The sequence below is a fragment of the Oratosquilla oratoria genome, chromosome 12 (assembly GCF_046742065.1).
Source record: "Oratosquilla oratoria isolate Oo_2021 chromosome 12, ASM4674206v1, whole genome shotgun sequence".
NCBI lineage: Eukaryota > Metazoa > Arthropoda > Malacostraca > Stomatopoda > Squillidae > Oratosquilla > Oratosquilla oratoria.
Window position 1 is genome coordinate 45,936,132 of NC_134788.1, and position 71,941 is coordinate 46,008,072.

At 41.7% G+C, this 71,941-nt stretch overlaps 5 protein-coding genes across 6 annotated transcripts in view; 4 read left to right on the plus strand and 1 right to left on the minus strand.

The window, feature by feature from the left end:
• The window catches only part of LOC143031631 (uncharacterized), a 10,514-nt gene extending 9,616 nt beyond the window's left edge, over window positions 1-898 (plus strand). For both annotated transcript variants that reach the window (XM_076195734.1, XM_076195736.1), the window contains one exon: window positions 1-898. This exon is cut by the window's left edge and continues 3,876 nt beyond it. The gene's annotated coding sequence lies outside the window, so the exon portion shown is untranslated.
• Window positions 899-8,383: 7,485 nt separating this feature from the next.
• Window positions 8,384-13,809, plus strand: LOC143031632 (uncharacterized). Its single transcript, XM_076195737.1, has 2 exons — window positions 8,384-12,129; window positions 12,317-13,809. Exon 1 carries the CDS (start codon window positions 9,270-9,272, stop codon window positions 10,803-10,805), a length of 1,536 nt encoding a protein of 511 aa, XP_076051852.1. The 5' UTR covers window positions 8,384-9,269; the 3' UTR covers window positions 10,806-12,129; window positions 12,317-13,809.
• A 7,824-nt stretch (window positions 13,810-21,633) lies between these two features.
• On the plus strand, window positions 21,634-29,971 carry LOC143031633 (uncharacterized). Its single transcript, XM_076195738.1, has 2 exons — window positions 21,634-21,904; window positions 22,061-29,971. Exon 2 carries the CDS (start codon window positions 22,973-22,975, stop codon window positions 29,213-29,215), a length of 6,243 nt encoding a protein of 2,080 aa, XP_076051853.1. The 5' UTR covers window positions 21,634-21,904; window positions 22,061-22,972; the 3' UTR covers window positions 29,216-29,971.
• A 7,281-nt stretch (window positions 29,972-37,252) lies between these two features.
• LOC143030366 (uncharacterized) lies at window positions 37,253-45,448 on the plus strand. Its single transcript, XM_076193517.1, has 3 exons — window positions 37,253-37,280; window positions 41,024-45,041; window positions 45,198-45,448. Exons 1-2 carry the CDS (start codon window positions 37,253-37,255, stop codon window positions 44,638-44,640), a joined length of 3,645 nt encoding a protein of 1,214 aa, XP_076049632.1. The 3' UTR covers window positions 44,641-45,041; window positions 45,198-45,448.
• Window positions 45,449-67,130: 21,682 nt separating this feature from the next.
• Window positions 67,131-71,087, minus strand: LOC143031634 (uncharacterized). The gene is made up of 4 exons (XM_076195739.1): window positions 71,045-71,087; window positions 69,373-69,478; window positions 68,451-68,603; window positions 67,131-67,512 (listed from the first exon to the last, which is right to left on the minus strand). The coding sequence occupies exons 2-4, from the start codon at window positions 69,470-69,472 to the stop codon at window positions 67,388-67,390; spliced, it is 378 nt and encodes a 125-aa protein (XP_076051854.1). The 5' UTR covers window positions 69,473-69,478; window positions 71,045-71,087; the 3' UTR covers window positions 67,131-67,387.
• Window positions 71,088-71,941: the final 854 nt, after the last annotated feature.

The window sequence follows — 71,941 nt, forward strand, 5'->3', positions numbered from 1 at the left end:
ATTAACATAAAAGGGGAACAGGGTCAAAGCAAAAATTGGAAATAAAAATTATGTTTAAGGAAAAGGGAACCACTGGAAAGACCCATCCAATCTCTCTACCTGAAATTATTTGAAAGGTAAAAAAAAAAAAAGTGACAACATTTGATAGTGTACACAGACATGGTCTGTAATCTATAGCCATTAGTAAATTAAAAAAAGAAATGCAAAGAACTGATGCACTATGTAAAATTGGAAAGGAGGAAAGAGTGTAAAGTGAAAACGAACTTGCTAGTGAATAGATGAAATAATTAAAAGTACTATGCCCAATTAGTGGAGGATGAGATAAAAAATGGTCAGTGATATATCTATTTCACATTGTGATTTCTCATTTGGAAGTGAAAGTTTTAATGCACTTTGTATTGAATTTTCTGGCTGGTACTACAGAAATAGTTTACTGATTTCACATTTACTGTGCAGGAACAATTTAATCTACAGTGATATTATTTTTTACATGAATAGTGGTATTTGTTCTTCAGCATTAACAGTTCTGTGACTAAGCTGATGGGTATTGGAGAAAGTTTGAGTCTAGCACAGACTGTGAGTAAGGTTTTAGTCTAATGAGTAAAGAAAATAGAAACCGTTTAAGAGAAAGTTATTTGGATATGCTCATGAGATTGAAAAGATACCAATTATATAGAAATCCAGTCAATTTAGATTGAGTGGATGAATACTGAAGAGACAAGAAATAAGTAGTTAGGAGCTAGAGCTAAACATGTTGAGAAATAATAATGGATTTATGTAAAATTTGAATATTTAAAGGTAATCAGTGATGTATATATATATATATATATATTTGTCAGCAGTGCCATTGCTGTCATACAAATGATTCCCAATCTTTGATCTTGTATAAAAATAAGTAAGTGCCTAATGGTTTGTTTTATTTACTGAAAGCCAAATATAAAACGTACAGTATTCCAAATTCATAATGAAACTTTAAACTAGATTGAACTTGGCGCATAACTCCACCAGAATAAGGGTTATAAAATTGGAAAAAATAGTTTTGCCCACATTAAAAACTGGAAGAACAGGTGCAACTTTATATAAAATTGAGCATTTTTCATACAATCTAAACGCCAGAGTCGCGAGATATAAGATAATACTGGAGACTCACACATAGCCAAATGTGCTTTAAAATCTTGTATCATATTTGTTGGCCCGCCTTTCCTCAAAATGTCATAGAAATCAGTTAATAGCTTTTTAAGTAAAATTGGTAAAGGGCTAGCAAACAAACAGTGGCAAAAACGTGACTTCCTTAGTGGAGGTAATAATACTTAAGACTGTGTACATTTGCTGAACTGGTCACTATGGTCACTTTCATGGGTGTGCACATATTGTGCAAAAAATCTAATCTAACTAGGAAGTTGTTGTTGTTTTTTTTAATAAAGAAAACACGAGTGTTACCACAAAAATGTCCTTGCTGATACTCTCTCACGAGGTATCAGTTTTAAGGACAAAGGTGTCACTCCCTTGCGTATGGTAAAAATTGTTTGCGGTTGTCTTGTGTTGAGTTGTACGTTGAATTGAATTAATAATTAAAAACTGCATTTGAATGATGCATTAGTTGCATTGTAATTATATCAAGAATCATGTGATTTTATGTAGATTGTGTGGTATGACAGCGGAGGAGATACACATCCGGGAAGGCTCTCAATGAATGTCTCTTCCAGCCTCTTATTCAATTTCTCTGCATCTACTTGATCACTAACATTTCTAGGTAGATGGCCAATGCGTCGCTTTCCAGGTTAAGGGAAATATACCTTGCGACGTCGTTGACACCGGTAATTTTGCCACTAATTCTGCTGTTTTTAGCCACGCGGCAACGTCTCCATTGCCATCAAATGGTTTAAAGGTTATGTTGCTCATCTTGAAAGACTTCCCCGTGCTAGACGCTTCGGCCATTTCTAGTGCCCAGATAGCTTGCCTTCTCCCATACCATGTCGTATCGAGTTATTTCATGGTTCTTCTGATCCCTGTTTCTTTGCTAGTTTCTCTTTCACTTTTCAATCCCCCAAGGCACTTACTCGCTTCTCTCACTCTACAATCTACCTTTACTTAAAACCACTGGCTCTCCTATTTCTAAGTCTAAAACATTTAAACTCGCCCTTTCTCACTGTTCGCTCCACATACGCCTCAGCCCACGCCCGATTCGCCCTCCTTTCTACACAGTGACCTTTGATCCCGTACCTGGAGTGCCAAGTGCACACCCCTACCTGCACTATATTCATACTAATATATATATGTATATATATATATATATATATATATATATATATATATATATATATATAAAACATATTTTCGTATGCGATGTATGTATGCCCTGCACCCTTCTGATGATCTCACCTGAATCAAATCAATCGACCGACCCTAACAAACCAAATATAGACGTACTGCGACATTTGCTCATAGGACGGTTTCTCATACCGTCCTACCCAGCAGAGTACCCCTCTGGTGACCTCACCTGAACCTACACCGTCCTGCCCTGCACAGCACCCTTCTGATGACCTCACCTAAATCAACTCAACGACCGACCTTACAAACCAAATACAGACGTGCCGCGACATTTGCTCACAGGACGGTTGCTCACACCAATGCAACAAATGCTCACAAATGGAAACAGGAATGATATGATGTAGATGTGGCATGATCTGGTAGGCGTTGTACCTGGTCAACTGGGAATGTTAGTTCATCTGTTGCTGCAGTTGTGTGATCATTTGCCCTGGAGCATTTGACGTGGAATCGTGTCATGTGTGTATCAGTGTGTACATGTATTCATGTCTTTATACGTATGTAGTTTCTGAGAACGCTGTTTGCTTGCCCAAATTGTATATCTGCACCTTGTATCTGTGCGAATTGTGGAAGCATGTATGAATTTATATTCGTATATCTGATTCTTATACTTATATAAATTGTAAACATTGGCTGCTCCCACTGGATACAAATACTGTTACCATTGATATCTTTGTGGTTAAATTTCCTTTTCTGTGATTTTTTTTGTAAATGCTTTAATGCTTGTATATAAACTATCAGGGGAGAGCATTTTATAAGCTATTGCCTCCGCTCTCTCCTTTTTCAACAAATTAATATTTAAATGTATGTATTTATGTACATCTTCCACATGAAAATGTAATGTGTGATATTTTGTTGAATAAACGTCTACGTCTATCCCATCCTAGTGCCAACATATGAGACTTCAAGTCACTGTTATTCTTTACATTGGAGGTACATCCTACTACACAGCAACATTTGGGTATGATGTTAACAAAACCTGCGACCAGAATCTAACTGAGAGCACCTCTAACGATTGTTGTAGATTTCCCCCAATCAAATATGGCGGCCTGGCTGCTATAAAGCGCTTCGTTTGTGTTTTGTTTCCTTCGTTCATACTCCGACCGCGAAAACATGTAAAATTTTCTATCCTGTATTTATTTTTATTCCTTCGTTTATACTCTGCCAGCTACCTTCATATTTTCTCTTGTTTTCCGTAGTTTGTATAGTTTTTCTTTTTTAACATTATTTTTGCTTTCCTGAATAAGAATTTCCGTGCCGTTAGTTCATCATTGTCACTATCTACTTCTAACTCGTTTTGCTCCATTATTCTTCAAGTCCCTGTCATTGTTTACCTTCATATGACGTCATAGTACGCCAAGTCTTGAGTTGCACGCTTTCAGCTATTGGAAGAGCTTGTTTCGCGAGTGTGTTTTGTACAGGCTTAACAAATGTGTCTTTCTTGAATTTGTAAGTGAATTCATACAGTGGTTAAGTAGCTTAGTACATGCGTAGTGTGTTTACTTTCGGCGTTTGCTACACTTCAGTTCCCGTTTGGTAGTGTACTTGGCATTCTGAGCACGGGTAAATATGTGGGTATTTGTCAAGGTGTTTGCCAGCCTGTCACCTGCAATTACATATATAGTCTGTTAGCTTTTATCATCCTAGTATTTTTAGCCTGAGATATAAGTACCGCAAACTAATAGTAATGTTAATAGGTATTAACTAATTAAGAAAAAATTGAGATGAGTGGACATTTTTACCAAGGGGTTAGGCTAGGTCAGATCAGGTCTCACTGCTACACATGGTATCTCTAGCTCTTGCTAATGGGTACCCCATATATAAGTATCTCAAAATGTTGGTAGCAATTTTTAGAAAACTGAGACTGGCAAACATTTTTGTATATTATAAAGATATTTGCCAGTCTCACAGCAACAAACTGTAACTCTATCATTGGCTAGCTCCAATCATTGTGAATATTTTGAGTTTCATATATGACTACCACCGTGAAATAACATTAACATTGGTAGCGATTAAAAAATAGTTAAGACTGCAGGTAACCATGTTTATGTTTATCAACATGTTTATCCTGTTTGTTTACATTGTTCTTACATTCTTATTGGGGAATGGGACTTCATTCAGTCTTCCTGGGTAGGAAAATAAAAAAATTGTGAAATTCACTCAGAATTCAGTGTGTACTGATTATGATATTCTTGTGAGTAAAATCTTTCTTAACCCATTCAACTCCGATGACAAGATGTCTTGTCATTTGGTCAAATAAAACAAAAAATCATAATAAAACAACAAAATGTTTGATGATCAAACAGCACCAGAAAAATATGACGTCATCAGTCCTCCTCCTCCTCGTGGAGGAGGAGGACTGATGACGTCATATTTTTCTGGTGCTGTTTGATCATCAAACATTTTGTTGTTTTATTATGATTTTTTGTTTTATTTGACCAAATGACAAGACATCTTGTCATCGGAGTTGAATGGGTTAATACCCACTCCACATGTCCATGTAATGATAATTAGAAGTCATTGCATTATAGTATGAGAAGTTATACCTTCCCTTCTGCAGCCTTACATAGATACTGGATGCAGGTCATGTGACCTACATGTCCAGATCACTTTCAGCTTGGGTAGGTCAGGACCTCTGATTTGTGTCCTCCCTCAATTGACCTTGACCTTGACCAGGTGTGTCCACTAGTAAAAGACTTTCCTCCAAATTAAATTTAGTCTCCTGATTGGCCCAAAGTTGATCAAGTCTCCTTTTGTATTGTATTTCAGTAGAAGCCTGATTTAAGGTCTTCTCTTTTTCTGCATGAGGGGAGTGGAAAGGGGGTCTCACCAATGAGAGTAAGCATCACAATTTATCCAGGTAGATGGCTCCACTGTACCATCAGTCATAGTAAACACGCAATGGCGTCCTATGAAAATTGGACAGTTCAGCATTTAAAAGTTGAATTGGCAACAAGAGGAGCACTTGTCACAGGGAGGAAAGAGAATTTGATAGAAAGGTAAGATATCATACTTACTTTCAACATGATTTCAAGTAACAATAGTCCTTTGTTATTGTGTAAATATCCATTTTATTGGTCCGAGTGTTCACCTTTATGTCTAACAAAGCAAACAAATCTTGTACTCTAATACCACGGTCTGCCATAATACTGTCCCCAGATTCAAACATATGTCCTTGTATTAAACAAGATCTTTCGATTATCTGTCTGTCAGATGCGCTGCCACCATAGCTATCACTCACATAAGAAATTAGTCCACCTGGAGTGCAGCCGATCATTGTCTTCAATGTGTTGCGATTTTCATAAGTTGAAAAAGTTGCACTTTGTGCATTAACATTACTGGGTTTTTGAATTGGCACCTCTGTTGCATCCAAAATTACTCTTGTTGATGGAAAATGTTTTTTGAAGTTCACTGGTGTTAAGTCCTGCACTGTGTTTCTTTCTGGCCAAAATTGGTTTCTTGAGGTTGGAAGAACATAAAATTAATCCATACATCCACAACTTTTGACGCATAAGTTTGACTGATTCTGAACAAAATAGATAATTCAATATCATCTTTGGCCTGTCTCAACTTGATTATAGTTAAAAACAACTGATCTGCTAATAATAAATCATAGTCCATTCCATCAAGATTATTGACAACTGAACCAAGCACAGAGAATATTAAGGGAAAATGTGCAAAGTCATTAAATCCTGTAAAATACAGAATGGCCTTATTGTCATATTTAAACTGAAAGATAGAGAATCTAGCATTCATAGAATTTAGTATCTCACACTGGATACCGTGGTCCTGGACCAATTTCTCTCCATCTGCGTCACTTTGTAGAACCTCATTTTCCCTTTCAGTTGACACTACCTCTTCGTTGCCAACATCTTGAATATCTGGTTCATTTTGAAATAAACGTCTCCTCTTAGCTACCCTTTCTGCTCTTTCTGCATTTAGTGTTGAGGTGAATGTGGATGGTGTTGTATTAAAATAAAAAATAGATGGAACCACACCAGGTTTCAGCCTCTTACAAGAACTTGAAGTTAAAGCAAAAAAAGATTTAGTTCTTTGTTTATCTTAGGAAGCAATAGAGTAAGGTTTGGGTAAGTGGTAAGGTCAGGGTTTGAGTTTGGGAATCATAAAAGAACTTTGAAAAAAAAGTAGCTCTATTAATTTTTTACATAAGTGACATCACAATGAAAGTGTAACTGTAGACATATCCTAATTTAAATAGTAGACTTTTAAAATCATAATTACCTTCCTGAGAATATATACAATGACAGGTACATGGGTTAAAAAATAATGGCTGCTCCCCATAACAAAATTCTTACTACTACACACACTTGACATGATGACACAGCATGGGGAACGGGTTATCTTGCTGAATTGTTAAAAAAGAATAGTGCCTGTTATTTTTCTTTATATATAGATGACAACAAAGTTGAATATCACTTACCTAAAAGACCAGCAGGCATGTAGTCATCTGCTGTAAAATGTTTTTCACAGACAACACTGTATTTCCTTGGAATCCATGGCTTATTTGTACCTGGTTCAAGGCATTTTATCGCTATTCTCCACTTCATATTCATCTTCTCATCTGACGGAAACTTGTGTCCACCCTTATGTGCTGAACACAGTGGAACAGAGCAATGCTGAGGCATTTTAAAGTTAGTTCTCATATGCAGTGTTTCTTCACTCATCCAACAAAGACCACCGCATAGACTGGGACAACGCAGATATAATTTTTAAATCAAATTGTAGCTTCAAGAGAAAAATAATAGAATCTTCTTTCATCAAAGATGTCTCGAATTTCAACATCTCAAAAGGTCATTGGATTCCGGACTGTATTACATCATTAGCAGTTAATGAAATATGTTCAAACATTATTGGTTCCAACAATGATCACCCTACCTAGGGTATATTCACCTGTGTCTTCCCATGTCCCCCTTCATGTACCTCATTACTATGTATATATTCTTGTACTATACCTTTGTAATCATTCTGCTGAAGAGGACCACAGAGAGTGGTCGAAATATACAGGAACAATCATCTCACTTTTTATCTTTTTCCACCGACAGTGGGTTCTAAGTTTAAATTTTACCAATGTGTTACAACATTAGTGCAATCTAATCTTCTATATTTATATTGTCCTGATATTCTTCTTTTACTTTTTCCAAAATTCATTATGCTACATTTCTTTATATTGAAGTCCATTTCCTCGGACTGTAACTGTTACTTGAAGCAATTTGGCCTGCGCCCGCCCAGTGACAGACAGACGCTGACGAATAGGCTCCAGACTACACGAATCGTGGTTGCCTGCCTATAATGAATGCCTATGTATTTTATTAATTATTGACATAGTTTTTTATGAATTTATCTTTTTTTTTTTGGCATCCGACCTAGATATGGACCAAAAGGTCTCCTGTCGGCATGCATGCTCTGCCTCTGCCTCTGCCTTTGTTGACTTCTCTCTGTAGTGATTCACATTCTTTTTCAGTTTTCATTTTCCTCATCAATTTAGTATCATCAGCAAAGAGGTTCATGTAACATTCCATGTTATTCTTGCTATTTCCACATTTACTGGGATTGCATCTTTGATAAAAGTTCCTTCCTGATTACATCATGATTGTTAAGATTGTTTTAGTATGTATGTGTATATATATATATATATATATATATATATATATATATATATATATATATACATACAGGTATATATATTTCTATTAGACAAACAGGTATTTTAATGTTACAAAAAATATGGAAAGTTCCTTTACAATTTCATTTATTATGTTAAGCTAAAATAATAACACAGGTGCACCACTTACCAGTGTATCTGAAAGGATGTGACCTACATCACTTATTTGGGTCAGATGAGATGAACTGAATGAATTTTCCTAGAGTTGGTCATATTTAGATTCTGGTCTTGTGAGCCCAAACATGAAATGTTGTGGAGCTATGTTAAAATATGACTGCTGTGTCCAGCTCAGCCATTTCTCTCTTCCAAATCTCGTGACATGATGAAAAAGCCAGGGCAAAATTTGAGCCATTCCAGTTGTGGTGGGGAGAGTATGCATATAGCTATTGGTTGGTTTTCACCATATTTCTAATAAAAAAGTAGATTGCAATATATAATAGCACCATATCTGTTTGTATTTCTTTCTATTTGATGTTGCATTGTAGCAAGTACAAAGGGTCTGTGTAGGTACAAAGGGACTTGAATATGAAATAGTTTGTGTACACAACATTCACAATCCTATTACAGTGTATTACACAATTTCAAAGAGTTAGATGTCAATCTTATGATTACATTTTTTCCAGAAAGAGGATAACTATCACCTTTCCTTTGGAAGAGCTATTCATAGAATCCGTATGTGTCACACAGTGAAGAGGATCTGGTGTGACATCTGTGGTACATCTATATCATGAATTATCATAGATATCATGTGATGATCCACACTTGAGAAAAGCCTTTCCAGTGTGACCTGTACAATTCTGCTTTCTCACAAAACTTTGATCTCAAATGGTACAAAAGTCATTTCAAAGATCATATGGTGACCCTCACAGGAGAAAAACTTCCTTGTGTGACCTGTGCAATTGTACTTTCTCACAAAAGGGTTATCTCACACAGCATATGAGGACCCACACAGTATAGAAGCCTTACCAATGTGACCTATGCAATGCAGCTTTCTTATGAAAGAATAATCTCAAATTTCATATGATCACCCACACTGGAGAGAAGCCATTCCAGTGTGGTCTCTGCAATGAAACTTTCACACAAAAGTGTTTCCTCAAAGATCATGTGATGACCCACACAGGAGAAAAGCCTTTCCAACATGAACAGTGAGATTCTGCTTTCGCACGAAAGGAACATCTCACACATCATATGAGGACCCACACAGGAGAGAAGCCTGTGTAATTCTGCTTTTTCATGAAAGGAATATCTCATACATCATATGAGGACCCACACAGGAGAGAAGCCTTTCCAATGCAACCTGTGTGATTCTGCTTTCTCACAAAAGAGTAATCTTGCAAAGTATATGATGACCCACACAGGAGAGAAGCCTTTCCAGTGTGACCTGTGCAGTTCTGCTTTCTCACATAAGAGTTCTCTCACAGTGCATATGAGGGCCCACACTGGAGAGAAGCCTTTTCATTGTGACCTATGCAGTTCTGCTTTCTCAGAAAAGGGTTCTCTCACAAGACATATGACGACCCATACAAGAGAGAAGCCTTTCCAATGTGACGTGTGCAATTCTGCTTTCTCAGCAAAATGTTCTCTCTCAATGCATATGAGGACCCACACAGGAGAGAAGCCTTTCCAATGCAACCTGTGTGATTCTGATTTCTCACAAAAGGGTTCTCTCACAATGCATATCATGACCCACACTGGAGAAAAGCCTTTCCAATGTGACATGTGTGATTCTGCTTTCTCACGAAAGGGTGATCTATCAAAGCATATGAGGTCTCACACAGGAGAGAAGCCTTTTCAGTGTGTCATGTGCAATTCTGCTTTCTCACAAAAGGGTAATCTTGCAGTGCATATGAGGACCCACACAGGAGAGAAGCCTTTCCAGTGTGACCTGTGCAATTCTGCTTTCTCACGAAAGGGTAATCTTGCAGTGCATATGTTGATCCACACAGGAGAGAAGCCTTTCCAGTGTGACCTGTGCAATTCTGCTTTCTCACGAAAGGATGAACTCACAAACCATATAAGGACTCACACAAGAGAGAAGCATTTCCAGTGCGACCTGTGCAATTCTGCTTTCTTACAAAAGGATGAACTCACAATGCATATCAGGACCCACACTAGAGAGAAGCCTTTCCAGTGTGATCTGTGCAATTCTGCTTTCTCACGAAAGGGTCATCTCACAAAGCATATAAGGACTCACACAGGAGAGAAGCCATTCCAGTGTGACCTATGCAATTCTGCTTTCTCAGAAAAGGGTAATCTCACAAACCATATGAGGACTCACACAGGAGAGAAGCCTTTCCAGTGTGACCTGTGCAGTTCTGCTTTCTCACAAAAGGGTCATCTCACAGTGCATATGTTGACCCACACAACAGAGCCTTTCAAGTGTGACCTGTGCAATTCTGCTTTTTCAAATAAGAAGTCTCTCACAATGCATATCATGACCCACACTGGAGAAAAACCTTTCCAATGTGACCTGTGCAATTCTAGCTTCTCAGTAAGGGGTCTTCTCGCAGTGCATATGAGGACCCACACTGGAGAGAAGCCTTTCCAGTGTGTCATGTGCAATTCTGCTTTCTCACAAAAGGGTCACCTTGCAGTGCATATGAGGACCCACACTGGAGAGAAGCCTTTCCAATGTGACCTGTGCAGTTCTGCTTTCTCACGAAAGGGTCATCTCACATTACATATGAGGGCCCACACAGCAGAGAAGCCTTTCCAATGTGACCTATGCAATGCAGCTTTCTCAAGAAAGTATTCTCTAACAAGGCATATCAGGAGCCACACTGGAAATTTCTAGGAACATGTGCAACTCTTCTTTTTCATAAAAGGGTTATACCACACAGCATATGAGGACTCACACAGGAGAGAAGCCTTTCCAGTGTGACCTCTTTGATTCTGGTTTTTCACACAAGACTTCTCTCACAAGGCATATGAGAATGGACATTGGAGAGAAGCCATTCCTGTATGACCTGTATGATGAAAAGATCATGCTTCTCCAATGGCTTGGATTAAGCCAGCAGAAAGGCAATTACACAAGCAATGCCTACACACTTAAAATCCATGATGGCATTCCCTTTGTTTTACCTGTTAGGTCATTCAAGAGTAAACAAAATTTGTTCTTACAGTTCAATTTATAAGAAATTTGTCCTCTTGTTTATGTACAACAAATTTTAATTGTTCTCCTGGTAAAGACCCAAGCTGTTTGATCCCATGAAGCATTAGTATTTACCTGAATTATTTTGCAGTCCATGTATATGAATGACTAACTAATCATAGATGGTGCTCTTTGCATCATCTATTTAAAGCCATTCACTTGCCTGGTTACTGTTTAGATTTAGTTGTAGCCAGTTGGGTTTGACTCATGATACAGTTTGGCCAGTTCACTTCTAGTTGTACCCCATTTTGTAGTTGACCCAGTTGCAGTCTAACTTGTAGTTGTCTCAGTTGTTCATATGGTTCTTTGATAAAGGTAGCCATTGAGCAAGTGTATTAATAAGGTTATCTTTGACAAACCTCGTGAAATGTGTAGTAGCCGTGCAGTGAAGGAAGTCCACATAGTCGAGGCTGTGCAGTTCTAGCAGTTGCATCGTACCAGTTCCAGCAGAGAACCACATAGTCATGGCAGTAACTGTCCCAGGAGAAGACTGTATAGTCATAGCAGTGGTTGTTCCAGCAGTTGTGGTGGAGCAGTGGATTGACTTTGTCTAGTGATAACCTTGTAGCTATTTTGGTTCTGTAGTATCCCAGACAATCAGCCTTAGAGGATTGTTAGCATTATTTCTTCCTTACTCCTCCCCCCCCTTTTTTTTTCTCTTTATTCAACAGGTTGGGTCTATCCTTGTAATTATTAATGTTTAATGTTGATATTAGATTAGTTAAAATTTTACATGGTAGTTTCCCATGACCTCTGCAACGTCCATCTGTCTCCGCCTATTTTTTTTTGTTTTTTTCTGGCTCTTTACAAGGGTCCCAGTCATTGGAGGAGGACAGGAGCAGACCATGTGTGGTGGATACTGCTTTTACCACAACCTGTGTGATGCAGATTTCTCATAAAAGGAATCTCTCACAAAGCATATGAGGACCCACAAAGTCTCTCAAATGTCACATGGGGATTCACACTGGTGAGGATCTATTCTAATGTAAATTGTGCAATGAACAGTGTTCCTTCTAAGATGTTTATTATCATTGTTATTATTATTATTATTTAACTATACCTATGCATTTATGTATTTTATTTGTTATTTACATTATTATACTTTTTTTTTTTACTAATTTATTATTATGATTTCTTTTTCACATCCGACCTAGATATGGGCCAAAGGGTCTCCTGTCAGCGTGCTTCACCTTTGTAATCCTTTGTAATGTGTGCCTGCACACGCTCTTTACAACCAGCACATGAAGTAAAAAGAAGTGTACACAAGGTTTTCATGGTGAAATTGATTTTGTCAAATAAATTGTATAATTTCATAATAATGAATTAAAACAAAGATGCTATTTTGAGAATATGTCAATGACCTGTAAAATGGAAGTGTACAAATTCATGATTTCACATGTTTTGAGATCGTTTGTATTGTGCTCGGTGGTTATTCATCACCAGTACTATTTCAGTATAGTGAAATAAAACAAGAAGCATGATATCAATTTTGCCCCTCAAACTAGTCCTTGTTGGCATAATAAGTGTGAATACTTGACACAATTCCAATGTTTTTTTTGTTTTTTTCCTATTGTATCAAATTCAATAGAATTTCCCACAAAGACCTATTGTTAAGGAATAACATGAGCAAAGAAGATACTGATGGAAAAAAGGCTACTAAAAGAGCCTTGGAATAGTAGAAATATTAACATAAAAGAGGAACAGAGTCAAAAATTATCATTTAAGAAAAAGGGAATCCCTGGAAATCCCATCTTTCTACTTGACTTCACTTGAAAGGTAAAAAAAAAAAAAGAAAAAGGGCGACAACCATGTTTGGTAGTGCACACAGACATGGTCTGCATTCTATAGCCATTTGTAGAATTACAAAAAAGAAAAACACTCTTCCAATTACAAAATTGCAAAGAACTTATGCACCATGTCAAACTGGAAAGAACCAAAAGGTATAAAGTGAAAACGAATTGCTAGTGAATGGATGAAATGATAAAAAGTACTATGCCCGATTAGTAGAGGATGAGGTAAAAAATGGTCACTGTTTGATATCTATTTCACATTGTGATTTCTCATTTGGAAGTGAACATGTTAATGCACCGTGTATTGAATATCTTAATATTCTTGCTGGTACTACAGAAATAGTTTAATGATTTCACATATTCTGTGCAGGAAAAATTAAATCTAAAGTGATATAAGATTTTACATAAATAGTGGAATTTGTTCATTAGAATTAATAGTTCTGTGACTAAGATGATGGGTATTGGAGAAAGCTTAATTGAATCCTGTACAGACTGTGAGTGAGGTTTTAGTCTAATGAATGTAAAAAAGAATTGAAACCGTTTAAGAGAAAGTTATTTGGACATGCTTATGAGATTGAGAAGATACCAATTATATAGATATCAAGTCAATTTAGATAGTGTGCATAAAGAGTGGGTAAATACTGAAGAAAAGATATAAGGAGTTAGAAGCTAGAGCTAAACAGGTTGAGAATTAATGATAGACTTATTTCATTATGTAAAATAATTTGTAAATTTAGAACATTTAAATAAAGGTAATCAGTACAATATATATGTATATATAAATATATATTGTCAGCTCTGTCATTGTTGTCACACAAAAGACTTGCAATCTTTGATCTTGTATTAAAAAAATGATAAGTGCCTAATGATTTGTTTTATTTCCGAAAAGCCAAATATAAAATGTACAGTATTCCAAACACATAAGGAAACGTTAAACTAGATTGCACTTACTGCATACCTCCACCAATGTCAGGGTTACAAAATCGAAAAAGATACTTTTGCCCACATTATAAATACCTGTCTGGGGTATTGGCTGCATGCTGTTGTGGCAAAGTAGCATGCAGTTGATACTTATAGGGTCTACATGGGATGCCCTTACGGAACTGAGCCACACATAATTTTGTCTGTGATAGAGGAGGACTCTGTTCACAGAGAAATTATGACATTATTATACTGCTACTGTCCCTCTGTTATGCTATCCCCCAACCCCTTGTTGCTGTCCTGTACCATTTCTCTGAATATTCATTTCCTTGGTTCACCTACCCTGAGATGGGGGATAGATTGCTGCCACCAAGTATTCCCACTTGAATCGTAAGAGGCAAGAAAAACGGGATGGGGATTAGGACTAGGCATCCTTCCCCCTGTAGCCCCACAGGGGACATTCCTAAAAAAGAAGAAAAGGCATAAGAGGGTCTAGGAGTTTCCCAACCAGTACCCTAAGGTTTGGGTCTTTTAATGTGTGTGGATGTAGTACAGATGAGAGTAAACGGGAAGAGATAGGTAGCGTGTTTGTATGAGGATGAATATGTTGGCTTTGAATGAGACTAAGTTGAGAGGGAGGGGTGAGTGTGAGTTTGGGAGGTTCTCAGGAGTGAAGAGAGGGCGAGGGAGAGAAGGGGTGGCTATACTATTAGGTGAAGAAATAGATAAACATGTAGTGGAGTGGAAGGAGGTTTCTTCAAGGTTAATGTGGATGAAGATGAAACTGGGTAAGGAGATGTGGGTTTTTGTAAGTGCATATGGGCCTGGTAGTGAGAAGAGTGTAGAAGAAAGGAAGGCTTTTTGGATAGATTTAAATGAGTGCATAGAGGGATTAGGGAGAAACATCAATGTAGTAGTATTAGGAGACCTTAATGCTAGGGTAGGAAATGAACCAATAGACAGAGTGGTTGGGAAGTGTGGAGTTCCAGGAAAGAATCATAGTGGAGAGTTGATGGTGGAGATGTGTCTAGAGAGTTTGTGATAGCAAATAGTGTTTTGGAAGAAAGTCGAGCATAAGTACACATGGTAAAGGGTGGTGGAGGGAAGGGTGATAGATAGAGTGTTAATGGACTATGTAGTGGTAGATAGAAATATAATAGGAAGAGTTAAGGATGTACATGTTCTAAGGGGAGAGAGTGGGGATATATTAGATCATTTTCTGGTGGAAGGTAAGTTGAGAGTAGAGGGAAAAAGAGGAAAAGGACAAAAGGTAGGAAGGTGCTTACAGTGAACTGCTTAAATTAGAAAAAAAGGAGAAGGAGTACAAGAAGAAGCTGAGAGAAGAGTGGGAGGGAGTGGAGGAATCATGGGGATGGTTCAAGGAGGGAGTCCTAAAGTGTGCAAAGATGGTGTGTGGAACAAGAAGGACGGGAGGAAATAGAAGGAAGGGTAGTGATTGGTGGAACAAGGAAACAAAGAAGGTTGTAGAAGAAAAGAAGTGAGCTTTCACAGATTGGTTACAAAATAGAACGAGGGAGTCATATGAGAGGTACAAAGAAAAGAGAAGAGAAGTAAAACTTAAGATAAAGGAGGTAAAGAGGAGAGCAGATGTGAAATGGAGTAAGAGTATGACAGAAAACTTTGAAAGTAATAAAATGATGTTTTGGAAAGAAATTAAGAGATGAAGAGGAGGCTAATCAAGTAGAGAAGAAGAGGTAAAAGGTGCAGATGGAGAGATGATAATGGAAGAGAAGGCAGTGAGAGGAAGGTGGGCAGAGTATTTTAGGGAGTTGCTAAATGTGAAGGAAGATGGGGAGGGAAAGGTAGTTGCAGTGGGAAGTGTTAAGAAAATGACCGTGATGAGTGAGGAAGATGGAGGAGAAATAAGGAAGGATGAAGTCAAGGCATATGTTAAGATGATGAGAGCAGGTAAGGCACCTGCTCTGCATGGATGTCATGCAGAATGTCTGAAAAAGAAAGAGGTACAGTGACGGTAGACTGGCTCGTGGTGTTATTTAATGTTTGTTTAAGAGAGGGTAGAGTGCTGGAGGACTGGAGGAGTGCCTGTATAGTTCCACTTTACAAGGGAAAAGGGGACAAGTGTGAGTGTAGTAGTTTCAGAGGGATTAGCTTGTTGAGTGTAGTTGGGAAGGCTTATGGGGGGTTCTTGATTGAGAGGAACAGAGGGAGTAATTGGTGAGGAACACTGTGGGTTTAGGACAGGTAGAGGTTGCATAGATCACATTTTTGTGGTAAGACAGATATGTGAGAAAACTATAGGAAAAGATAAGGATGTTTTTGGGGGCTTTTATGGATCTGGAAAAGGCTTATGACAGGGTAGACAGGAAGGCACTGTGGGAGGTATTGCAGATATAAGGGATAGGAGGAAAGCTTCTAGGAGCTGTCAAGAGTTTTTACGAGAGTAGTTGAGCATGTATCAAGATTAGAAATGGAGAGAATGAGTGGTTCGAGGTAAAGGTGGGACTTCGTCAGGGATGTGTTATGTCGCCCTGGCTGGGGTGGTGCGAGAGGTAAATGCAAGGGTTGTGGGTCAGGGATTGGAGATGGTTAAAGAAAATGGAGAAAAAAGGGAGGTGAGCCAGCTGTTGTTTGCGGACAACACTGCGCTTGTAGCAGGATCAGAGGAGGGATTGAGGAAGTTAGTGACAGAGATTGGGAGAGTGTGTGAAAGAAGGAAGTTGAAGATAAATATGGGTAAAAGTAAGGTGATGAGATGTACAAGGGGAGAGAGTGGCAGCAGGCTGGAAGTGAGTATTAAGGGAGAGAGACTGGAGGAAGTGGATAGTTTTAGATACTTGGGTGCAAATGTGGTAGGAAAGGGAGGAGTGGCGGTGGAGGTTGAATGTAGATTGAGAGAAGCGAGTAAATGCCTTGGTGGATTAAAAACTGTAATAAGAAATAGACATTTGGGAATCGATGCTATGAGGAGATTGTATGAAGGAGTGATTGTGCCGACAGCACTGTACGGGGCAGAAACATGGAACATAAGAGAGGAGGAGTTTGAATGTGTTTGAGATGAAATGTCTGAGAATTATGATAGGGGTTACTAGGCTAGATAGAGTGAGAAATGAGGAGGTGAACTGGGGTGGAAAGGGAATTGGGAGTTAGGGTGGATGAAAGAATATTAGGATGGTTTGGACACATGGAAAGGATGAGTGAAGAAAGACTAGTAAAAGAGGTGTGGAAGGTAAATATGGAAGGAGTGAATATGAGGGGGTGACCTAGGATGAGATGTATGGATGGGGTAAAAGGGGCATTGGGAAAGAGGGGAATGTCTGTTGAGTAAGGACGAGAGAGGACAGAAGACAGGATTGAATGGAGAATGGTTGTATATGGATGATGTGATGCATGAGATCAAATGGGTGGGAGATGTGGGTGAGGTAGTATGTGTGAGCAAATTTTGACGCAGCCCGAAGGGATTTCTCCACGTCTTCTCCTTTCATGCAATGGGGGGACGGAGAGGGCTGTGGATGTGATGTGTCCTGCGACACTGCTTCTGACCCAGGGCAGTGGACAAGATACAGGGATGACCTCTCATCCATGAGGTGCCAAGATAAGAGGGAGGAAGGAGGGTAGAGGGGAGTGGAGTGTATTAAGGATGGAATGGGTGGGAATGGTTTTTATGCTTTTGTTTGTTTGTTTTTTTGGCTACCTCCCTTGTAAGGGGGAAAAGAGTCTTTGGTATGTATATATAAATACTATAAGAACAGGTGCAACTTTGTATAAAATTCATTATTTTCATACAATCTATAAACGCCAGGGTCGCAAGAAATAATATACATAAAATAATACTGAATCCTCACACATATCCAAATGTGCTTAAAAACCTTATATGTTGGGCTAAGACCCGCCTTTCCTCAAAATTTCATCGAAATCAGTTTATACCTTTTTTTGAGTAAAATTGTTAACAGACCAGCAAACAATCGGTGGCAAAAACGTGACTTCCTTAGAGGAGGTAATAATACCCACTTGGAAATTGTGTGACTTTGCTTAACCCATTCAACTCCGATGACAAGATGTCTTGTCATTTGGTCAAATAAAACAAAAAATCATAATAAAACAACAAAATGTTTGATGATCAAACAGCACCAGAAAAATATGACGTCATCAGTCCTCCTCGAGGAGGACTGATGACGTCATATTTTTCTGGTGCTGTTTGATCATCAAACATTTTGTTGTTTTATTATGATTTTTTGTTTTATTTAACCAAATAACAAGACATCTTGTCATCGGAGTTGAATTTGCTAAACTGATCAGTATAGTGACTTACATGGGTGTGCACATACTTTCCAAAAAAATGCAGATAGGCATATTTCTAAACTTATCTAACCAGGTGTAAGATATTTTTAGAAAATAAAAATAAAACACGTATGTTACAACAAAAAGTGTCCTTGCTGATAGTCTCACGAGATATTAGTTTTAAGGGAAAAGGTGTCACGCCCTGAAATAAACATAACAAAAAAAATCATGTCCATTATTGTCACGCCTTTGCGTATGGTAAAAAATGTATATGTATGTGGTTATCTTATGTTGAACTGTACGTTGAATTGTATTAGGAATTAAAGATTTTATTTAAATTATATTGTATTAGTTGTATTGTAATTATATTAAGAATCGTGTGATTTTATGTAGATTGTGTGGCATGAGAGCGGAAGAGATACACATCCGGGAAGTACGTTCTCAACGTCCGAGCCATTTACGTCATGAATACCTGGCGTTCCGCACAAATGCGCAGTATTGACGTCATCAGCGAAGGTTATATAAAAAGGATAAAAACAGGGTGGTCCTACTTTAGGCAGGACAGTCCTGTTTTTGAGCACTGTCCTCCTTACAGTACCACCTCAAGCAGGACGTCAAAATGGCCTTCTTGGGACCTGTCTAAATACAATTATATAAATTACCTTGCGTGTACTAATGCAGTGAGAATTGAAGGCCACAATAACCACTCTTTTATTTTGATAATACTTTTATGTAGTTGCCGATGGGAAGACAACACGAGGGGCCGCCGCAGTGTACGACGAAAGCTCATCAAGGTTTCGTGCTAACCATCGGGGCGTCGATCGCTCCCCGATCCACTGCCGCGTCGTGATTCTCTTTCTCATATTCTCCGTCATTCACCACACGACGACTTCTTCGCTAGTTATATTCAGGTCAATTTTCCTTTTTTAAGAACAATGACCTGTAAACACCTAGATGATGCGTTCCATGCAACTCTTTCGTGCACAGCGACCCTGCGACGCGCACACCTTCTCCTCTTCCTGTTCTTCCGGCATCCTCAGCCAACTATTCTTCACTCTGATTAGCGCATCCGCTTTCTTCACACCCTACGACCCTTGGGTCACGCTCCCCTTTACGCTGAACTCTTCTATTAACTCCCTCAGGATCCCAAGGCGCCATTTCACAATAACCTCTGTTGCCTCTTCCGCACGTATTCTCTTCTCAGCTGCCAGCAATGATTTTATCCATCCCGCCACCGTGGCTGAGTCTGTCCTGATTTCGATCTCGCGTAGCCCCCATTTCAGCGCCAATAAAGGCAGGTAAACCGAGGTGCGTGAGTACTGTCGACAGGATCTCCTGCACCTGCTCCTTGCTCTTGGACATGATCATTGCTGAGTAAACAATACTCAGAGCAAGCACGTGAGCATCCCTTGCTTGGTTGCATCTTGTATCTCCAGACGGGCACTAGAGATTACCGGGTACTGTCGATGATAGATGAGATCATGTCAGGGTTTCCGATACAGGTCGAGGATTCGCACACATCCTTTCGAGAACGTTTGGACTTAGTTTTCTGGGTCCGTGGTTCCTTGGGGGGCACAAGAAGGCTCCTGGTCTGGGGCCGCGACAGGGGAGCTTGCCCTCCTCTTTACACCTGGGGAGTTGGGGCTGGAGTGGGTTCTGGATTTGGGGGTAGCGGGTAGAGGGGGTTTGACTTGGGTCGGGGGAGGAGGAGCAGGGAGGGGAAGGAGGAGGAGTAGAACTGACTGTCTCGGCAAGGCGCCGTCCTTTTAAAGGATGATGACGGCTCAGAGAGGTCCCTAGATAGCTTTCCCGAGTTTCTGATTGGCTGCTGGCTGGGACAAGTCGAGATGTTTTGTTAATTTCGTCGAGTCCATGGGCCTAGCTCGAGTTTTGTGACGGCCAGTCTAGTTTTGACCAGCGCCGCGTCACCACACACTGATTATTGAATTCTTATGAGTAAAATCTTGCTATTCACTTCACAAATCCACATCCTATTAATTACAAGTCATTACATTATAGTATGAACAGTTATACCTTCCCTCATGTAATCTTACATATATACTGGACACAGGTCGTGAGATCTAAAGATCACTGCTGGTTTCGTAATCATAATTAATACGACTACAGATTGGACAACAAATCACGAGCAAGGAAAGTATATTGATGCTGATGATTTCCTGTTTTTCATTATGAGGCAATTAAAAGGTTCATAATATATTTAAAAATATCAGGTAACAAAGATTCATTGTTGTTGGATTGAATTATTTATGTAAGTGACATGAACCAGAATCAAACAGCTGGAGTCTTAAAGAAGTCCAAGACTTGACAGCGATAAGATTTACCATAAGGACAACCGCAAGCTACCAACTTAGGTCCAGATACTGACTGGGAGGAGACTTTTGATCTCAGCCTAAATATTCACCAGTTTTATTTCACACTTTGATAGTGTGTAATTGTACTAGTACCAAAGAACAGCAGGTCCTCAAATAACATTTAGGTTAGAACAGGCAACACAGTCTTTGCTTTGTAACATTTTTTTTAGTTTTTGCCGAGGAGTATGAGTTTATTTTATTTTTTCTAGCACCAATGGACAATTTCACTTGATTATATGAATATCCATTTTTGGTGAAATATTGATCATGGTCCAGAGTAATTCCATGAGAGTAGATAAATAATGATCCAACTCAAACCTAACTTGAGTAAACCCTGGACTCTGGTAGAAATACAGCTTTATTCCTTCCACTTGCAAGCATCTTTCTTGCTACTCTTTCCATCTAGGGACATGCTATTTACATACAATTAGGTAAATGCAGTACAGGCACAGTGGCAGTAGCTCTTTATGGGAATTAATAAAGATAAATGTAGTGACTATTTTGTTACCCATTGCATGCATTTTAAATTTTTATTTTATTTTTTTGCCATTACAATATCTTTCTAGTCAGACTTTAATACAAAATTACCTTTAACAAATTACGATAATCTCAAATGCAAACTATAATACATTTGAGGAGTGGAGATGGCTGAGGGTTGCCAGCTTATGCCTGCCAAAAAAATAAAAAGAATTTGCAAAGAATAAGTCATAGAGATGTGTAGCACCCCTAAACACACATTCTAGATTATGATCCTCCAGTGATCTGGAGTAGTTGCATACCTTAAGTAAAAATCTACATTGTTAGATTAGCTGCTGGCTCTTGTATGCACTTGCCTTGTGTAGTACATTCTCGGACCTAACCTACCTAAAATCTAACAGTGAAGAGGTAGTGTTTATATACAGCTCCTCATTCATGTACTAATGGGAGAGAAGACAGAAAAAAAAACTTATGAATTAAAACAAGTTTACATAGTTTGTCTTGGACTATTCCCTCTGTTGTATAATACCCTTCAAAATATGTATGGGGGCATGATGACTGTGCCGTTACGAGAGGTAACGGGGCTTTTTTATATGTCCGTGTATAACCATTTTTACATATATTTTTTTAGTAAGTCTGGTTTCCCCTCGGAAGAGGTTTTTAAGTTCGTTTTTTCGTAATGTTTAATTTAAGTATGCTGCGAGCAGAAGCTTCGTCTGCTTAAGAATACTATCGTTGTAAGTTGTCTGCAAGCTGTGCTGCAAGATAGCATCTCATTATTTGTACAAGGTTCACTTTAAGAATTAGACTTAAGAAGGTGTGTAAGAACCTGTTGCGGTGGTGCGATGCTACGTCGCGCCTCCAGCCAGTGTGGTTTGAAACGCCTTCAGTTGTATACCCCGCTCCCTTCGCGGCCTACTCGGTGAGTTTTGAGCTGAATTTAGTTTTAGATCTGGTATATTGTTTCTTGTATGTCATAATGAATTTAGCCTTAAAGCTGCTCGTATTTCATGTTCAGATTATTTGTAATTCTGTATAAAAGCTGTTAGTAACGAGCGTTGCTCTGGTTTGTTTACAGTTTTTCATCTCCTACTCCTCCTACTCCTACTACTTCTACTTCTACTCTTCCTCCCAATTACTGTGTGCGGCCATGGTTTCAACGGAAGCACCTGTTGTGTGAAGATGAGAAAGTCGTGTTTTCTATTGCCAATAAATGTTAGCGACGAGTACCCCGTGGATCCTTAACCCCGCGTTGTTTACGTTACGTAACCCAGAAAAGAGGGCACTCGTTACGCTAACCCCCTATGCGTCGCAGAGTAATCTGTGACGCCATAATGAAAAACGATGGCCATTGGCGCTCTCTGCCAAGAAAATCGCTTTCGTGAAGAGGTGAATGAAAAGAGCCGCTGCGAAGGAGTTAAAAGTTAGCCATGCAGTATGCCAAGTCCATCTTGAGGTGTCGGCCAGACCACGCCCTGCACGCCGTTGCCACGTCTAGATTCCCCTCGTCGTCACCACATGAACTTGATGTGTCGCCTTCCTGGCATAAGTTTACGTGTGTGCGCTTGTTTTTGTAGCGCAAGTAAAAGTGTAGTGTAGCGCAAGCCAAAGTGTAGTGATCGTATCGGCGCGCGAGTGTGATGTGGCAGTCTTAGTGATCGTATCGGCGCGCGAGTGTGATGTGGCAACAACGTATGGTTGCCAAGCCCCAACAGTGTTTACATAACACCACGTCGCAGTTAAGCATGTGTTTTTCCTTTGAAGGCAAGCTACCTTGCCTAAATCCTGTCATATGTTAATATAAGCATGCGACTAATGTGCATTTTTAGATTGAACCAAATGTAGGGTTTAATCTGTTGTTGTCTACCTCAATAGTCGTATAGTTAGGAGTGTGGTAACGTACTCCGTGGTTTTCGATTAAGTTCGAGTTTTCCTTGTCTTCTTTATCATATTACTGTCTTGTCTCTCACTGTTTCTCTCGCTTGGCAATATGTCTTCCAACCACAGTATAGATGAAGGACCCGTCTCTGGTAGGGTCAGAGTCCTCACGGCTGAAGGGCAAGAGGCTTTTCAGAGAGCGTCTGATCAGCATGAAGAGAGGGTAAAGGCGAGTAGAGAAGGAGTACAAGCCTTATTGGAAGAACCGAATCATGGTCCTTGGTTGTATGAGGCCCACGCTGTGTACCAGGATACTGTAAAAAGGTACCTGGAATTCTTAATGCGTGAACGTACTCCAGAAAGTCTGGCTCGTGCTGAATCAGTGAAGCACGAAGACAGGGATTTTCAGGCATCTTTTCGTCAGGTAATCAGTAACTATGCTTCCTCTTCCTCAGTTGAAGTCACGGAAGAGGAACACCACACTGAACCGTTTTTACAAGATGACCCGAAGTCCAGTCAAGTTCCTTTATCCCTCGTCGACCACTCTGAGCGTTGTGTGCCCCCTTCCATGAAGGGCAGTTCAAGAAGGTCGGTTAGGTCAGGTCGTTCCAGTAGCACCAGTGTTAGTGTTGCAAGGAAGCAACGAGCCAAGGTGGAGACCGCTCGTATCAGAGTTAAGTTTGCCGAACAGGAGGGTCAGCTTATGAAAGAGCAGGCTGAAATGCAGGCCAAGTTCAAACTTATGACACAGCAAAAGGAGTTGGAAGAAGCCGAAGCCGAACTTAGGCACTTAGGACCCGACGATGATTGGGAAACATGCAGTGACTGGGACCAATTAAAAGGTACAGTCGCTACCCGCACCCAACTATATGTGGAGCAACAGGGTGGTATAGTCGATGTTTCCGCTAGTCAGAAGGATCTGGTAGGCTTGAATCCTGAAAGCCCTGTTTTCAAGCCCTGTTCTGATTTCAGAGTTAACTCACAGCCTGCTAACAATGTTCCATTCAGTTTTGAACCTCGTATCGAAAAGGTAAAGGTGAGGTCTGTGCAACCTGCGCAGCAACCTGTTGCTAACCATGTTTCTTATGTGTCACCACCTGTAGTAAAACCTCCTCGTAGTGCATCTCCTAGATTGGGGACAACCTCCAATTCTGCCGATTTGAGCAAGTTCTTCTTGCGGAAGGATTTACTTCTTAGCAGGCTGTCTACGTTTGATGATACTGCGGAAGACTATGCTGTTTGGAAAGAGAGTTTCAAGGAAGTCGTGCAAGAGTTAGGCACCTCATGTAAGGAGGAAATAGACCTGTTAGTTAAGTACCTAGGTCCTGAGTCTAAAGAATGGGCCCGTACAACTAGAAACTCAAATGCCAAGAATCCAAACCTGGCGTGCAGTAGAATTTGGGAGCGCTTGGATGACAGGTTTGCTGCCCCTTCGATCATTGAGACTTCAATTAAAAAGAAGCTCGCCAACTTCTCTAGGATTTCACCTAGAGACACCTTAAGGTTATACGACCTGTGTGACATTCTGTACCAGATAGAAGCCTTGAAGGCTAACCCTGTATACAGTACACTGTTTGCATATTATGACGCCTCGTCAGGCATCAATCCCATTGTCGCAAAACTTCCACCCTGTATACAGAAAGCGTGGACTGGCAGAGCCATGAACTACAAGACTGCTCACGGTGTGCCGTACCCACCTTTCTCCTTCTTCATTGAGTTTGTGAAGGAGATGGCAAGGGTCGAGAATGATCCATGTTTCTCTTATCAAAGCCTTGGAGCCGATGGTTTTGTGAAACCAGAGAAGCCACCTCCCTCTAAGTTTCCTCAAGTACGTGTGAAGAAGACTGACACCATGTTGTCCAGTGGCAGTAAGTCGACCATGGGCGCTGACAGGTCTGTTGGCGCCGCTAGTCCTACCGAGCAAAGAAAGGCAGAAAAGGGAGATTTTTGCGTCTACCATGATGCCTACGTACACCATTTGGATTTCTGCAGGGCTTTTCGCACCATGTCAGTGAGCGAGAGGAAGGTTTTCTTAAACGATAAAGGAGTGTGCAACAGATGTTGCAAAGGTAACCATCCTCCTTCCAGCTGCAAAGAGAGAACTTTCTGCAAACTCTGTAAGGCCCATACTCATGTGACTGCCTTACATCACGATGAACCCAGGTCGAAGAGGAGTTCGACTCAAGCGGTTACACAGCATGGAAGGGAGGTTGCTCAAGATAAAACACCTCGCTCCCCTGTAGTCAATCAAGTGCCGCTTCCAAATGTTCTTACCCCCATAGTAAAGACTCAGGGAGGGGAGGATGCTGCGGTCAATTCCAAATGTACCTTGATATGCAGTAACCCCACCTCCATGAGTAAGTCCTGCGCCAAGACCTTCTTGGTAAAGGTCTATCCTGAAAGTAAGCCAGAGCTCGGAGTGTGGTGTTATGCCATCCTAGACGATCAGTGCAATTGCTCTTTAGCAAGGTCTGAGTTTTTCGATTTGTTTGACAAGCTGAGCAATCGGGTTTCATATCGTCTAGCTACCTGTGCAGGTGTAACGGGCGCTTCTGGGCGCACCACCAAAAATTACACCATCGTGTCTTGGCATAACTCACAAGAGGTACATATCCCTCAGTTAGTGGAATGCGACAGCATTCCCAATGTAAGAGAAGAGATACCCACCCCCGCCATAGCTCGTGGTTATCCCCATCTGTCCGATCTGGCCGAATGTATTCCACCTCTGGTTCCTGAAGCTGAGATTCTACTCATCATTGGTCGAGATGTGCCTTCAGCTCATTACATTTTTGACCAGAGAATTGGACCTGTCAATGCCCCTCTAGCTCAACAGACCAGTCTGGGTTGGGCAATCATTGGGGAAGTGTGTCTCCATGGCACTTGTAGGCCTCCTGTCATTAGCAGTTTCAAAACATCCTTTGTACATGATAGACGTCCCTCTATAGTCGCACCATGTGGTAACCAGATTCATGTTTCTGAAGTAAAGGATGATTTGTTCAAGGTAACCAAAGATGATGACAAGGCCGCCCTGTCGATTGAAGACAGGAAGTTCTTGGATGTTATGAACTCAGAGTTCCGCAAGGATCAAAGTGGTCATTGGGTCGCGCCACTGCCTTTCCGTCCCAATGTTGTAGCCACCAGTAATAATAGAGACTTTGTGTGGCACCGCACACTGTCTCTCCATCGTAGCCTCAGCACAAAGCCGGAAAAACGTCAGCATATGATGGCCTTCATGCAAAAGATGTTAGATCGTGGGCATGCTGAGGTTGCACCACCATTGAAGTCTGATCAGAAGTGCTGGTATCTTCCATTGTTTGGGGTGTACCACCCTAAGAAACCTGACAAGATCAGGGTTGTGTTCGACTCTTCTGCCAAATCCAGAGAGTTCTCCCTAAATGATATGCTGATGTCAGGTCCTGATATGACAAACAGTATTCTCGGGATTCTTCTACGTTTCCGTCAGGAAGCTGTAGCAGTGGCAGCTGATGTAGAACAGATGTTCTATAATTTCAAAGTGAAGACTGAGCAAAGAGATTATCTCAGATTCTTCTGGTACAAGAATAATGACCCTGATGAAAGGTTGATTGAGTATAGAATGACTGTTCACGTTTTTGGGAACACGCCATCTCCCGCCATTGCCACCTATGGCTTGCGTAAGTCTGTAGAAGATGCCTCTCCTGAAGTTCGCTATTTCATAGAGAACAATTTCTACGTGGATGATGGGTTAGCATCTCTGCCAGATGCGGAGACTGCTTACAAGTTAATCCAAGACTCTAAGTCAGCACTTCAAGAAGGAGGACGCCTGCGCTTGCACAAGATCACTTCCAACAGTAAGGAAGTGCTGGAAAAGTTTGCCACCAGTGAGCTGGCTGATAACCTTCAGGAGCTGAACCTAACTTCTGACTCTATGCCTATGCAGTCTAGCCTGGGCCTCTTATGGGACATCCAAAGAGACGTTTTCGTCTATAAGTTCATGGATTCAGACAAGCCTTCGACAAAAAGAGGGATACTGTCTGTTGTAAATAGTCTGTTTGACCCCATGGGATTCTTAGCTCCAGTAATAATAGTGGGAAAACTACTCCTAAGAGAGATAACCAATCTAAAGTGTGGTTGGGATGAACCCATACCAGCTAAGATCCATACCAAATGGTCCAGATGGCTAACGTCCTTAAGTGACCTCAAGGATATAAGCATCAATCGTCAGTTTGCTAGTATTTCTTTGTCTCAAGCTCACAGGATAGAGCTTCATACCTTTTCAGATGCTTCCAGAGTAGCAGTAGGAGCTGTATCATATCTTAAGGTTTTCAGTGATACCAAAAGCTACCAGGTGTGTTTTGTGAGGGGACAAGCTAAAGTAGCTCCCAACCATGGTCATACTATTCCCAGGTTAGAGTTGTGTGCTGCAGTGATGGCAGTTAATCTCAGCAATTCCATCTCGGATTGCTTGGACAAACCCTTAGACGCAAGGCATTTCTATTCTGACAGCATGATTGTCTTGGGCTATATTCATAATGAAAGGCGTAGATTTCAGGTCTACGTGAGTAACAGAGTAGACCACATTAGGTCGTCCACCGAACCTAACCAATGGCATTATGTACCTACAGATTGTAATCCAGCAGACCTGGCTACCCGTGGTCTTGAAATAACCAACCTAAATCAGAGTGATTGGTTGTCAGGTCCCTCAAGCTTATTTGAGGATGTTGTATCCACCAGTGGAAGTTTTCCTCTTGTAAGCCCTGAGACAGATAAAGAAGTAAAGGTATCAGACTACACAATTGAGTCTGAACCCCTTGTTAGTGCAAACAAAAGCAATGTAGAGCCTGCAATTGCGTCATTAGCTCAGAGGTTCTCTAATTTCTCCTGTTGGAGGAGACTTGTAAGAGCGGTAGCTCTCCTTAAGCATATAGCCCGTTCTTTCAAACAAGGTAACAAGTGTTGTTCAGGTTGGCATATATGCAACAAACATAAGTCACCCGATCAACTAGAAGATGCAGCTGATTTCATTGTTCAGACATACCAAAAGGATTATTTCTCGTCTGCCATGACTAAATTGCAAGGTGAAGTTTGTTTACCTCCTTCCAGTCCCATTGCATCTCTGTCTCCTTATTTAGACCAGAAGGGCCTACTTCGTGTAGGAGGCAGGTTGAGTCAAGGCAGTGATGTACTTGGTATGCTTGCAAGGCCTATTATTATTCCAAAGGAATCCCATTTAGGCTTGTTGTTGATCCGTCACTACCATGAGACAGTGCACCACCAAGGGAGAGTGATTACAGAAGGAGCCGTCCGTACAGGTGGTTTCTGGATTTTGGGAGGAAAACGTACCATTTCTAAGGTCATTTCCAAATGCGTCACCTGTAAAAGGGTAAGAGGTAAGGTGTGTGTTCAGAAGATGGGAGACTTACCCGTCGATAGACTTACTCCCAATCCGCCATTTTCCTATGTAGGAGTTGACCTTTTTGGCCCCTGGCATATAAAAACTCGGCGCACTAGAAGTTCCTTCCTCGAAAGTAAAAGATGGGGCGTTCTGTTCACCTGTCTTGTTTCCAGAGCTATCCACATAGAGACTGTAGAAGAATTGAGTACTTCTTCCTTCATTAATGCCTTAAAGAGATTCATTTGTATTCGTGGCCCAGTTAAGATGATGCGTTCTGACAGAGGCACGAACTTTGTAGGTGCTGTCAAAGCACTGAACTTGCTTGCCATTACCGATGAAGGTGGTGATGTCAATAGTTTCTTGTCAAGTCAAGGTTGCACTTGGTTGTTTAACCCTCCTCATGCTTCTCACATGGGTGGAGCATGGGAGCGTATGGTGGGGATAGTCCGCAACATCATGAATGTGATACTGACTAACCATCACCCCAAGGCATTAACACATGAGGTGTTAGTAACCTTCTTTGCAGAAGTATGTAAGATCGTGAATTCCAGACCTTTAGTTCCTGTTTCCTCGGACCCTAGTAGTCCTTTCATTTTGTCTCCGTCCATCCTTCTCACTCAGAAAACTGATATTCCTGTAACTCTTCCTGAAGAGATAGATATTAAGGCAGTATACAAATCTCAATGGAAGCATGTCCATCACCTTGCTGAGGAATTCTGGAAGAGATGGAAGAAAGAGTATCTTTCCTCTTTACAACCCAGAAGAAAGTGGGTCAATTCCTCTCCAAATGTAAAGGTGGATGATGTAGTGTTGGTAAAAAATCAAGAGTGTCCCCAAGGACAGTGGCCCTTGGGTATTGTAAACAAAGTATTCCCTGGTAAGGATGATTTAGTCAGGAAGGTCCAAGTAAGAGTTGTGGTAAACAACAAAGCCCATGAATATGTAAGACCCATTTCTGAGCTTGTGTTGCTAGGTCAATAGTTTTGGTAATTTTTCCCCCCTAGAAAATTAGGAAGGGAGTGTGCCGTTACGAGAGGTAACGGGGCTTTTTTATATGTCCGTGTATCCCCATGTTTACATATCTTTTTGTCGTAAGGCTCGTTTCCCCTCGGAAGAGGTTTTTAAGTTTGTTTTTTCGTAATGTTTAATTTAAGTATGCTGCGAGCAGAAGCTTCGTCTGCTTAAGAATACTATCGTTGTAAGTTGTCTGCAAGCTGTGCTGCAAGATAGCATCTCATTATTTGTACAATGTTCACTTTAAGAATTAGACTTAAGAAGGTGTGTAAGAACCTGTTGCGGTGGTGCGATGTTACGTCGCGCCTCCAGCCAGTGTGGTTTGAAACGCCTTCAGTTGTATACCCCGCTCCCTTCGCGGCCTACTCGGTGAGTTTTGAGCTGAATTTAGTTTTAGATCTGGTATATTGTTTCTTGTATGTCATAATGAATTTAGCCTTAAAGCTGCTCGTATTTCATGTTCAGATTATTTGTAATTCTGTATAAAAGCTGTTAGTAACGAGCGTTGCTCTGGTTTGTTTACAGTTTTTCATCTCCTACTCCTCCTACTCCTACTACTTCTACTTCTACTCTTCCTCCCAATTACTGTGTGCGGCCATGGTTTCAACGGAAGCACCTGTTGTGTGAAGATGAGAAAGTCGTGTTTTCTATTGCCAATAAATGTTAGCGACGAGTACCCCGTGGATCCTTAACCCCGCGTTGTTTACGTTACGTAATCTTGAAAAGAGGGCACTCGTTACGCTAACCCCCTATGCGTCGCAGAGTAATCTGTGACGCCTTAATGAAAAACGATGGCCATTGGCGCTCTCTGCCAAGAAAATCGCTTTCGTGAAGAGGTGAATGAAAAGAGCCGCTGCGAAGGAGTTAAAAGTTAGCCATGCAGTATGCCAAGTCCATCTTGAGGTGTGGCCAGACCACGCCCTGCACGCCGTTGCCACGTCTAGATTCACCTCGTCGTCACCAAATGAACTTGATGTGTCTCATTACTGGCATAAGTTTACGTGAGAGCGCTAGTATTTGTAGCGCAAGTAAAAGTGTAGTGTAGCGCAAGCCAAAGTGTAGTGATCGTATCGGCGCGCGAGTGTGATGTGGCAGTCTTAGTGATCGTATCGGCGCGCGAGTGTGATGTGGCAACAACGTATGGTTGCCAAGCCCCAACAGTGTTTACATAACACCACGTCGCAGTTAAGCATGTGTTTTTCCTTTGAAGGCAAGCTACCTTGCCTAAATCCTGTCATATGTTAATATAAGCATGCGACTAATGTGCATTTTTAGATTGAACCAAATGTAGGGTTTAATCTGTTGTTGTCTACCTCAATAGTCGTATAGTTAGGAGTGTGGTAACGTACTCCGTGGTTTTCGATTAAGTTCGAGTTTTCCTTGTCTTCTTTATCATATTACTGTCTTGTCTCTCACTGTTTCTCTCGCTTGGCAATATGTCTTCCAACCACAGTATAGATGAAGGACCCGTCTCTGGTAGGGTCAGAGTCCTCACGGCTGAAGGGCAAGAGGCTTTTCAGAGAGCGTCTGATCAGCATGAAGAGAGGGTAAAGGCGAGTAGAGAAGGAGTACAAGCCTTATTGGAAGAACCGAATCATGGTCCTTGGTTGTATGAGGCCCACGCTGTGTACCAGGATACTGTAAAAAGGTACCTGGAATTCTTAATGCGTGAACGTACTCCAGAAAGTCTGGCTCGTGCTGAATCAGTGAAGCACGAAGACAGGGATTTTCAGGCATCTTTTCGTCAGGTAATCAGTAACTATGCTTCCTCTTCCTCAGTTGAAGTCACGGAAGAGGAACACCACACTGAACCGTTTTTACAAGATGACCCGAAGTCCAGTCAAGTTCCTTTATCCCTCGTCGACCACTCTGAGCGTTGTGTGCCCCCTTCCATGAAGGGCAGTTCAAGAAGGTCGGTTAGGTCAGGTCGTTCCAGTAGCACCAGTGTTAGTGTTGCAAGGAAGCAACGAGCCAAGGTGGAGACCGCTCGTATCAGAGTTAAGTTTGCCGAACAGGAGGGTCAGCTTATGAAAGAGCAGGCTGAAATGCAGGCCAAGTTCAAACTTATGACACAGCAAAAGGAGTTGGAAGAAGCCGAAGCCGAACTTAGGCACTTAGGACCCGACGATGATTGGGAAACATGCAGTGACTGGGACCAATTAAAAGGTACAGTCGCTACCCGCACCCAACTATATGTGGAGCAACAGGGTGGTATAGTCGATGTTTCCGCTAGTCAGAAGGATCTGGTAGGCTTGAATCCTGAAAGCCCTGTTTTCAAGCCCTGTTCTGATTTCAGAGTTAACTCACAGCCTGCTAACAATGTTCCATTCAGTTTTGAACCTCGTATCGAAAAGGTAAAGGTGAGGTCTGTGCAACCTGCGCAGCAACCTGTTGCTAACCATGTTTCTTATGTGTCACCACCTGTAGTAAAACCTCCTCGTAGTGCATCTCCTAGATTGGGGACAACCTCCAATTCTGCCGATTTGAGCAAGTTCTTCTTGCGGAAGGATTTACTTCTTAGCAGGCTGTCTACGTTTGATGATACTGCGGAAGACTATGCTGTTTGGAAAGAGAGTTTCAAGGAAGTCGTGCAAGAGTTAGGCACCTCATGTAAGGAGGAAATAGACCTGTTAGTTAAGTACCTAGGTCCTGAGTCTAAAGAATGGGCCCGTACAACTAGAAACTCAAATGCCAAGAATCCAAACCTGGCGTGCAGTAGAATTTGGGAGCGCTTGGATGACAGGTTTGCTGCCCCTTCGATCATTGAGACTTCAATTAAAAAGAAGCTCGCCAACTTCTCTAGGATTTCACCTAGAGACACCTTAAGGTTATACGACCTGTGTGACATTCTGTACCAGATAGAAGCCTTGAAGGCTAACCCTGTATACAGTACACTGTTTGCATATTATGACGCCTCGTCAGGCATCAATCCCATTGTCGCAAAACTTCCACCCTGTATACAGAAAGCGTGGACTGGCAGAGCCATGAACTACAAGACTGCTCACGGTGTGCCGTACCCACCTTTCTCCTTCTTCATTGAGTTTGTGAAGGAGATGGCAAGGGTCGAGAATGATCCATGTTTCTCTTATCAAAGCCTTGGAGCCGATGGTTTTGTGAAACCAGAGAAGCCACCTCCCTCTAAGTTTCCTCAAGTACGTGTGAAGAAGACTGACACCATGTTGTCCAGTGGCAGTAAGTCGACCATGGGCGCTGACAGGTCTGTTGGCGCCGCTAGTCCTACCGAGCAAAGAAAGGCAGAAAAGGGAGATTTTTGCGTCTACCATGATGCCTACGTACACCATTTGGATTTCTGCAGGGCTTTTCGCACCATGTCAGTGAGCGAGAGGAAGGTTTTCTTAAACGATAAAGGAGTGTGCAACAGATGTTGCAAAGGTAACCATCCTCCTTCCAGCTGCAAAGAGAGAACTTTCTGCAAACTCTGTAAGGCCCATACTCATGTGACTGCCTTACATCACGATGAACCCAGGTCGAAGAGGAGTTCGACTCAAGCGGTTACACAGCATGGAAGGGAGGTTGCTCAAGATAAAACACCTCGCTCCCCTGTAGTCAATCAAGTGCCGCTTCCAAATGTTCTTACCCCCATAGTAAAGACTCAGGGAGGGGAGGATGCTGCGGTCAATTCCAAATGTACCTTGATATGCAGTAACCCCACCTCCATGAGTAAGTCCTGCGCCAAGACCTTCTTGGTAAAGGTCTATCCTGAAAGTAAGCCAGAGCTCGGAGTGTGGTGTTATGCCATCCTAGACGATCAGTGCAATTGCTCTTTAGCAAGGTCTGAGTTTTTCGATTTGTTTGACAAGCTGAGCAATCGGGTTTCATATCGTCTAGCTACCTGTGCAGGTGTAACGGGCGCTTCTGGGCGCACCACCAAAAATTACACCATCGTGTCTTGGCATAACTCACAAGAGGTACATATCCCTCAGTTAGTGGAATGCGACAGCATTCCCAATGTAAGAGAAGAGATACCCACCCCCGCCATAGCTCGTGGTTATCCCCATCTGTCCGATCTGGCCGAATGTATTCCACCTCTGGTTCCTGAAGCTGAGATTATACTCATCATTGGTCGAGATGTGCCTTCAGCTCATTACATTTTTGACCAGAGAATTGGACCTGTCAATGCCCCTCTAGCTCAACAGACCAGTCTGGGTTGGGCAATCATTGGGGAAGTGTGTCTCCATGGCACTTGTAGGCCTCCTGTCATTAGCAGTTTCAAAACATCCTTTGTACATGATAGACGTCCCTCTATAGTCGCACCATGTGGTAACCAGATTCATGTTTCTGAAGTAAAGGATGATTTGTTCAAGGTAACCAAAGATGATGACAAGGCCGCCCTGTCGATTGAAGACAGGAAGTTCTTGGATGTTATGAACTCAGAGTTCCGCAAGGATCAAAGTGGTCATTGGGTCGCGCCACTGCCTTTCCGTCCCAATGTTGTAGCCACCAGTAATAATAGAGACTTTGTGTGGCACCGCACACTGTCTCTCCATCGTAGTCTCAGCACAAAGCCGGAAAAACGTCAGCATATGATGGCCTTCATGCAAAAGATGTTAGATCGTGGGCATGCTGAGGTTGCACCACCATTGAAGTCTGATCAGAAGTGCTGGTATCTTCCATTGTTTGGGGTGTACCACCCTAAGAAACCTGACAAGATCAGGGTTGTGTTCGACTCTTCTGCCAAATCCAGAGAGTTCTCCCTAAATGATATGCTGATGTCAGGTCCTGATATGACAAACAGTATTCTCGGGATTCTTCTACGTTTCCGTCAGGAAGCTGTAGCAGTGGCAGCTGATGTAGAACAGATGTTCTATAATTTCAAAGTGAAGACTGAGCAAAGAGATTATCTCAGATTCTTCTGGTACAAGAATAATGACCCTGATGAAAGGTTGATTGAGTATAGAATGACTGTTCACGTTTTTGGGAACACGCCATCTCCCGCCATTGCCACCTATGGCTTGCGTAAGTCTGTAGAAGATGCCTCTCCTGAAGTTCGCTATTTCATAGAGAACAATTTCTACGTGGATGATGGGTTAGCATCTCTGCCAGATGCGGAGACTGCTTACAAGTTAATCCAAGACTCTAAGTCAGCACTTCAAGAAGGAGGACGCCTGCGCTTGCACAAGATCACTTCCAACAGTAAGGAAGTGCTGGAAAAGTTTGCCACCAGTGAGCTGGCTGATAACCTTCAGGAGCTGAACCTAACTTCTGACTCTATGCCTATGCAGTCTAGCCTGGGCCTCTTATGGGACATCCAAAGAGACGTTTTCGTCTATAAGTTCATGGATTCAGACAAGCCTTCGACAAAAAGAGGGATACTGTCTGTTGTAAATAGTCTGTTTGACCCCATGGGATTCTTAGCCCCAGTAATAATAGTGGGAAAACTACTCCTAAGAGAGATAACCAATCTAAAGTGTGGTTGGGATGAACCCATACCAGCTAAGATCCATACCAAATGGTCCAGATGGCTAACGTCCTTAAGAGACCTCAAGGATATAAGCATCAATCGTCAGTTTGCTAGTATTTCTTTGTCTCAAGCTCACAGGATAGAGCTTCATACCTTTTCAGATGCTTCCAGAGTAGCAGTAGGAGCTGTATCATATCTTAAGGTTTTCAGTGATACCAAAAGCTACCAGGTGTGTTTTGTGAGGGGACAAGCTAAAGTAGCTCCCAACCATGGTCATACTATTCCCAGGTTAGAGTTGTGTGCTGCAGTGATGGCAGTTAATCTCAGCAATTCCATCTCGGATTGCTTGGACAAACCCTTAGACGCAAGGCATTTCTATTCTGACAGCATGATTGTCTTGGGCTATATTCATAATGAAAGGCGTAGATTTCAGGTCTACGTGAGTAACAGAGTAGACCACATTAGGTCGTCCACCGAACCTAACCAATGGCATTATGTACCTACAGATTGTAATCCAGCAGACCTGGCTACCCGTGGTCTTGAAATAACCAACCTAAATCAGAGTGATTGGTTGTCAGGTCCCTCAAGCTTATTTGAGGATGTTGTATCCACCAGTGGAAGTTTTCCTCTTGTAAGCCCTGAGACAGATAAAGAAGTAAAGGTATCAGACTACACAATTGAGTCTGAACCCCTTGTTAGTGCAAACAAAAGCAATGTAGAGCCTGCAATTGCGTCATTAGCTCAGAGGTTCTCTAATTTCTCCTGTTGGAGGAGACTTGTAAGAGCGGTAGCTCTCCTTAAGCATATAGCCCGTTCTTTCAAACAAGGTAACAAGTGTTGTTCAGGTTGGCATATATGCAACAAACATAAGTCACCCGATCAACTAGAAGATGCAGCTGATTTCATTGTTCAGACATACCAAAAGGATTATTTCTCGTCTGCCATGACTAAATTGCAAGGTGAAGTTTGTTTACCTCCTTCCAGTCCCATTGCATCTCTGTCTCCTTATTTAGACCAGAAGGGCCTACTTCGTGTAGGAGGCAGGTTGAGTCAAGGCGGTGATATACTGGGTATGCTTGCAAGGCCTATTATTATTCCAAAGGAATCCCATTTAGGCTTGTTGTTGATCCGTCACTACCATGAGACAGTGCACCACCAAGGGAGAGTGATTACAGAAGGAGCCGTCCGTACAGGTGGTTTCTGGATTTTGGGAGGGAAAACGTACCATTTCTAAGGTCATTTCCAAATGCGTCACCTGTAAAAGGGTAAGAGGTAAGGTGTGTGTTCAGAAGATGGGAGACTTACCCGTCGATAGACTTACTCCCAATCCGCCATTCTCCTATGTAGGAGTTGACCTTTTTGGCCCCTGGCATATAAAAACTCGGCGCACTAGAAGTTCCTTCCTCGAAAGTAAAAGATGGGGCGTTCTGTTCACCTGTCTTGTTTCCAGAGCTATCCACATAGAGACTGTAGAAGAATTGAGTACTTCTTCCTTCATTAATGCCTTAAAGAGATTCATTTGTATTCGTGGCCCAGTTAAGATGATGCGTTCTGACAGAGGCACGAACTTTGTAGGTGCTGTCAAAGCACTGAACTTGCTTGCCATTACCGATGAAGGTGGTGATGTCAATAGTTTCTTGTCAAGTCAAGGTTGCACTTGGTTGTTTAACCCTCCTCATGCTTCTCACATGGGTGGAGCATGGGAGCGTATGGTGGGGATAGTCCGCAACATCATGAATGTGATACTGACTAACCATCACCCCAAGGCATTAACACATGAGGTGTTAGTAACCTTCTTTGCAGAAGTATGTAAGATCGTGAATTCCAGACCTTTAGTTCCTGTTTCCTCGGACCCTAGTAGTCCTTTCATTTTGTCTCCGTCCATCCTTCTCACTCAGAAAACTGATATTCCTGTAACTCTTCCTGAAGAGATAGATATTAAGGCAGTATACAAATCTCAATGGAAGCATGTCCATCACCTTGCTGAGGAATTCTGGAAGAGATGGAAGAAAGAGTATCTTTCCTCTTTACAACCCAGAAGAAAGTGGGTCAATTCCTCTCCAAATGTAAAGGTGGATGATGTAGTGTTGGTAAAAAACCAAGAGTGTCCCCAAGGACAGTGGCCCTTGGGTATTGTAAACAAAGTATTCCCTGGTAAGGATGATTTAGTCAGGAAGGTCCAAGTAAGAGTTGTGGTAAACAACAAAGCCCATGAATATGTAAGACCCATTTCTGAGCTTGTGTTGCTAGGTCAATAGTTTTGGTAATTTTTCCCCCTAGAAAATTAGGAAGGGAGTGTGCCGTTACGAGAGGTAACGGGGCTTTTTTATATGTCCGTGTATCCCCATGTTTACATATCTTTTTGTCGTAAGGCTCGTTTCCCCTCGGAAGAGGTTTTTAAGTTTGTTTTTTCGTAATGTTTAATTTAAGTATGCTGCGAGCAGAAGCTTCGTCTGCTTAAGAATACTATCGTTGTAAGTTGTCTGCAAGCTGTGCTGCAAGATAGCATCTCATTATTTGTACAAGGTTCACTTTAAGAATTAGACTTAAGAAGGTGTGTAAGAACCTGTTGCGGTGGTGCGATGTTACGTCGCGCCTCCAGCCAGTGTGGTTTGAAACGCCTTCAGTTGTATACCCCGCTCCCTTCGCGGCCTACTCGGTGAGTTTTGAGCTGAATTTAGTTTTAGATCTGGTATATTGTTTCTTGTATGTCATAATGAATTTAGCCTTAAAGCTGCTCGTATTTCATGTTCAGATTATTTGTAATTCTGTATAAAAGCTGTTAGTAACGAGCGTTGCTCTGGTTTGTTTACAGTTTTTCATCTCCTACTCCTCCTACTCCTACTACTTCTACTTCTACTCTTCCTCCCAATTACTGTGTGCGGCCATGGTTTCAACGGAAGCACCTGTTGTGTGAAGATGAGAAAGTCGTGTTTTCTATTGCCAATAAATGTTAGCGACGAGTACCCCGTGGATCCTTAACCCCGCGTTGTTTACGTTACGTAACCCAGAAAAGAGGGCACTCGTTACGCTAACCCCCTATGCGTCGCAGAGTAATCTGTGACGCCTTAAATGAAAAACGATGGCCATTGGCGCTCTCTGCCAAGAAAATCGCTTTCGTGAAGAGGTGAATGAAAAGAGCCGCTGCGAAGGAGTTAAAAGTTAGCCATGCAGTATGCCAAGTCCATCTTGAGGTGTCGGCCAGACCACGCCCTGCACGCCGTTGCCACGTCTAGATTCCCCTCGTCGTCACCACATGAACTTGATGTGTCGCCTTCCTGGCATAAGTTTACGTGTGTGCGCTTGTTTTTGTAGCGCAAGTAAAAGTGTAGTGTAGCGCAAGCCAAAGTGTAGTGATCGTATCGGCGCGCGAGTGTGATGTGGCAGTCTTAGTGATCGTATCGGCGCGCGAGTGTGATGTGGCAACAACGTATGGTTGCCAAGCCCCAACAGTGTTTACATAACACCACGTCGCAGTTAAGCATGTGTTTTTCCTTTGAAGGCAAGCTACCTTGCCTAAATCCTGTCATATGTTAATATAAGCATGCGACTAATGTGCATTTTTAGATTGAACCAAATGTAGGGTTTAATCTGTTGTTGTCTACCTCAATAGTCGTATAGTTAGGAGTGTGGTAACGTACTCCGTGGTTTTCGATTAAGTTCGAGTTTCCTTGTCTTCTTTATCATATTACTGTCTTGTCTCTCACTGTTTCTCTCGCTTGGCAATATGTCTTCCAACCACAGTATAGATGAAGGACCCGTCTCTGGTAGGGTCAGAGTCCTCACGGCTGAAGGGCAAGAGGCTTTTCAGAGAGCGTCTGATCAGCATGAAGAGAGGGTAAAGGCGAGTAGAGAAGGAGTACAAGCCTTATTGGAAGAACCGAATCATGGTCCTTGGTTGTATGAGGCCCACGCTGTGTACCAGGATACTGTAAAAAGGTACCTGGAATTCTTAATGCGTGAACGTACTCCAGAAAGTCTGGCTCGTGCTGAATCAGTGAAGCACGAAGACAGGGATTTTCAGGCATCTTTTCGTCAGGTAATCAGTAACTATGCTTCCTCTTCCTCAGTTGAAGTCACGGAAGAGGAACACCACACTGAACCGTTTTTACAAGATGACCCGAAGTCCAGTCAAGTTCCTTTATCCCTCGTCGACCACTCTGAGCGTTGTGTGCCCCCTTCCATGAAGGGCAGTTCAAGAAGGTCGGTTAGGTCAGGTCGTTCCAGTAGCACCAGTGTTAGTGTTGCAAGGAAGCAACGAGCCAAGGTGGAGACCGCTCGTATCAGAGTTAAGTTTGCCGAACAGGAGGGTCAGCTTATGAAAGAGCAGGCTGAAATGCAGGCCAAGTTCAAACTTATGACACAGCAAAAGGAGTTGGAAGAAGCCGAAGCCGAACTTAGGCACTTAGGACCCGACGATGATTGGGAAACATGCAGTGACTGGGACCAATTAAAAGGTACAGTCGCTACCCGCACCCAACTATATGTGGAGCAACAGGGTGGTATAGTCGATGTTTCCGCTAGTCAGAAGGATCTGGTAGGCTTGAATCCTGAAAGCCCTGTTTTCAAGCCCTGTTCTGATTTCAGAGTTAACTCACAGCCTGCTAACAATGTTCCATTCAGTTTTGAACCTCGTATCGAAAAGGTAAAGGTGAGGTCTGTGCAACCTGCGCAGCAACCTGTTGCTAACCATGTTTCTTATGTGTCACCACCTGTAGTAAAACCTCCTCGTAGTGCATCTCCTAGATTGGGGACAACCTCCAATTCTGCCGATTTGAGCAAGTTCTTCTTGCGGAAGGATTTACTTCTTAGCAGGCTGTCTACGTTTGATGATACTGCGGAAGACTATGCTGTTTGGAAAGAGAGTTTCAAGGAAGTCGTGCAAGAGTTAGGCACCTCATGTAAGGAGGAAATAGACCTGTTAGTTAAGTACCTAGGTCCTGAGTCTAAAGAATGGGCCCGTACAACTAGAAACTCAAATGCCAAGAATCCAAACCTGGCGTGCAGTAGAATTTGGGAGCGCTTGGATGACAGGTTTGCTGCCCCTTCGATCATTGAGACTTCAATTAAAAAGAAGCTCGCCAACTTCTCTAGGATTTCACCTAGAGACACCTTAAGGTTATACGACCTGTGTGACATTCTGTACCAGATAGAAGCCTTGAAGGCTAACCCTGTATACAGTACACTGTTTGCATATTATGACGCCTCGTCAGGCATCAATCCCATTGTCGCAAAACTTCCACCCTGTATACAGAAAGCGTGGACTGGCAGAGCCATGAACTACAAGACTGCTCACGGTGTGCCGTACCCACCTTTCTCCTTCTTCATTGAGTTTGTGAAGGAGATGGCAAGGGTCGAGAATGATCCATGTTTCTCTTATCAAAGCCTTGGAGCCGATGGTTTTGTGAAACCAGAGAAGCCACCTCCCTCTAAGTTTCCTCAAGTACGTGTGAAGAAGACTGACACCATGTTGTCCAGTGGCAGTAAGTCGACCATGGGCGCTGACAGGTCTGTTGGCGCCGCTAGTCCTACCGAGCAAAGAAAGGCAGAAAAGGGAGATTTTTGCGTCTACCATGATGCCTACGTACACCATTTGGATTTCTGCAGGGCTTTTCGCACCATGTCAGTGAGCGAGAGGAAGGTTTTCTTAAACGATAAAGGAGTGTGCAACAGATGTTGCAAAGGTAACCATCCTCCTTCCAGCTGCAAAGAGAGAACTTTCTGCAAACTCTGTAAGGCCCATACTCATGTGACTGCCTTACATCACGATGAACCCAGGTCGAAGAGGAGTTCGACTCAAGCGGTTACACAGCATGGAAGGGAGGTTGCTCAAGATAAAACACCTCGCTCCCCTGTAGTCAATCAAGTGCCGCTTCCAAATGTTCTTACCCCCATAGTAAAGACTCAGGGAGGGGAGGATGCTGCGGTCAATTCCAAATGTACCTTGATATGCAGTAACCCCACCTCCATGAGTAAGTCCTGCGCCAAGACCTTCTTGGTAAAGGTCTATCCTGAAAGTAAGCCAGAGCTCGGAGTGTGGTGTTATGCCATCCTAGACGATCAGTGCAATTGCTCTTTAGCAAGGTCTGAGTTTTTCGATTTGTTTGACAAGCTGAGCAATCGGGTTTCATATCGTCTAGCTACCTGTGCAGGTGTAACGGGCGCTTCTGGGCGCACCACCAAAAATTACACCATCGTGTCTTGGCATAACTCACAAGAGGTACATATCCCTCAGTTAGTGGAATGCGACAGCATTCCCAATGTAAGAGAAGAGATACCCACCCCCGCCATAGCTCGTGGTTATCCCCATCTGTCCGATCTGGCCGAATGTATTCCACCTCTGGTTCCTGAAGCTGAGATTTTACTCATCATTGGTCGAGATGTGCCTTCAGCTCATTACATTTTTGACCAGAGAATTGGACCTGTCAATGCCCCTCTAGCTCAACAGACCAGTCTGGGTTGGGCAATCATTGGGGAAGTGTGTCTCCATGGCACTTGTAGGCCTCCTGTCATTAGCAGTTTCAAAACATCCTTTGTACATGATAGACGTCCCTCTATAGTCGCACCATGTGGTAACCAGATTCATGTTTCTGAAGTAAAGGATGATTTGTTCAAGGTAACCAAAGATGATGACAAGGCCGCCCTGTCGATTGAAGACAGGAAGTTCTTGGATGTTATGAACTCAGAGTTCCGCAAGGATCAAAGTGGTCATTGGGTCGCGCCACTGCCTTTCCGTCCCAATGTTGTAGCCACCAGTAATAATAGAGACTTTGTGTGGCACCGCACACTGTCTCTCCATCGTAGTCTCAGCACAAAGCCGGAAAAACGTCAGCATATGATGGCCTTCATGCAAAAGATGTTAGATCGTGGGCATGCTGAGGTTGCACCACCATTGAAGTCTGATCAGAAGTGCTGGTATCTTCCATTGTTTGGGGTGTACCACCCTAAGAAACCTGACAAGATCAGGGTTGTGTTCGACTCTTCTGCCAAATCCAGAGAGTTCTCCCTAAATGATATGCTGATGTCAGGTCCTGATATGACAAACAGTATTCTCGGGATTCTTCTACGTTTCCGTCAGGAAGCTGTAGCAGTGGCAGCTGATGTAGAACAGATGTTCTATAATTTCAAAGTGAAGACTGAGCAAAGAGATTATCTCAGATTCTTCTGGTACAAGAATAATGACCCTGATGAAAGGTTGATTGAGTATAGAATGACTGTTCACGTTTTTGGGAACACGCCATCTCCCGCCATTGCCACCTATGGCTTGCGTAAGTCTGTAGAAGATGCCTCTCCTGAAGTTCGCTATTTCATAGAGAACAATTTCTACGTGGATGATGGGTTAGCATCTCTGCCAGATGCGGAGACTGCTTACAAGTTAATCCAAGACTCTAAGTCAGCACTTCAAGAAGGAGGACGCCTGCGCTTGCACAAGATCACTTCCAACAGTAAGGAAGTGCTGGAAAAGTTTGCCACCAGTGAGCTGGCTGATAACCTTCAGGAGCTGAACCTAACTTCTGACTCTATGCCTATGCAGTCTAGCCTGGGCCTCTTATGGGACATCCAAAGAGACGTTTTCGTCTATAAGTTCATGGATTCAGACAAGCCTTCGACAAAAAGAGGGATACTGTCTGTTGTAAATAGTCTGTTTGACCCCATGGGATTCTTAGCCCCAGTAATAATAGTGGGAAAACTACTCCTAAGAGAGATAACCAATCTAAAGTGTGGTTGGGATGAACCCATACCAGCTAAGATCCATACCAAATGGTCCAGATGGCTAACGTCCTTAAGTGACCTCAAGGATATAAGCATCAATCGTCAGTTTGCTAGTATTTCTTTGTCTCAAGCTCACAGGATAGAGCTTCATACCTTTTCAGATGCTTCCAGAGTAGCAGTAGGAGCTGTATCATATCTTAAGGTTTTCAGTGATACCAAAAGCTACCAGGTGTGTTTTGTGAGGGGACAAGCTAAAGTAGCTCCCAACCATGGTCATACTATTCCCAGGTTAGAGTTGTGTGCTGCAGTGATGGCAGTTAATCTCAGCAATTCCATCTCGGATTGCTTGGACAAACCCTTAGACGCAAGGCATTTCTATTCTGACAGCATGATTGTCTTGGGCTATATTCATAATGAAAGGCGTAGATTTCAGGTCTACGTGAGTAACAGAGTAGACCACATTAGGTCGTCCACCGAACCTAACCAATGGCATTATGTACCTACAGATTGTAATCCAGCAGACCTGGCTACCCGTGGTCTTGAAATAACCAACCTAAATCAGAGTGATTGGTTGTCAGGTCCCTCAAGCTTATTTGAGGATGTTGTATCCACCAGTGGAAGTTTTCCTCTTGTAAGCCCTGAGACAGATAAAGAAGTAAAGGTATCAGACTACACAATTGAGTCTGAACCCCTTGTTAGTGCAAACAAAAGCAATGTAGAGCCTGCAATTGCGTCATTAGCTCAGAGGTTCTCTAATTTCTCCTGTTGGAGGAGACTTGTAAGAGCGGTAGCTCTCCTTAAGCATATAGCCCGTTCTTTCAAACAAGGTAACAAGTGTTGTTCAGGTTGGCATATATGCAACAAACATAAGTCACCCGATCAACTAGAAGATGCAGCTGATTTCATTGTTCAGACATACCAAAAGGATTATTTCTCGTCTGCCATGACTAAATTGCAAGGTGAAGTTTGTTTACCTCCTTCCAGTCCCATTGCATCTCTGTCTCCTTATTTAGACCAGAAGGGCCTACTTCGTGTAGGAGGCAGGTTGAGTCAAGGCGGTGATATACTGGGTATGCTTGCAAGGCCTATTATTATTCCAAAGGAATCCCATTTAGGCTTGTTGTTGATCCGTCACTACCATGAGACAGTGCACCACCAAGGGAGAGTGATTACAGAAGGAGCCGTCCGTACAGGTGGTTTCTGGATTTTGGGAGGAAAACGTACCATTTCTAAGGTCATTTCCAAATGCGTCACCTGTAAAAGGGTAAGAGGTAAGGTGTGTGTTCAGAAGATGGGAGACTTACCCGTCGATAGACTTACTCCCAATCCGCCATTCTCCTATGTAGGAGTTGACCTTTTTGGCCCCTGGCATATAAAAACTCGGCGCACTAGAAGTTCCTTCCTCGAAAGTAAAAGATGGGGCGTTCTGTTCACCTGTCTTGTTTCCAGAGCTATCCACATAGAGACTGTAGAAGAATTGAGTACTTCTTCCTTCATTAATGCCTTAAAGAGATTCATTTGTATTCGTGGCCCAGTTAAGATGATGCGTTCTGACAGAGGCACGAACTTTGTAGGTGCTGTCAAAGCACTGAACTTGCTTGCCATTACCGATGAAGGTGGTGATGTCAATAGTTTCTTGTCAAGTCAAGGTTGCACTTGGTTGTTTAACCCTCCTCATGCTTCTCACATGGGTGGAGCATGGGAGCGTATGGTGGGGATAGTCCGCAACATCATGAATGTGATACTGACTAACCATCACCCCAAGGCATTAACACATGAGGTGTTAGTAACCTTCTTTGCAGAAGTATGTAAGATCGTGAATTCCAGACCTTTAGTTCCTGTTTCCTCGGACCCTAGTAGTCCTTTCATTTTGTCTCCGTCCATCCTTCTCACTCAGAAAACTGATATTCCTGTAACTCTTCCTGAAGAGATAGATATTAAGGCAGTATACAAATCTCAATGGAAGCATGTCCATCACCTTGCTGAGGAATTCTGGAAGAGATGGAAGAAAGAGTATCTTTCCTCTTTACAACCCAGAAGAAAGTGGGTCAATTCCTCTCCAAATGTAAAGGTGGATGATGTAGTGTTGGTAAAAAACCAAGAGTGTCCCCAAGGACAGTGGCCCTTGGGTATTGTAAACAAAGTATTCCCTGGTAAGGATGATTTAGTCAGGAAGGTCCAAGTAAGAGTTGTGGTAAACAACAAAGCCCATGAATATGTAAGACCCATTTCTGAGCTTGTGTTGCTAGGTCAATAGTTTTGGTAATTTTTCCCCCTAGAAAATTAGGAAGGGAGTGTGCCGTTACGAGAGGTAACGGGGCTTTTTTATATGTCCGTGTATCCCCATGTTTACATATCTTTTTGTCGTAAGGCTCGTTTCCCCTCGGAAGAGGTTTTTAAGTTCGTTTTTTCGTAATGTTTAATTTAAGTATGCTGCGAGCAGAAGCTTCGTCTGCTTAAGAATACTATCGTTGTAAGTTGTCTGCAAGCTGTGCTGCAAGATAGCATCTCATTATTTGTACAAGGTTCACTTTAAGAATTAGACTTAAGAAGGTGTGTAAGAACCTGTTGCGGTGGTGCGATGCTACGTCGCGCCTCCAGCCAGTGTGGTTTGAAACGCCTTCAGTTGTATACCCCGCTCCCTTCGCGGCCTACTCGGTGAGTTTTGAGCTGAATTTAGTTTTAGATCTGGTATATTGTTTCTTGTATGTCATAATGAATTTAGCCTTAAAGCTGCTCGTATTTCATGTTCAGATTATTTGTAATTCTGTATAAAAGCTGTTAGTAACGAGCGTTGCTCTGGTTTGTTTACAGTTTTTCATCTCCTACTCCTCCTACTCCTACTACTTCTACTTCTACTCTTCCTCCCAATTACTGTGTGCGGCCATGGTTTCAACGGAAGCACCTGTTGTGTGAAGATGAGAAAGTCGTGTTTTCTATTGCCAATAAATGTTAGCGACGAGTACCCCGTGGATCCTTAACCCCGCGTTGTTTACGTTACGTAACCCAGAAAAGAGGGCACTCGTTACGCTAACCCCCTATGCGTCGCAGAGTAATCTGTGACGCCTTAATGACCATTGCTACATGCATAGGGGCTTCCCCATCTGTTATAAAACTGTTACAACAAAATTAAACATTTTCTTTCCTGATACATCTACCTTACATTGTTATCAACAGGAACATTGGAAGTTGAGCCAAAGTTAGCAAAATGGTTCTTATAAGATTTAGGATTTCCCTGGAGAAAATCACTGCATGCAATTTCATTCTTTGTTTCCAGCTCTTCTTAGGGCTGCAATTCATTTCCTCTGTCTCTGGGCACTGAGTTTCTTACATTTTTCTCCCTGGTTTGTTAAAACAAAGGGGATTCTGTAGAAAGATTTCTGAGGTGTAGGGTGCGAGTATATCATTCATGTATAGATTAAAGAGTGTGGGGGATAGGACAAAGCCCTGAGGTACTCTGTTCCTAAAATTTCTGGTGCATGATGCCTGGCCATTATATAACACATAGGCATTTCTACCTACCAAATAATTGGCCAGTCATCTTTTAGTAATTTTGTGTATGTCTTTGTTGTATATTTTGTTTGTGAGATTGCATTGGGGGGGGATTAAAAGCTTCATTAATGTCTAGTATTATAAGAGGTGTTCTCTGTGGTGCTAATCTGAATTGATGCCATCAAAAACTCTGTGTGAGATCTATTTGAAAAGTGTGGATTGTAGTGGTCTAAAATTGTGTTGTGATTTGGAAGGGTTATTTTTGGTGTGGTAAGTTGTAGTATGAAGCATTTTATGACTTTGGAGGGGGCACAGATAAGTGTGACTGGGTAGTGTGATAATGGCAATGTTAGGTTTTATTTGGGTTTGGGGTTTGTGATAATTTTCCCACGCTTCTAAATTTTGGGTAAGGTGTTGTGTGGATAGCTGTAGTTTATAATGTTGATGAGTCCATGTCTTCCGTGTAGTCCGGACAGAGCTGGGGGCCAAAAGTGTCCCAAGAATTCCTTGCCACTTGTGCAGGTGGCATAGATCCCGAGGATCTGAGTTGTGACAAGTGCAGTATTTATCATATCATAAGTATTAGATTCTGAAATGTTGATTTTGCAGTGGTTGGAGTGATTGAGACTTAATAGAAATCTGAGTTGTTGTCTCCACCACATCCTGGAGAAGGAAATTCTAATGATGAGAGATTCTGAGAAGAGAAAAAGTGCCTGTGTGCATCAGTCCCTGCCCTTGTTTGAAAAATCTTAATAGAATGACCTCTGGTTCCCAGTGAGGGGTGCCATTTTTAACAGATTGGAAGGTTATATTGGAGATCAGATTGATTTATTGTTTTGGGTGCAGCAACATCATGGTCATATAGTCCCACTACAAAAATTAAAGGCAGCAAAGATGGTATGCCAAAATATTTAAGTTACAAATTAAATTTTGGTTTGGTAAAAATTATTGAAAAGTATAACATGAGTATACAAGTAGGAAATAGGGTGAGTTAGTAAGATAATCACAGTAGAAACATTCAAAAGTGGAGATATAATTTCTTTAGAATACATTCTCTACAAACATGAGTACCTCATGTCCCAGGGAAAGGGCCTCCTTTCCAAGTTTCTGCAAGATGCAGAATATTTCATCCTCACTGTGATAATGAAAGAGGTATCACTCTTACAGGTCCACGAGACTGGGACACTACTAGAAAGTGTTGTACTGTTAAGGGAACTAAGCAGTCATTGTAGAGCAGTTGTGTTTCCTGGCACATGAGGTGAATATGTGGGAGACATGCCCACCTAGAGACAGGTCAGTGCAGTGTATGAATGGCCCCCTTGCACAGGTTCCTATGTCTACAGATGGAAAGCAAGAGGGGTTATTTCCCCCATCTTAGTGGTGGCCATCAAAGCCTTCAACCTTTTCTGCCAACTGTAAAGAACTGCCACCCATATAGTGTAGTACATGAAATGGAATGAGGTTGGAAGGGGTAATCTGAGTTGCTGCCCTGTTACCCAGCCTGTTGGCCCTCTCGTTCCCTGAGATTCCCACATGTACTGGGATGCAGCAAAGCCCAACATGGTAACCTCTATGCTGGAGTAGGTAGGGCCTCTCAAGAACTGATAAAACAAGGGGATGAAGGGAAGGAATTAAATGTTCCACAGCAGAGAGAACATTACAAGTTACTAAAGATTATAAATGTTGAAACAGGAAGAGTGAAGATAATTCTTAAAGCTAGGATAATAGCAGATAACTCTACTGTAAAAACAGAAGCAGCATTGGGGAAACTATCACCTAGACAGAATGAAGGGAATATAACATTGAATCTGACCCCAGCAGACTTTGAACCATCTGTAAATATTGGGATGGAGTCAGAATGTGTGGAACAGTGTTCTAGGAATAATATATAGTACTCATAATTTAGTTTTAATTTTTTTGATAGAGATATCAGGGCTGCATACAGAAACACTGGGTAATTGCTAGAACCCAACACTTGGAGAATGGAATTGATAAGGACATACAGTAATGGAAGGTACATTAAGATCACCATAACAGATGTAACCCGGAAGCTGAAAGGGTTTGGGAAACTTGGACGAGATACATATAGCTATGGGTGCATCCTAGGAAACTGACATACAAGAAACTGACTCAGGAAGATGCTGAACTTGATACCAGCATCTCAACAAGGGGGGAGACTGGTGACACTCAATGGAAGGACACCTGCATCCACCAATAAGCTAGATATTGGGGATGGGCAGAACACACCAGTTGCCAGGTGAGCACCAGCATGGTGTACTGAGTTCAACACATGAAACCAATTCTCAGTAGCAGATCAATTAATTTTACAACCATACCCCAAATTAGGAAAAATGATTGTTCAATGCAACAAGAGGAGGGTGTTTCTGTCAGTGCCCCAAGAGCTATGAACCAATATTCTAATGAGTGACCGTGCCTTCATACAAGTAGCCTTAATACAAAGAAGGTGAGGTACCCAAGTTAGGACAGCTGTCAAATGTTAGTCCCAGGAAGCAAGTTTCCTTCATACAAGTAGCCTTAATACAAAGAAGGTGAGGTACCCAAGTTAGGACAGCTGTCAAATGTTAGTCCCAGGAAGCAAGTTTCCTCCACACAGGAGAATCTTTTTCATAGAGATATAGGTCTGGATCAGGGTGAACACCTCTAAGACAGCAAAAGTGTATGGCCACAGTCTTTGAAGCTGAGAAACGAAATCCCCGAGTTTTAGTCCAATGAGAGATCCTGTTAATTGCTAACTGCAAATTCCTCTCAATGTCATCTGCACTACAGAGAAGGAGATTGACAAATGAGTGACATATAAGCTATCACAAACTCCTGGAAGTACACTAATGACATTGTTTATAGTCACAGCAAAAAAATGTAACACTTAATATACTTCCTTGTGGTATGCTGTCTTCATGTGGACAAGCTTCAGACAGAACATTTCCAATTTGCGTCCATAAGAAGCTATGAGATAAAAACAGGGAGTCTGCCACATAGACTGAAGTAATTTTACCATGGAAGCATCGTGAGGGGCACTGTAAACAGTGAGATGTGAGTCACCTACCACCACTTTACTGCTGTTTACCTATTTGGTTATATCAATACCATATGTATACTCACACATCATATAGATTTCATAAATGTAGAGGAAATTCCAAAAACTGTAAGATGGTCATTATTATGGTAGGCGTTCTGATCCATTCATATCATTTCACTACACAATGTAAACAAACATATGGTTGCCAGATCAAGTCTCTGACATAAGCCAAAGTCCAACCAGTGTACCAGATATAAGTGCTGACAATAGATCTGTCTGTACTATTACAGTGAGACTTCTCATTAATGGACGTTAATTAGCTGTGTTTGCGGTGTTTTTGCTGTGTTTTTGGTGTTTTTGGTGCTGTTGTTTAGTGCGTGCAATCACTATGCCACACAAAAACCACTCCAAAACACCAAAAACACAGTGAAAACACCGCAAACACAGCTAATTAACGTCTGTTAATGAAAGGTCTCACTGTATTATGTTCTTGTTGAAAGTGTTCATATGAGAAGTGTCCATTTGAGAAGCAGTGATGTGGTAAATGCTCAAATTAGACCAAAGCTTGCAGAACGTCCAACTTTACATTGTTTAATGTTAATAGGCAGGGACTCCTTCTGAACTGAGATAATACTAATATCAAATAAAGGTTGAACAAAGAGAATATCTGCAAAGATTTTTTTTCAGTATTATCACACAAGTGTCACAGCTGGTAAAAGATGACTGGGTGTGTGTATATAACACTGTGTAACAACTTTTTTTTTTTCTTAAGCAAACTTTTTTGCTGGTTTCTATAGTGATATAGAATTTTGTGCTGCTTTCTATATTGATATAGAAAATTATACTATTATAAAGAAATGTATTGGGTACAGGAAAACATCTACAATTGTTGCTTACATTTTTACTTTTTCAGGTTTATAAATATTAACATTCTTGACCATGGCAAGAGTCAGGCTTCCAGAAAGTGTAGTGGCCCCCTTGAGATGACTTGCAGCCAGAAAAATTCAATGTTATTAGACAGCCTCTTGTAGAGCTTGCCAAAGTGTTGCTACTCCAGCTTAATATAAAGCTTGGTATGGTTAAACAGTTCGTGAAAGTATTAGATCATGATGGAAAAGCATTTCAAGGGATTCCTCTACTTTTTCCAAAGCTATCAGAGGCCAAAGTTAAGGGTGGTATATTTACTGGTCTGCAAGTAAGAGACATGTTGAAGTCAGTGCAACTTGAGAATGTAATGAGTGATGTCAAAAGATAGGTATGATGTGCATTTTGAGATATAATCAATGGAATCATTGGTAATAATAAACACCCGAACTACAAGTAGCTCATAGCAAAACTTTTGGAAAGTTACAAGAAATTAGCATGTAGAATGTCATTAAAGGTGCACTTTTTGCATTCACATTTAGATTGCTTTGAGAAAACTTGGGAGAAATGAGCGAAGAGTATGGTGAGAGGTTTCATCAGGACATTGCTGCAATAGAGAAAAGATACCAAGGAAGATGGGACACTGATATCATGGGATCAAGGAGCTCACAGTAGGAAATCACACTCATCAGTGCATTTCTAGCAGGCCTTATAATAGCATCATATGCTTTTCTTACATTTTCTCATTAGTTAAAAACGGAGTACAAGAACAAAATATCAGCTACAATTTATAAACAATGTCAACATGCTAAATATAGTGTACTATTGCTACTATGTGTAGTATGTTTTGTATATAAAACCTCAATTATCTTTTAAGATATTGATGCTATGCAATTTTCAATGGTATTTTCAAAATTCAGGAGGGAAAAACAGCCATTGAAACTCATTTAAAGAAACAAAACTAGTGTTACCCAGTGTAATGTTTTTGTGTTTAAATGATCTGTAGGTTGAAAATGTTAAAGCACTTGCTCTCACATTATACAATGTCTTCTTGCTACTTCCACATTTACTGGGATAGCAGTTCCAGCGTGAGTACATCATGATTGTTGAGATTGTTTTAGTAGGTATATCTGATAGTTATTTTTTCTGTTAGACAAATATGTATTTTACTAAATGTACATACATACATATACCAAGGCTTTTTCCCCCTTACAAGGGGGGTAGCCAAAAAGAAAAAGGCACAAAATCAATCCCACCCATTCCACCCCTGAATACACTCCACACCCCTCCACCCTCCCTCTTATCTTAGCACCTCCTGAATGATGGGTCATCCCTGCACCTTGTCCACTGCCCTGGGTCAGAAGCAGTGTCGCAAGACACAGCACATCCACAGCAAGGCTGCTTCATTAAATCGGCGACCCCCCCCCTCTCCATCCCCCCATTGCATAAAATGAGAGGACGGGGAGAAATCCCTTCGGGCTGCGTCAAATTTTGCTCACACATACTACCTCACCCCCCATCCACCCTCCCATTCCACCTCATGCTATCACAACATCATCCATATACAACCATTCTCCATTCACCCCTGTCTTCTGTCCTCTCCCATCCTTCCTCAACAGACATTCCCCTCTTCCCCAAAGCCCCCTTCACCCCATCCATCCACCTCATCCTAGGACGTCCCCTCATGTTCACTCCCTCCACATCTGCCTTCCACACCTCTTTTACTAGTCTTTCTTCACTCATTCTTTCCATGTGTCCAAACCATCCTAATATTCTTTCATCAACCCTATCTCCCAGCTCCTTTTCCACCCCTGTTCTCCTCCTCTTGTGACAAGAAAAAATATGGAAAGTACTTCTAAAATTTCATAGATAAATTTCATTAATTACATTTTGCTAGAATAATAACATAGGTACACCACTTACCAGTGTATCTTAAACAATATGACTTGCATCACTTATCTGAGAGAGAACTGAATAAACCTATTTAGAGTAGGCCATGTTTAGACTGAGGTCTTGTGAACCCAAACATGAAATGCTATGAAATTATATTGAACTATAACTGCTGTGGCCAGATGGGCCTTTCCCTAGTTCCAAATCTTGTGACATAATGAAAAAGCTAGAGCAAAATGTGAGTCTGGTTATGGTGTTGAATGTGCATGTCTATTGGATGGTTTTCAGCACATTTCTAATGAAAAAGTAGAATGCAACATATCACAGCACCATGTCTGTTAGCGTTTCTACTTATTTTATATTAGGTGGGGGGATGTACAAAGGGACTGTTTAGGTACAAATGGACTTGAGTATGAAATGGTTTGTGTATGTCCTATTACAGTATATTACACAATTTCAAAGAGACGTCAATTTTATAATTACATTTTTTTTTTTCAGGATGAGGGTAACTATCACCATTTCTTTGGAAGAGCTATCCATAGAATCCATATGTGTCACACAATGAAGAGGATCTGGTGTGGCACCTGCGGAACAGCTATATCACTATTCATCTTAGATATTGTGTGATGACTCACACTGGAGAAATGGCTTTTCAGGGTGACCAGTGTGATTCTGCTCACTCACAAAAGGGTGATCTCAAATGTCAAATGACGACCCACACAGGAGAGAATCTTTTCCAGTGTGGCCTGTGCAATGCAGTTATGTTACAAAAGAATCATCTCAAATTTCATATGATGACTCACACTCAAGAGGAGCCGTACCAGTGTGGTCTGTTTGATAAAGCTTTCACACACAATTTTTTCCTCAAAGATCACATGATAACCTACACAAGAGAGAAGCCCTTCCAGTGTGACCTGTGCTATTCTGCTTTCTCACAAATGGGTCATCTCACATGGCATATGAGAACTCACACAGTAGAGAAGCCTTTCCAGTGTGACCTGTGCAATTCTGCTTTCTCACAAAAGGGTAATCTCACACAGCATATGAGGACCCACACAGGAGAGAAGCCTTTCCAGTGTGACCTGTGTGATGCAGCTTTCTCTCAAAAGGGTAATCTCACCCAACATATGATGACCCACTCAAGAGAGAAACCTTTCCAATGTGACCAGTGCAATGCAGCTTTCTCACAAAAGAATCACCTCAAATTTCATATGAGGACCCACACAGGGGAGAAGCCTTTCCAGTGTGGCCTGTGCAATAAAGCTTTCTCGCAAAAATATCAACTCAAATTTCATGAGATGACCCACACAGGAGAGAAACCTTTCCAGTGTGACCTGTGCGACTCTGCTTTCTCAAGAAAGGGTTCTCTCACACAACATATGAAAACCCACACAGGAGAGAAGCATTTTCAGTGTGACCTGTGCAACTCTGCTTTCTCACAGAAGGCTGATCTTGCAAAGCATATGAGGACTCACACAGGAGAGAAGCCTTTCCAGTGTGACCTGTGCAGTTCTGCTTTCTCACAAAAGGGTTATCTCACAAAGCATATAAGGACCCACACAGGAGAGAAGCCTTTCCAATGTGACCTTTGTGATTCTGCTTTCTCACAAAAGGGTTCTCTTACACAACATATAAGGACCCATTCAGGAGAGAAGCCTTTCCAGTGTGACCTTTGTGATTCTGCTTTCTCACAAAAGAGTTCTCTCACAAGGCATATGAGGACCCACACTTGAGAGAATCCATTCCTGTGTGACCAGTGTAATGCAGCTTTCTCACAAAAGAATCGCTTCAAATACCATGTGATGACACATACAGGAGAGTATCCTTTCCAGTGTGACCTATGCAATTCAGCTTTCTCACAAAAGAGGTCTCTCATTCATCACATGGTGACTCATACATGTAAGAAGTCTTTCCAGTGTGATCTGTGCAATGAAATGTGTTCCTTCTAAGCTGTCTACCTGTGTGTGCGCACATGTTTTACAACTAGCATATAAGGAAAAAATTGTGTAGACAAGGTTTTCAAGGTGAAAATGAATTTTTTTTTATTAGATAAATCAATTGTATAATTTCATAATAATGAATTCAAAACAAAAATATGTGATTTTGACAATCCGTCAATGACCTTTGAAATGTAAATGTACAATTTGATTATTTCATATGTAGCTTTGGGATAGTTTGTTCTGTGTTTGATGGTTATTCATCACCAGTACTTGTAAAGTCAAGTAAATCATGAAGCCCCCTCGATTTAGATAGTCCTTATGGCCTGATGACTGAATACTTTATATAATTCCAGTGTTTATTTGTAATGTATCAAAGTCTATTTGAAAAAGAATAAATCAATAGTTTCCTACATGAGCAAAGAAGATTCAAAAGAAAAAAAGGCTTCTTAAGGAGCTTTGGAATAATAAGAATACTAAGATAAAAGCACAACACTAGAACAAAGCCAAAGCAAAGATTGGAAGTTAAACATTATGATAGAAGAAAAGAGAGCTGTTGGAAAGGCCCATTCCGATTTTCTACTTGAAAGGGAATCAAAGGAAAACAAAACAAGGCGACAACTATAGTGATAAATGACGCACATATACAAGGCCTGTATTCTGGAATTTGTAGCCATTTGTAAGTTTGGAGAAAAAAAATAAAATAACAAAATTGCAAAGCACTGATGCACTATGTCAAATTGAAAGGAAGCAAAGGGTGTAAAGTGAAAATGAACTGCTAGCTGCTAGTGAATGGCCAGATGAAATAATGAAAACTGTTATGCCAATTTACTGGAGGATGTACCTAAGGATGAGGTACATGAATGGTCAGTGTTTTGATATCACCTCTACTTCACATTGTGATTTCTCATTTGATAGTGAACCTGTCAGTGCCCTTTGTATTGAATGTCATGCTTATCTGGCTGATACTACAGAAATGATTAGTTAGTTTAATTATTTCAAATATTCTGTGCGGAAAAAAATGAATTCAAAATTATATGAAATTTTACACAAATGGTGGTATTTGCTCTTCAGAATAAATAAATAGATAATGAGGTAATAAACAAACAGAAAAAATAATAATGATTTATAATAATAGATAAGAAAATAATAATTATAGATAAATAAAATAAAAGGCGGGCATTACAGCATATTGTTTAGGTGTTTATCTAAATGAATATTAAAACTGAATTGTACTACATTACACTGTCTCTGCAGGAAGTTTATTCCATTTACTACATGGTTGGTAAAGTTGTTTTTATACCCACTTCCAAATTAAATCTACTTCCTGACAGTTTGAGACCATTATTTCTTGTCGGATTTGCATTCAATGTGAACATTTTGTTACTTTTGATGTCGCTTCCAATTAGAATCATAAAGGCCTGTATCAAATCACCCCTGAGTCTACACTTTTTTAGGGAAAATAGATTCATATGTTTTATTCAATTTTCATGGGATTTATTTTCGATACATGGAATCACTTTTGTGGCTTGCCTTTGTACTTTTTCCAATATGTCAATGTCTTTAATGAGATTTGGTGACCATTTAGAAATGGCATATTCCAAACATGGACAAATTGATTATATAACTTTTTTATGACAGATGGACTTTTAGAATCAGAAGATCACGCAGTCCTAGATTCTTATTTGCCTTCTCTAAGGTGGAAATATACTGCTTAGATGATATGAGATCATTACTGATAATCATGCCAAGATCGTTTTCACTATCCACTTTTGTTAACAAATTTCCAAATAACTTGTAATCATACTTATTGTTATTTTTACCTATGTAGATAACCTAACATTTACTTGGGTTAAATTTCATTCGCCACTTTCAGACCACTGATGTTATCTAGAACTTCTTGAATATCTCATTGGTTTAAGTTATCATTTGCTATTCCACACAGTTTTGTATCATCAGCAAATTTGGAGACAATAGATTTCAATCCATGGTCTTTATCATTTATATGAATAGAAGTAGCCCAATAATGGAACCATAAGGAACTACATTTGTAACATTTCTCCATGTAAGTTTTGCCATTTAGAACAACTCTGTTTATGATTGTTTAAACAATTACTAGCCCAGTTTAATAGGGTACCACTCATTCTGTATTGTTTCTTTTGTCATAATTATTTTGTATTGTTTTTGTCATGGTACGAGATGACATGCAGAATTCGAGTAAATCATGCAAGAATGTTTCCATCTGAATCCATGTTGGTTATCATTTATTAAACAGTTACTTTTTAAATGATTTTCAATAGCATCTCCGATGACATTTACATAATTTTTCCTAGAGTTGAAGTTAAGCTTATAGGCCTGTAGTTCATAAGCTTCTTTTTATCACCCTTTATGAATATGGGTGTAATGCTAGTTAACATCTATTCTCTTGGGACATCTCTGGATATGATTGATTTTTTAAAAATAATTTCTAATGGAACCAAAATTTCGTTTTTCATTTCCTTCAAGATTCTTGGATGCCAACCATCAGGCCATGGGGTTTTATTAACTTTGAGTTTTTCTATAGCGTGTATAAAGAGTGGATGAATGCCAAAGACAGAAAATGAGGAGTTAGAAGCTAGAACTCAACAAGCTAAGAATTGGTGATGGACTTGTCTTAATATGTGTATTTGGAGTTATTTGCAAAGTTAGAAATTTAAAAAATGGTAGTAAATCATAAGTATTTTATATATAAAGTATATATATATTATTCTAATCAGATCAATATAAATTATGTATGAATATTTTTGTCAGCTCTGTCATTGTTGCCACACAAAGGATTCTTGAAATACAAAATGTTTCTATTCTATATACCAAGAGTTTTATTTCCCTTACCAGAGCATATACCCACTCCCATTTTGACACCCACCCACCACCTTTACCTCTCATCTTAGCTCCTCATGGATGATGTGTCGCCCCTGCATCCTGCCCACTGCCTTGAATCAGAAACAGTGTAACAAGACACAGCACATCCAAAGCAAGGCTGCTTCACTTAATTGGCAACTCCCCCTCTCCCCCTCATCCAGAAAAAAGAGACAGGGAACATCCCTTTGGGTTGGATCAAAATATTATTTACACATAACCATTCTCATGTGCTTTCATTTAGTACATCTCACACTTTCTATTTCCTCCACTTCACTATATTTTCTGTATAGGGGCAATGAAGTGTTTGTAGATTTTCTTTCTTGAATACTGGTTACCGTACATGACGTGCTTCTCAGGGTAAGTTCTGCAGTGATGTCATGATTTCTTTATTCTAATGATCTTTAACTTTACATTTAAGATCCTCCCCTAAGGGCATGGTCTTACGATCATGAACCAATTGAATTTTCTCCACCCTCTCTCCAATCAGATACATTGTTACACACACACACAGAAACCAAACTCTCCCCACCCCCATAGAACACCAAGTGAAATTGAGAGGAACTTTATTCTGCATCAGAACCCTATACACCACACCCTTTATACTACATTTTACAAAAACCACCAGCAAAATGCAACAACAACAACAAAAGAATACACTAGCATCAAACTACTCGAATATCTATAACAACCTATTACCTATACCACACAAAAACATACACTCAAATTACTAAATAAACCAAACTCAATTCTCCAACAGCAGCTCCAGACAAAAGCCCTTCAGAAAAAGCCCTCCCACAGTTGGCTTGCCTGCACTCAGGACACCATCCAGCATTTAGACAGGTACCAACACAGAATTGGCATGGCCACAGATTCAAATTGACCCAGATGCAACCACCACACAGAGGACACAATAATTTATACTAAAATGCCCCTCACTAACAGTCCCTAGACAACAACACAATATATCTCCCCCGAGTGACATGTGGACCCACCCAAAGGCTGTTTCTAATTACCTAAAGACTATAGGTCTTCTGAAAAGAGACCATGGGCAATGATTTGATTGATTTTCCATTCCTTATAATCCTGAGGTTCCTTGCTACTGAAGGAGGGCAGTTCACCATCTCTCATAACTATGATGTTTCCCAAGCATATTTCAGTCGCTGTCAAAAAAGGTCTCAGCATTGATAAGTGGATTATCCCATGACTGAAGGTGATATTCAAAGGGTCATGGAGCATTTCAAATCCATTGCAGTATTATAGTTCTAGAAACTAATGAATGGATACCTTCTGATAGTGGTTCTACAAAATAGGCATTAGAGGTACCCCCTACCATTATTCTTCAAAACCCATCAACTCCTTTGCCTCCATCTGGAAGTACAACTGAAAGGCTGATACTCAACATCCAGTCCAGGTACAGGACTACCAACTTCAATTGTGCTTCTTCCACCTTTTCAAATAAGGATAACAGACAAATGGTGACTGCTCCTCTCCTAGTACTATATGCCACTGAGATTGAAACAGTCGTACACAAATATATCAATATTATATTTGCTGTCAGGCTGTCAGGACTTCCTGTGGAAATGATGTGTCTTGCTGAATTGTTCCTGACCCAAGCAGTAGGCAGGGGACAGATGTGACTTTTCATTCACAAGGAGCTAAGATATAAGGAACAGCAAAAAGTTTTTGGATGGGTGTGGGATGGGTGAAGGGTAGTGTATGCCTCGACTCTGCCACCCCACCCCCCCTTTATAAGGGGAAAGGGCCTTTTGATATATTGGCCTTTGTCTACTAAGTTCCATGACCTGTTAATTACCTCACTTGCATTTGTGACTTGATTTTGATACAAATGTGCTCTATCTTTGATGTAATGACCTAACATAAACCCAGCTTCAGTTTGATCATGCACATTCGAGTTGTCTTTCTCCTAGAATTATGGATGTAATTTCTCCGTCATTTCTTATTGGTGTGTGTTTCTATGATTATGTGTACTTTGAATTTACCTTCAATTATTAATCACCAATTTGTCTTGAAAAACTCCAATATCTTAGGATTAATTCATCTCAACTAGAGGTAGTAGGACCCAGCTCAGCCCAGCCGGCTTAAATGAGCATGATATGAGAAGCCTCCAAATGAAAATTAAGCTTATGAATGTATATATCCCAGTTAGCCTTCTCCAGTTAGATGGAAAATTTGGGTGTTTTAATATGTTAGATGTAGATGTAATGCTAGTAGGTCAATTTTATCAAGAAAAAAAGAAAAAAGGAAAATTAAATAAAAATTAATGGTTTCCCGACCCTACTCTGCCACTATTGTAAAGCTTTAATTTTCATATTTCACTTACACTTTTGATAGGTATTCCAGATAGTATTGGGACAATTGACAGAACTCATGTGCTAATTCAGTTCCCACCTGATGACCGCCCAGAATTATATCGCAATCAGAAAGGGCACATTTCACTTAATGTACAAGCAGTGTTTGGGCCTGACTTAGAATTCTATAATGTAGTGGCAAGATGGGGTGGCAGTGCCCATAATGCATACATACTTGAGAAAAAACTAGCTCCACCAAGAATTTGAGGATGGTGTGCATATGGGGCACCTATTGGGAGACATTGTCTATCACATCAGCAGGTATCTTCTGATTCCCTTACATGGCCCTAAAGAATTTCAAGAAAAAGAGTATGATAATGCACATGCAAGGACAAAGAACACTATTAAAAGGGCTTTTGTGCTAGTCAAGAAAAGGTTTGGATGTTGAAAAAAAAATTGAGGACATAATTGAATAACACAAAAAAACATTGTTGTGGCTTCGTTTGTATTGCATAATTTTGCAGTCCGTGAAAATATTCCACTCCAGATGACCCTCTAGATCAGCGTTTCCTAACTTTTTCCTAACATAGCACCCCCTGTTGTCATGTCGAAGCAGTCCAGCACCCCTATCTTGTTTTAGAAGGATAAAAGAAAGTGAAGTGTACTGCTTGATTATTTGTTTTCTTGATTCCTTAGAACTGAAACAAAGTGACAATATTGTTTGTAGAAGAAATAAGAACACCCTAAAGAAATGAAATAGTATGGGAAAAGTCAAAATATGCACAACTAGGTAATCAATGATACATATATCAATGTCATTTTTATGTGCATCACCTCCCAGCACCCCCTATAATTGATTTCAACATCTCCAGGGGATGCTAGCACCCCAGGTTGGGAAACGCTGCTCTAGATGGAGCTGAGGAAGTAGCAATTGAGACTGCACGTGGTAACATCAAGAAGAGTACAGAAAGATAGCGAGTAATACACCTCTTGATATTGTATTCTTTATACTATGATTAAACGTTATCTTTCTAGGTAATATACGATTAAAGATTTGACACAAGTATGGTACTTTTTTTTTATCCAGTCCATTGACAATCAGTCATTCAACCAATCTGTTGCCCCTGGTCTCTCTTTTAGAAAAACTGCAACATTCAGGAAGCCAGCAACAGCCTACAAGTGGGATCATAAGTAATTTAGAGAAAATATATTGTGCTTTTTGTCTGAGTGCTGTTAGTGTGGAACATTGTAGTATGAGATGTTCTGTGTCTTTTTTGTGGTGGTCGTATCTGGGGCCTGTGACAAAATTGTACTGAGTGCACATTTGTTCTGCTGCCAAGCAGTTTTCTTCGCAGGGGAAATCCACTATGTAATGTAAGGATTAAACTAATCTTGCTACCACCAAATATTGACTCTATACATTTACTCTGATTACTATCAGGTAATTTATTCAACCAAGGGAAAGACACTGTACAATAAAAACAAATTAACATACATACATACATACATACATACATATACCAAGGCTTTTTCCCCCTTACTAGGGAGGTAGCCAAAAAGGACAAGGCATAAAATCATTTCCACCCATTTCATCCCCGAAAACATTCCACACCCCTCCACCCTCCCTCCCATCTTAACACCTCCTAGATAACGGGTCATCCCTGCACCCTGTCCACTGCCCTGGGTCAGAAACAGTGTCGCAAGACTCAGCACATCCACAGCAAGGCAGCTTCATTAAATCGGCGACCCCTCCCCCCTCTCTGTCCCCTCATATAAAGGAGAGGACGGGGAGAAATCCCTTCGGGCTGCGTCAAAATTTTGCTCGCACACATTACCTCACCCCCCATCCCCCCGTCCATTCCACCTTATGCATCACAACATCTTCCATATACAACCATTCTCCATTCACCCCTGTCTTCTGTCCTCTCCCGTCCTTTCTCAACAGACATTACCCTCTTCCTCAAAGCCCCCTTCACCCCATCCATCCATCTCATCCTAGGACGTCCCCTCAAGTTCACTCCCTCCACATCCGCCTTCCATACCTCCTTTACTAGTCTTTCTTCACTCATTCTTTCCATGTGTCCAAACCATCCTAATACTCTTTCATCAACCCTATCTCCCAGCTCCTTTTCCACCCCTGTTCTCCTCCTCACCTCCTCATTTCTCACTCTATCAAGCCTAGGAACCCCCATCATACTTCTCAGACACTTCATCTCAAACACATTCAAGTTCCTTCTTTCTTCCTCTCTTATGTTCCATGTTTCTGCTCCATACAGTGCTGTTGGCACAATCACTCCTTCATACAGTCTCCTCTTAGCATCCATTCCCAAATTTCTATTCCTCATTACACTTTTTAAACCACCACTTCTCTCAATCTACATTCTACCTCCACCTTCACTCCACCTTTTCCTGCTACATTTGCACCCAAATATCTAAAACTATCCACTTCCTCCAGTTGCTCTCCCTTAATGCTCACTTCCAGATTACTGCCACTTTCACCCCTTGTACATCTCATCACCTTACTTTTACCCACATTTATCTTTAGCTTTCTTCTATCACATACTTTCCCAAACTCTGTCACCAACTTCCTCAGTCCCTCCACCGATCCTGCCACAAGAGCAGTGTCGTCCGCAAACAACAGCTGGCTCACCTCCCACTTTTCTCCACTTTCTTTAAACATCTCCAATCCCTGACCCACTACCCTTGCACTTACCTCTCGCACCACCCCATCCATGTATAGGTTGAACAGACAGGGTGACATAACGCATCCCTGACGAAGTACCACCTTTACTTCGAACCACTCACTCTCTCCATTTCTAATCCTGTCACATGCTCTACTACTCTCATAAAATATCTTGACAGCTCCGAGAAGCTTTCCTCCTATCCCATATATCTGCATAACCTCCCACAGTGCCTTTCTGTCTATCCTATCGTAAGCCTTTTCCAGATCCATAAAGCCCAAAGAACATCCTTACCTTTTCCTATAGCTTTCCCACATATCTGCCTTACCACAAAAATCTGATCTACACAACCCCTACCTGTCCTAAACCCACACTGTTCCTCACCAATTACTCCCTCTGTTCCTCTCCTAATCCTCTCAATCAAGACTCATAAGCCTTCACAACTACACTTAACAAGCTGATCCTTATGAAACTACTACACTCACACTTGTCCCTTTTTCCCTTGTAAAGTGGAATTATACAGACACTCCTCCAGTCCTCCGGCACTTTACCATCTCTCCAGCAAACATTAAATAACCTCACCAGCCAGTCCACCATCACTATACCTCCTTTTTTAAGACATTCTGCATGGCATCCATCCATACCAGGTGCCTTACCTGCTTTCATCATCTTAACTGCTGCCTTCACTTCATCCTTCCTTATTTCTCCTCCATTTTCCTCATTCATCATTCTCATTTTCTTAGCATTTCCCACTGCAGCTATCTTTCCCTCCCTATCTTCCTTCACATTAAGCAACTCCCTAAAATATTCTGCCCATCTTCCCCTTACTGCCTTCTCTTCCATTATCATCTCACCATCTGCACCTTTTACCTTTTCTTCTCTACTTGATTCGCCTCCTCCTCCTCTCTTAATTTCTTTCCAAAACATCTTTTTATTACTTTCAAAATTTTCTGTCATACTCTTACCCCATTTTAACATAGTAGATCTAAAATACATGATCAGAAAATATCAATCCATTGCCTCATGTTTCTCTTGCAGTAGACCCATGGCTCCCAGATAACCAGCAACAGCAACAGAGTTGGACCACAAATCATTCATAGAAGAGATATTGTTCTGTCTGGGTAAGGTAAGAATAGGACAATATAAGATGAGGTGTGCGGTGATTGCATCTGTAGCAATTTGCATCTTTGGTTAGGCCAATTCTTTGTTGGTAATGTTCTAGAGTTGGATGGTGATTTTAATTCAGATTGCTAGTGTGGTTCTTCCTTGTGGGATGAATTGCTAGGTAGGGCTGATGTCTGGGAGAGTATGGTGCTTGGTATTTGAGCACTTTTTATGTGATCCAGTGATCCACCGTGGTCTTGGATAGTGTGTTGGACTCAGAGCTCGTGTATGGTATAATCTATCAGTAAGGCTGTGAATTTACACGCACACCCGACTCTTTACCCATTAGAGCTGGGAATGTTGGCTTGGAATGATGTGATGGTTTTTATCCTTGGCTTCGAGCTCGCTGCTAAATTACCAGTCAAATTCAGTACCACTATACCAGCAACTCAATTATATATATATATATATATATATATATATATATATATATATACATATATATATATATATTTTTTTTTGTGGGGGTGGGGGTGGGGCTTGTGGTAAATTGACATACAATAGATGTATAAGTAGTAAACTGCCAGTACTTTTTTCAGTTGGGGAAGTTTGTATTATGTTATGGAATGGATGAGAGCTGTATACCTATTATGGTGTGGTACTGTACTTGCCCAGAACAATGCTATCATCTAAGAAGAGTCATAGGCCTGCAGGACAACCCAGAGATTTGGTGAGAAGCCAGATAACTTTAGGAAACAAGACACCTATAAGAGGCTGGTAGAAAAGAGGGTAGAAAGAGTGGTAGAGGATGGGTTGATGCATTTTATAGCTAGGTTGTTTGTAAATAACAGCCCGAGCGAGCTACCTGAGACGGCTTTCCGCCTTGTATAGGTAATAGAAATATTGTTTTTGAATGACAGACTAGGAGCTCGAGAGCATAGTTGCATGTAGCTGAGATGATATTCCTTTGTAATCTAAGTGAGAATTATGCATAGACTTGAGATTATTCTAAGTAAACAATACTGCCAATAAAGACTTGAAACAAAGAATCTGATTGGTGAAAGGATGGACCGGGAGAAAACTCAATTAGTTCACGAATGTAAGATCACGCCCTTTGGGGGAGGATCTTAAATATAAAGTTAAAGATCATCGGACTAAGGAAATCACTACATCATTGCGAAGCTCACGTAGGATATTGTATACATAACTACAAAGTAATGTCGTAACACATTCGTAAAAGTCAACAAGAATCCACTGTGTTGGATAAGAAGAAATGAAATAGATGATATCCATATATTTCGATCACGGACTGTGATTCTCTGCGGTGGATCACAGATCCACTGAAGAGGATCACAGTCCGTGATCGATATCCATATATTTCGATCACGGACTGTGGTTAGAGGATCACAGTCCGTGATCGAAATATATGGATATCATCTATTTCATTTCTTCTTATCCAACACAGTGGGTTCTTGTTGAATATTGTATACATGCTCTAGGGGGATTCCCTTGAAGAACTTAGGAGAGTACGCCGTATAGGAATTAACGGAAGAAAGATATAGAAGATTACTACATTTTAATTCTCCTAGACAGAAAATAAAAACCAAAAGAGTTGAGTCGCCATATCCATAAATGAGGACCACAATGGGACGTCATTGGTGACGCACCACATCCTCTCCAATTCCACCTGGAGGTACAGCCTTATGAAGACAGTACTAGAAAAAATTATCAATATACATAATTCAAAATATTTATACACTAAATATACATGAACCATAGAGAATTATATATTAAATATACATAAACCAAAATATTTATATATGTTAATAAAAAGTAGGATCAAATAATAAATTTGTTGTCCCAAGTCTATCTTGCAGGAGGCCCTCAGCTCCAAGTAACAATGAACAACCACCCACAGGCCCACAAGTCACCCAAGAAAGAAACACGATGCTGCTATCTGGATATGGCCAAGATCGGGCCGTGCAAAACAAAGTGCCCAGTGTCCTTTGTGTGATGGTTGTATCTGGGGCAGCCTGGCCATGCAGTCAGGCCCACAGTGTTGGTACCATCTTAGTATTAGATTATCATGTAAATACACTTGAATTATTATAGTGTACGTATATGCATATACCAAGGGCTTTTTTCCCCTTGCAAGAGAAGTAGCCAAAGTCAAAGGCATAAATCCAGTTCCACCCATTTCATCCCCACATACTCCACTCCTACTCACCCCCCTCACTCACTCCTGTTTTCTTGACTCCTCCTGGATGACAAGTCATCACTGCATCTCGCCCACCGTCCTGGGTCAGAGGCTATGTAGCAAGACACAGCACATACACAGCAAGGCTGCTTCACTTAATCAGCGACCCTCCTCCCCCCCCCTCTGTCCCCTCATGCAGAAAAGGAGAAGACGGGGAGAAATCCCTCCGGGCTGTGTCAACATATCATTTACACATACTACCTAACCCCCCATTCCCCACCCACTCCCATGCATTACAGCATCATCCATACACAACTACTCTCCATTCACTGTCTTCTGCTTTCTCCCTTCCTTTCTCAACAGACATTCCTCTCCTCCCCAATGCCCATTTTACTCCATCCATCTATCTCATCCTCGGTCGTCCACCTCATGTTCACTCCATCCATCTCTGCCTTCCACACCTCTTTTACTAATCTTTCTTCACTCATTCTTTCCATGTGTCCAAACCACCTCAATACTCTTTTATCAACCCTATCTCTCAGCTCCTTTTCCACTCCTGCTCTCATTCTCACCTCCTCGTTTCTCACACTATCCAGCCTAGTAACTCCTACCATACTTCTCAGGCATTTCATCTCAAACACCTTTAAACTCTTATGTTCTATGTGTCTGCCCCCATACAGTGTTGTCGGCACAATCACCCCCCTTCATACAATCTCCTTTTAGTATCCATTCTCAAATGTCTATTTGTCATTACACTTTTTAATCCACCAAGGCATTTACTTGCCTCTCTCAATCTACATTCTACCTCCACCTCTACTCCTCCCTTTCCAGCCACATTTGCCCATAAGTATTTAAAGCTATCCACTTCCTCCAGTCTCTTTCCTTTAAGACTAACTTCCCATTTCCTGGCATTTTCTCCCCTTGTACATCCCACATTTATTTTAGACTTTCTTCTTGCGTACATATTCTCAAACTCCGTGACTTTCTTAATCCCTTTTCTGATCCTTCTACAAGCGCAGTGTTGTCATGAGACAACAACTGGCTTATCTCCCACTTTTCTCCATTTTCTTTTACAATTTATCCATGTATAAATTGAACAGCCATGGCGACATGACACACCCCTGGCAAAGTCCCACCTTTACCTCAAACCACTCGCTCTCTCCATTTCTAATTCTAGCACAGGCTCTACTACTCTCGTAAAGAAAAGACTCTTGAATGCTCTAAACCAGTGGTTCCCAAACTAGGGGGGCGCGCCCCCCTAGGGAGGCGTGAGGAGGATACAAAGGGGGCGTGAAGTCATTTGCTCAAAAATATTTGTTTAATTAGAATAATAAAATCATTCAAAGAACAAATACCTGCCATTATATTCATGTAAAGTATAATTATAGCAGTCACTCCAACCCGTTTTCTATTAAACTAGTTCCCCTTACACGTTTTGGACACGTCACCGATACCAACCACAATTTGCTAATGTTCAAACTTTTTTTTTTTCGCTCCCTTTGAACCAAATGTTTCGTTTTTAGTTACTTAGAAAAATGTCTCTGGAATGTACTATTATTTGTTCGAGTGGCTTTCATTGTTAAAATTTAATACAAACAGAAACCTGTTTTCCTGAACAATGCTAAGAAATAAATGCAAGAATCATTTCACATGAACAAATGAGGGAGTGGGGGCGTGCGAGTCTACTGGAAGCAAAAAGAGTAATGGCGTCAGGTAAGATAGTTTGGGAACCACTGCTCTAAACTAATTTCTTCCTATCCCATATATCTGCAATACCTCAAACAATGCCTTCCTGTCTTCGCTGTCATAAGCTTTTTCCAAACCCATAAAGGCTAAAAAAAAATCCCTACGTTTACCCAAAGCTTTCTCACATAGTTGCCTTACCATAGAAATCAGTTATGTCCTCATTCCTGTTGTAATCCTCATTTTCGCATTGTTATGTGCATCTTAATCATTATTGTTATTTACAAGTAGGATATGTTTTCTTCATTATGTCTTAGCTTCGGTAGGGCCTGATTGATCTCCATGTAAAATCCGCAGAAGGCCTGTTGGCCATGGACTGTGGGTGAGATAGTGGCCCAATCTGAGAGGGTGACCAAAATGACACCGCACACACACACAAACACACACACAAAATGTTTTCGGATTTGGCCGAAAATCGGCAAATCGCCGACTTGGCCCAAATTTGGCCCAAAGAGAGAGAGTCGTACGGGATGCACTGCTTGGGACATGGGAGGAACCTTAACCCAATGGCGTGTGCGTGGGATCCAGCCAAAGTTGAGTCTCTCTCTCTCTCTATCTCTATCTTTAGAGTGGTGTCCAAATGAAACCCGTATCAATATCCACGTTATTATTTTTTGTATTTTGGTTTTGTATAGTCCTTGTGTGAATGGTGTGACAGAAACTGCAGACAGTAACACAATAGACGGTCAACATTGTTACAAACTCCACTTAGAAATAATTTCACATAAATGTCCATGTTGTTATTGGTGGTGCGTTCTTCTGTCTTGTGAAGACCATGTGTGTGTGTGTGTGTGTGTGTGTGTGTGTTTGTGTATGTGTGTTTGTGTGTTTTGTCTTGTGTCTGTGTGTTTATTTCCTTCGACCAGTTTCCATCATCCTGACCAGAAGTCCGAGATAGTTCGTGAATCGATGATGACAGTCCAGCGAGTCTCGGCAGCCGCTGAGGGGCATATCCAGGCGAGGACCCTCCGGACCTTAAGAAGGAGGACATGAAAGAAGGGGTGATTAGAGAGAGGCACTACAGCGTGTTTCAGAAATATGTCGCTTTTGATCAAGGATTTGAATCGCTTTTGATGAAGGACTTAAATTTGTCATTCTTTGTAGAGGATTCTCATGTACTACAGCAGTGGCTCCCAGCCGGTGTGCCGCGGCACCAAAGAGTGCCGTGAAATCAACTGAGGGTGGGTGCCGCCAAAATTGAGGGTATAAATCATTTTCGTATTACCGACTCCCTCTGTCATCCCTTTTTGTTCATTAAAGCAGCATCAGTGTAAAGATGAGCATTTCCATATTTACCAGGGACAAATTTTTGTTACACTGATATTGAATCAACAAAATACTGACATACTAGAATTTAGATTTTCTAATAAGGATGCCGGGGACTTCTGAAAGGTTTGGCAAGGGTGCCTCAAGCCAGAAAAGGTTGGGAGCCACTGTACTACAGGGTGTCATTGAGAGAGTTACAGGGTGTTTCAGAAACATGTGCCACTTTTGGGACAAAACGAACCTACTCTGGCGCCTCATTGCTCGCCGCGTCAGGTGTGTGGCGGGGATGTGTGGCTTTCCATAAGTTTCCATTGTTTAGAAGCGAAGCCGCGCCACAGAGTCGCTCGTGTGCGCCACTTTGCTTCTAAACAATGGAAAGCTACGGGAAGTCACGTCCCCGCCACACATCGACGCCACAGGGTCGATCGTCTGTCCCCGACCAGGACTTGAATCCTGGGCGCCATAGGGTAGTGTTTCAGAAGTAACATCTTACTTTGATAAAAGCCTGGAATCTTTCACTTTTGATTAAAGAATTTAAACCTCTCACTTTTAATAAAGGGCTCAAATCTCGGGGGACTACAAGGTGAAGTTGGCGCCACTTTAGGGAGCTAAAGTGTGAAACTGTCATTCACTTGAGGGTACTCACTGTCGATGATCCTGATGTCTTGCATTTCTGGGAGGTTCTTCTGCAGGAGGTGGACGATCTCTGGGTGGAGGTCAGCGTGGATCAGTCCGCCGCTGGTTCCAGATGAGGTTAGGTCGCTCCGGGAGTGAACGAGACGTCCGGAGTAGTTCCGGTCTACCGGGAGGAACAAAATGATTCAATTTAACGTCGCGAACTCCTCCTTATAAAGAGGCTAATGTCCGTGCGCTGCAAGGAGTCCGTTCAGGATGGGGCAGAAGCGGGAATTCCTCCACGAGCGCGACGATGCCAATTTGACTACCTGTCACTGTCACCTGTCTCACTAGTGACATGTCGGCGTGGCAACGTTGGTAGAGAAAGCGTTGTTGCCACGTGTCACAGAATCGATTCAAGTCGTTGTTATATACAGCTTCCTTCACTGTATGCATACATACATACATACATACATACATACATACATACATACATACATACATACATACATACATACATACATACATACCAAGGGCTCTTTCCCTCTTACCATAGAGGTAGCCAAAGTCAAAAGGCATAATTCCACTCCCACCCATTCCACTCCCATCCACCACCCGCCCCTCCCTGTTTTAGCTCCTCTGGATGACGGGTCATCCCTGTATCTCGCCCATTGCCCTGGGTCAGAAGCAATGCAGCAAGGCACAGCACATCAACGGCAAGGCCGCTTTCTTTATTATATACAGAGTTTAATTTCAAATGGCCATGAATGGACTACTTGGAGCGCATAGACTTTGCAGCGTGGAACCTAATGAGCCATACCCTTGGTCCAACTCGCTGGTGGCAATGTTTGAAATGCCGTTTCCTCGACCTCCGCCACAAGTAGCGACGTTCTAATCCGGGCGGCCATGTTGGTCTTAGATTCGTGACCTCATGCTTAGGGTTGGTTACTTACCTGGAAGTACGGCGGTCTGGGCCGTAGGGGTGACGACGAGGAGGGCGAAGAGGAGGGCGAGGACGGGTGTTGCCCCTGGGGAGCGGAGGGACACCATCATCAGCGTCTGCGGCAAGAGAGGAACTTGTTGGAATGGGCTGGGTAGTCGCGTACACACACACACACACACACACACACACACACACGCACGCACGCACGCACGCACGCACGCGTACGTCATGTGAAGAAATGAAGTATTCCATATAGATGCATAAAATACTTTGGAATACCTCAGAAGGTGATAGAGCACCAAACTTGGAACGATGAATTAATTCAAATCTAAATATGATCATTGGAAATCAAGAATATATACAAAGTTGGAACTCTACATGAGTCTGAGGCTAGGCAGGATATATTTGAGACCAGGAGACGGGACTACACGAGTATTGCCCCTTTCCTTTATACTATAATTACGTAAACACACACACACGTGTTATTATGAACATGTTAAGGAAGAAAAGAGAGAAAGAGAGAGAGAAAAGAGAAGAGAAAATTCAGCAGCTCCCGTTGCGTGTATCTAAGCAGACTGCATTTCTTGGACTTGAAGAAGGAGTTTGACATAGTCCTCCGCAGATAAAGGATGTTTGGGAACAGAAGAGTGACATAATAAGGGGGGTTATTATAGTATTCGACCAAGGAACCCTTTCTAGGGCCAATTGTCCACTTGGTCACGTGGGCCATTGTATATTTGCCAACTATTTTATCAACATGTCTCCAAAGTGTGCAACATTGTTAAGTTGAAGTTCCTCTGTTAGCTCTGTATCATTCCACCATCTCAGGGCCATTCGCAGGGGTGGGGAGTAGCGTTGCTTTGTCGCGCTGGCCTGACTCCGCCTTATATCAATGATGACGTTCCCAAAGGAGTTAGACCTTATGGGAAAGGTCAAATCTCCCGTCTCCTCCCCCACCACACCGCATCTGTCATCGTGTGTGTGGTATATGGCGTGTCACCTTCCACGAGCCATAGGTCAACTGCCCTTTCAACCACATCATTGGGACTGCAGACGCTCTACGAGTGAGATTTTCAGCCGCAAATCTGGTTGCATGTGGGGTTTTAATCGCTTGAACATCACTGAACTTGTACACCAGCTAAATCTCACTCAAGCTACTAACAAACAACCTTCGACCTTGTCAACACTGACATGGCCCCCGACTTCTCCGTCGCAGGAAACAAATACACCACAACAGCGCCTAGCACTCCCTGCACATTATGTACTCAAATTAGACTAGTTCTAAAAGTTACACAAGAACATGAGAATGAAGGAGACTGCAGGAGACCATAAGGCCTACACTAGGCACTCATCATCCCGATCCATAAAGTTGTCGAACCTTTTCTAGAAATAAAGATAGTTTTTCAGCGTTCATTACGTGGTTACTAAGTCTATTATTCCATTCATTGACCAGTCTATTGGTAAACTAGTTCTTGCCCATAAATCACCTAAAGTGTATATTGTCAGTGTATATCTGTATCGCTAGTGAACGGATTATCATTAGCACAAACAAACACACGCCCACACACAGGAAGTAACACAAACATACGGCTAGAGGAGCTGAGAGGCTCAGGAGACACAGAGGGACACCGTAGGAGGTAAGGAGGTACCTGTAAGAGGTAAAAACGATGTTGAGGAGCTACCTGTAGGGGGTGATGAAACAGCAACGGCGTGAAGTGGTGTGGTTCTTGTGGCCCAAGAGGGGGCCTTTATATAGGTCCCAGAGGCGGAGGGGGTGGTTGGGGAGGAGGAGTAGCTGACGGGGGTGGTGGAGGAGGAGGAGGAGGAGGAGGAGGGAAAGGAGAATGAAAAGGAAAAAGAGGGAAGGAGTAGGAGGAGGAGGAGGAAGGGGGAAGGGGGGAGAGGGATGGTATATGACGTCAAATCTTCATTGAAATCGACCAAGCAGTTGTGGGCCGGGAGGAGGAGGAGGAGGAGAAGGAGGAGGAGAAAGAGGAGGAGGAGGAGGACGAGGAGAAATGGTGTGTGTGTGTGTGTGTGTGTGTGTGTGTGTGTGTGTGTGTGTGTGTGTGTGTGTGTGTGTGTGTGTGTGTGTGTGTGTGTGTGTGTGTGTGTTTGTGTGTGTGTGTGTGTGTGTGTGTGTGTGTGAGAGAGAGAGAGAGAGAGAGAGAGAGATTCACCTTTGGTCTTTGGATCATGGGTTGGACTCGTGATCGACAGTTACTACCCTCTCGGAAGAGAGCTCGTAGCTCGTATGGCCGATCTATGGGTAATGCTGTGACCTTACACGCACACAAACTCCCAACTCCCAGCCCACGAGAGTTGGAGTGACGACTCGAAGCGCAGCGATACTGGAATTATTTCAGCCCTGGGCAGGATTTGAACCCGGACCGCCATAGTGACAGTCAGGAACTCTACCAACCGCGCCACCGAGTCGTGTGTGTGTGTGTGTGTGTGTGTGTGTGTGTGTGTGTGTGTGTGTGTGTGTGTGTGTGTGTGTGTGTGTGTGTGTGTGTGTGTATTCACTTGGTCTTTGGATCACGTGTTGGACTCGTGATCGACAGCTATTTCCCTCCTGG

What these genes read in the sequence shown, in the direction of transcription:
- LOC143030366 (XM_076193517.1), top strand. Translation starts at nt 37,253, where the DNA reads ATGTTACGTCGCGCCTCCAGCCAGTGTG. An exon ending in TCGCGCCTCCAGCCAGTGTG is followed by an intron (nt 37,281 to 41,023) that starts GTTTGAAACGCC and finishes TGGTTCCTGAAG; the next exon opens with CTGAGATTTTACTCATCATT.
- LOC143031632 (XM_076195737.1), top strand. Translation starts at nt 9,270, where the DNA reads ATGAGGACCCACACAGGAGAGAAGCCTTTCCAATGCAACCTGTGTGAT.
- LOC143031633 (XM_076195738.1), top strand. Translation starts at nt 22,973, where the DNA reads ATGTCTTCCAACCACAGTATAGATGAAGGACCCGTCTCTGGTAGGGTC.
- LOC143031634 (XM_076195739.1), bottom strand. Translation starts at nt 69,472, where the DNA reads ATGATGGTGTCCCTCCGCTCCCCAGGGGCAACACCCGTCCTCGCCCTC. An exon ending in CCAGACCGCCGTACTTCCAG is followed by an intron (nt 68,604 to 69,372) that starts GTAAGTAACCAA and finishes TCCTCCCGGTAG; the next exon opens with ACCGGAACTACTCCGGACGT. An exon ending in AGACATCAGGATCATCGACA is followed by an intron (nt 67,513 to 68,450) that starts GTGAGTACCCTC and finishes CTCCTTCTTAAG; the next exon opens with GTCCGGAGGGTCCTCGCCTG.